This window comes from Lemur catta, chromosome 8, assembly GCF_020740605.2.
Source record: "Lemur catta isolate mLemCat1 chromosome 8, mLemCat1.pri, whole genome shotgun sequence".
Lineage (NCBI taxonomy): Eukaryota > Metazoa > Chordata > Mammalia > Primates > Lemuridae > Lemur > Lemur catta.
In genome coordinates this window covers 88066905-88138993 of record NC_059135.1, presented here as the reverse complement: position 1 = coordinate 88138993, position 72089 = coordinate 88066905, and the positions used below count along the sequence as shown (strand labels likewise).

Genomic DNA, 72089 nt, shown 5'->3' with positions numbered 1-72089 from the left:
TCATGGTTTTGATTTGTATTTTCCTGAGGATTAGAGAGGTTGAGCTTTTTTTCATGTTTGTTGGCCATTAGTCTATTTTCTTCTGAAGTTTCTGTTCATGTGCTTTGCCGACTTTTTAATGGGGTTTTTTGATTTTTTTCTTGCTCATTTTACTAAGCTCTATATAATTCTAGTTATTAGCCTTTTATTGGATATGTAGCATTCAAATATTTTCTCCCATTCTGTAGGTTGTCTATTCACTCTAATGATAGTTTCCTTGGCTGCGCAGAAGCTTTTGAATTTGATCAGGTCCCATTTATTTATTTTTGTTGTTGCTATGATTGCTTTGGGGATCTTCTTCATAAATTTTTTGCCTAGGCTGATGTCTATAAGAGTTTTTCCAACATTTTCTTCTAAAATTCTTACAGTTTCATGCCTTAGGTTTAGTCTATTATCCATCGTGAGTTGATTTTTGTGAGAGGTGAAAGGTGCAGATCCTGTTTCAATCTTCTACATGTGGCTGTCCAATTTTCCCAGCACCATTTACTGAATAGGGATTCTTTTCTCCAGCATACGTTTTTGTCTGCTTTGTCAAAGATCAGATGGCTACGTGAGGATGGTTCTGTGTTCTGAGTCCTGTTCCATTGGTCTATGTCTCTGCACTTTCTTTGTTCTTTCAGTATGCTGCTCTGTTTCACCTATTTAGTGCATTACAGTCTATTTCCTTTCATGTGTGCCTCCCGCCTCCAACGAGACTGTGTCTTATTCACTGTTGTACTTACAATACTTATCATAGTTCCCAACTTTTATTTATTTGCCATTAATTATTATTTTTAAGGTGTTATTTATGTTCAAAAAACATGTTTGGATGCCCTACTATGACCTGACATTGGCACTAACCTAGGATAAAGTGAACAAGACAGGCAAGAGCAGAGCTTACACGTTAGTAAAGAAAGAACAAAAGCTACAAGTAAATAGCTATTACAAATACATGATTTCAGAAAGTCATGCACACAATAAAGAATAGAATAGGGTAATTTGAAATGTGTTTGTTGAACTGTGTTAGTGAATTCATAAAAAATATCAACATGTGATTTGGTACTGAATTTCAAAAAAGTCAAACACCAAATCCGCTTAACTACTCCTTATTCATGCACCTCAAATTGTTTAAATTCCAAAGAGAAACAAAAAGGGTCAGCAATTTCAAGCCAGAAAGGTTCATAAATCATTCTTCTTTGTCTATCTGCTTTCCTCTGGTAAGAAGAAAACAAAAATGTAAAAGTTAAGACAAATATGACACCAAAATGTTAAATTACGCAAACTAAATAGGCAATCAAGCAAAGAAAAGCTCAGGAATTAGTTGGTGAATAGAATAGTCATCAGTAGATATTTATCTAGTGTGACAACTTAAAGAGCTTTTAAGAAATTACTTTGGGAAAGATCTTGATTTAACAATGTCAAGGGAAATCTAGCCCTACTTCAAATGTGCTTCTGAGGCGGGCTAGAAGGCTGGTAGAAAACAAACTACAGCATTAAAAGGAAACAGAGAAATTCACTGGATGCCCACAAAATGAAACCACATAATACCCTTTTCCAATCTAAGTTTCAGTGATTCCAAGTCATTAAGGACTTGGTTTAAGATAGAATGTTATTTCTTTTTGTCCAGGGTAGAATCAAACTCCAGAACTCCAATTTGCAAATGTCCTATCTGCATGGGTTCCCAAGTTACTCAAGACTACCAATCGAGCTTCATGGACCAGTATTACCAACTCATTTGGGCATAGTACAAGATCTGATTAATGTCTCTTTTTTTTTTTCATGAGAATATGGACAGTCCTCACTTTGCACAGTAGTCCCAGACCATGAAAATGACTGTGCAAAGTAATCTTTAACAATTACTAGAGAAAATTACAATTGTTCTGTGACCTTTAAAAATTTCTGTCAAAATATTAAAAATCCTATTGTTATCAGTTATAAACATATAGGTAGAATCAAATGCCAGGACTTGAAGAAAAATAGTAAAATGAGTATTTATTTAGTATACTCTAATTAAAAGCATGATAGACAATGAGAAGCAAAACACTTTTTTTTTAAAAAAATTTATCAAGGGCACTTTGAACATCACTTCCCATCTCATGACGTAACTTACAATATAGAGCAAGCTTCTTATCTACATCTTGGCAAATTGTCATATTCCTTCCTACATTTGAATCAGCTTCCAATATTTTACCCTTTGTACTTTCAGTATTATGAAATATCTCCAAGAGTTCCTTTAATTTGATAGTGTCACATCCTCTAGGAATTTTTCATCATTCATCATCACAACCACTTTATGTCAATAAGTGTGCCTTCACTCAGTATTTTTGGCTGCATATGCAGAGACTCTCAAATGATGGCAATGTCCACCCTCCCAAGGCCAGCTCTTTGTTCTACAACTCCATTTATGTTCAATTTGAATTGCTCTTCTGGCATTAGCACTTTGATTTTCTTTGCTCCATTTTTATCTTTCTTGACCTCTTCTCTTTTGATTTGTGTCTAGTTTTGTAAAATGGAACATGGATGCATCACGGGTAGACAAGAACGCAACACAACTATATGCTTTGCTGTCTGTGCATGAAAGGAATACTGGATGTGCAGTGACCAAGCATCATGGACTTTGAAAGAAGTAACATGATTGGCCAGACCGTGATGGCAGTCTGTTACTTACTCAGTGATTTGTGCACTGAAGAGCTTCCAGCAAAATTTGTACTGAAGGCAAATATTCGCAGTTAACACACTGTGGTAATCAAAATTTCAACTGTATTTTGGGGCTGGAGTTACTTAACAACAGTTACCAATTGCGGTAAATGAAATCCATGCATATCAGAATTGCATAAAGCAAGACCTGCCTGCACAGCCAAATTAGCTTTCTGTTTTCCTCTCACCGATTTAGATAAGGCTGCCTCAAGAATTCCTTTTCTCACATATCTATTCTTATTCTTTTTAATCCTCTCATTTTTTCAACACTGAAGTTACTACAAAAAAAAAAACTCTCTTCTGATTCAATCTCCTTCTCTCCTCCTCACATCTTCAATCCTATCCATGAACCAAAACAAAACACAAAATGGTCTCAATCAAGTCCTATAAAAATAAAAGTAGAAATAGAGAAATATCTGATTCAAATAAAAGGTAAAATCAGAAGCTAACTGTAATAAAAAGTATCTTTGACCTCTAAAGTCCTTGAAGACCCTACTAAGTCCTTTCAGAATTTTTAAAAAGTCTACATCTATTTCCCAATTCAGTTTTAATTAAAATAACTCTTCTTCAAAACCAATGTTAAAGATCTTGCCATGTTGCAAATATGTATATTTCAGATGCTCTGTGAATTAAAACAAGCTTATGTGGATAGGCCAGGGGACCTCATTGCTATTTATAACATTGCTATATTCACCAAACATCAGCATCCAAGTTACAAATGAGCTGCCAGAAATCAACCAATCAGAAAATGAGGAGTATCTCTAAAGTCACAATAGCAACAGAGCAATTGTAACAATAAAACATTGCATGACAAAAAAAGAACTTTTTATACATATATTTCTCTTAGATACAAAACAGACCACCCTTATTTTTGCTGGTTCTTTGAATTTTAATTTTCCCATTTTTTTCTCTTAATTTTTTTTCTATCGCACTATGATTTAACATAAGAGGACAATCTTCATGTGCATTCTTAAACACATAACCCCTTCTCCCAAACTTTGGAGAATATAGCCCATACAGAAATGAGTCACTGGAGTTTCAAAATGTTCATTGGTCACCTTAAATTTGCATAAAAAGCTTACTATTTTGATATATGGTTTCATGACAGAAGTATTCTGGGAGAATAATTTTGTCCAGATTGCCCATTTTATGGTAGCTAAAATATGAATTTGGGAGACAGTGACTTCCAAAGGCATCCCAGACAATGCATCAGAAGTGATTTTTCCAATTGGCTAATGGAGGTTGGAATTCAAAAAGGCAAACAGCAAGTCTTCCATATCTTCCACTTTCTGAATCATTGAATTCGTGGTCAACCTCATAGTGATTCCAGTCTTCCAGGGTGAAGATGTAGAAAGAAGGAAGGCACCAAACCACCACGAATGGAAAAGAACCCAAGAGAGTGGAAGTAGTCTGAGACTCTCACTGGGCATTGAGTTTGAGAAGAAAGATGAAAGAAAAAAATATTGTCATTGTTCATCAGGAGTAGAGATAGAATAGTTCTGGCTGTGAAAGAGTAAGAGAAAGTATGAGTTGGAATAAAGCTAAATAGGAGTAGTTTAATGAACACTAGTAGAATCTCTCTGGTAGGCACGGATCTGCTCCAGTGCTGAGCTAAGACAAAAATAGCCATGCCAGTTCCACAGGCCTAGAATGGCAAGCAGAATGTCAGAATGCTACCGGAACAACCAGAGTGCAACCCACTGTTGCTGGGATTATGTAGTTATCATCTTTTCTACCTTAAATTTATCTCCCAGGTTAGGACAACTCTCAAAGTTTAGTATGTGATCCTACCAAAGGATGCCAGAGGTCTCTGGGTAAATATCACCATGACTAAGACAGAGAGAAAAATCAGAGATTCCCTACTATTGTTCAAAAGAAGGGATGTGCTTTGAATTTTTCTAGGTCACTGTGTCTGGTTCCATGTGCTCACTCTCTCCTCCCCGTACTCTTCGGCCACACTTAGGCCAGACTGGAACCAGGCCAATAACTCAGACAAAACAATACTGAATTCTAAGCCAGCATCCAATGATCTAGCTGAATTCTTCTCCAAGTCTACTTTTTCTCAAATGGCAAGTATGCTCACAAAAGGTTCCAAATTTGCACTTTATTTTCTCCTGAATTATTCATCACCATTTTCTAGTGTGGCTGCACTATACCACATTAGAATTATATCTTATATTCTTTCTTCTTATTCCCCATTTCCTCCAGGGAAAGGTGTTTCTCTTTAGTCTTTGAGTGTACCTGTCAAAGAGCAGCCTTCAGTGAGAAGAATAATTGTTTAATATGCTCTTCTAGAGAGTCTGCAATTCCCCAGAAAATAAAATCCTACATCATAAGAAGCAAAAGAGGATCCGAGGAAATTAGTTTGAACCAAGGCCTGAAGCAAGGAGGAAAAAAATGCCTTTACTAACTTTTGTTTTTATTCTTTATTTAATATTCATTACCAGATGTTAGTTCAGGGCACTCACCTCCCATCTGGCAGAGTATGTGAAGTTAGGGCATCTGCTAGAACATCCATACTCTTCTATCTATGTCATTTGTTTAAGCCGGTCCTATTTCTACACTTGGTGACATGCTCTTTTTGCAGGGCAGTGATCAGATTCACAAAATACTTACAATATTCTTCAGTTCTTCCTCTCAAATTCCCCCTATCTATATATAGGCATCCCAGACAAATATAGATAGATACACACACACACATATATATACATGTATATGTCATATATATGTGCCATATGTGTATCATACACACACACACACACACACACACAACTCTACACGTATTCCAATAGCACCATTCATTCCCCTGCATGTGTTTAACAATCTTGATATGTCTAATACTGTACTGTATGTAATGAAGGAAGTATAAAATGTTAATAAATATAGATGGTCTTTCCCTATATGGGGTTTATAACCTAAATAAGGAAACAAGTAATGTTTAAATGTATAACAATAAAACATGCCCTCAAATATTTATTAGTGATAAATTTGTCTTGGTCTTATGAGATCCTCTGCTAGGTTTGGAGGAGAGACATGGGAGGAGAAGCTGCTTGGTTTGCTCTGATAAGAGAAAAATGTGTTAGGATGACCTATTTCTCATAAGACCACTTTAACCAAAACAGTCAAAAGAATACCAGATCAACACCTGTGGCTCTTGTTTCATAGCACCCTGACACAAAGGATTCCACTGAGTTAGGTTTTATAACAGTAAGCTGGCCAACCGAAATATAGCTAGCTGTCAGTTTGCAATCCCTGAACTAAATAAATTTTACATTCATAGCATACCAACAACTGATATGGATGGTTTGATTTTCTCTTTAAAATCACTGAGCAAACTTTCTAAATTCGTCAGGGTTTAAGGATTCCACTGGACTTATTATAATAAATAGTATCTGGGGCCATAATTGAATGTCACGTGGAGGCTTCACATGCCATGCTCTGGCCTCTAATTCACCTATACAGGCCATGGTTCTTTCACATTAACTCCCTAGAACATGAAGGTACTAAGGAAAATCTATAGAGCTTAAAATATTTATATTTTAATTAGAGTTGACTCTCAACTGTCCATCTGCTCCATGTTTTGAGGGGCTATGTCAATGTCAGTAACTTTTATCCCCCAAAAATGCATCTCTGTGCTTAGTCAGTGAATGCTTATTGAATTATTTTGGATGCAAACTAATTTTAACATTTATTTATGCAAAGTTCAACTAAATGATTTTTAAAAAAGGTTTTAAAAAGCGATCAAAAAACACACAAGGGACTTTTGGATAATCAGGACTACTACTCTGAAAGAAAAAAATTGAGGAGCAGTTATTTACTAATGAGTAGGAAGTAGGGAGGAGCATCCCTTTATCCCAAATAGGCCCACATAGTTCTTCTTCAGGGACCAGAAAGTGATGACGAGTAGACTCAAGGACAGTAATTCTAAACTTCAGCTGCTCATTAAAATCATCTGAGTACTTTTTTAAAAAAAAAGTAACCATGCTTTGGGTACACCAGCAGCAGAGATCTTTATGTAATTGGTCTGGAATGGAGCCCAGGTCAGCATTTGTCCAAAAGCCTTCCAGGTGATGCCAACGCATAGCCAAGGTTGATAACTGCTATTCAAAGAGGACACTTCTGAGATATCATCCATTTTCTCAATACTCCCCTTAAACATCCCACAGATACTCTTGCTAAGGCCTCCCTGTGCCTGTAGCAAGCTAAGAGTTAATTTTACAGTTGCTTTCATCCAAGAAAAAAGAGTTTCCACTCCGGAGTACTATAACAATCTTTCTTAGATGTTAGAACTCCCTTAGCTCAAGTATCTAAAATGGCCTAGGGGGCTTGCAAAACCTAGCCAGCGCTCTGCTAGTGAGGCAACACATTTCTTATGCAAGTGAGTTAACCTAAATAACAATTATTAGCCACAAATGTGACAACCACTGTAAATAATGCACTCCCTTTTATCTTGGTTTTTCAAAGAGATCTTCAGAGAATAAAAACTACACCCTTGATTTTGCATTACTTGGCAACTAGCAATCTGTGGGCTGAAACTCCAAACAACAGTCTTTTGGGGTCTCTGTTAACTTTGTTCTAAACTTTACACAGCTAATTAGAAGTGTTCAAAGGCTCTCATTCTGAACCACTTAGTTGATGAGAAATGCATGTTTAATGGGCATCCTGGAAGACAATTTAATGAATCCAGAAGGAAAACAAAGCAAAGTGATTATTATGCAATGACTTGCAAGAGCTCCTTGTGACCAGCTTGTAAATAGCAGAGCACAGAGGTAACCAGGACATGGATGTAGGCAGCTCAGATTATTAATGAGGACACCAGTTGTGCTAATGATCAAGCAGCATTTTTTAAAAATGAAATCTTTGGGGGCTAGAAGAAAGTATTCCAAGTTAATATCCTTCAGACAGTACTTTGAAAAATCTCACTAAAGCCCCATGAGCTATTTAAACAGTTTTGAAGGGCTAGAGGGTAAGAGTTAGGAGGTATTAGGTTGCTTGGCTGAGAAGACTTGAAAGGTATCCATCCCTCCCCCTAGAATTCTGTAGCCTCCACATCCAAGGTGATTATACTAATCAGTGGTGTTTCAGCTGAGTTCTGTCTATATCAACGAAGAAGCTTTTAAAATTTAATTAAAGTTTGCATTAGGAATGTGGGGGCAAAATAACAAAGTAGGTACCATCTTGATAATTTCTTAAGGAAGGCAACCCATCATTCCTGTTTAATAACCTCAAGATTGTTTGGCTGGGATTCCTACTGTGTGGGATCATGAGAAGAGAAGTAGATGTCACCTACACCTAGAGGAGAAAGACTTTGCAAAAAAGAAAAAAAAAACACCTCAGCTCTTCCCAACCTATCCCTACTTTTGTCCCCCTGTACATCTTCTTTGTGTGCAAGTGTGTACACAGGTGCACATGCGCACACATGGCCTTAGGTCAGGAGGACTTGTTAAAAGGGATTGCTGAGTCCCACTGCAAAGTTTTTGCTTTAGTAGATGTGGGGAGAGGTCCAATAATTTTCATTTCTAACAAGTTCCCAGGTGATGCTGCTGCTGCTGGTCCAGAGAACACACTTTGCGGAAATCACCACCCGGGATGTCCATTTATTCCTGGCAAACGTGGCAAATTGCTACGACCGTCTGAACATGCCCTGTGTCTTTAGGATGCAGGTCGACCCCTCTCCACAAACCCAACATCAATAAGAAAAGCCTCCTGACGCTTTCACCTCATTCATAGACCTCGTCCTCAACCATTCCCTTCAGCTCATCTAGCGCTCCATTTCTAGACATGTTCCTAATTTGCCAACTCCCGGCCCTCAGCACCGAAAGACTTCCCCAGGTCTGAGCGCTGGGCTTCTCTCCTTCATGGGCATCTCAGATTATGCCCCTTGCAGTGCCCTCAGGCAAATGCATCATTCGGTTCAACCAGGGCCCTGTTGTCTTTTATGCTGGCACCAGCCATGGGAGTACGTGTGTGTCTGCACATGTGTGTGTAAAATGATAGCATGTGCTAGAAAGCAGAATATCAACAGGGGGGGAAAGATAGTGAATTATAAAGATAGTATTATAAACTATAAAGATAATCATGAAACTACTAAACCATTTCATGTATGCACTTGACGTAATTTTAATGTTTTCTGGAATAAATATGAATTTTGGATTTTGTGATACTGGGGATATATGTCATCTTTTTAAATTTGTAAATCATTGTTTTTAATCATTAATGGGACTCAGAAAACTATATCCCTAAATGAAGGCCCCAGAAACAGAAGTTTTTCTCTGAACTTCTGCTGGCAAATGAGACTCGTCAGAATTTAGGAGCTCAATGTCCCCGGCCTCATCAGGGTCATCTCACATGAGTCCCCAGCCTTACGTTTTTTTTTCCCCCAGCCAATGCCTTCACTTTGAGTTTAGACACCTGGAGAGGCTGAGAATTAAACTTTTGTTCTAATTCAGCCAATTGTAAGATGAGGGCTTGTGTTTGATTTTCACCAATTTCAGTGCTGTGGCTACACGAGGGAAGATTCTGACTCAGGGCACACTTAGAAGCTCTTAGGACATCCATGTGTGGCTGGAGCCTGGAATTTGAATCCCTGAGCTCATCCCTTTCTTTCATTACTTTGTTCGGTGACATTAGATGAAAACAACCAAAGTCATTATATTCCTTCGTTTTCCACAAATGTTCAAAAGAGTACAGAGTTACCAAGTTCCTTCTCTCTTATATGTGGTTTATTAGGAATATTAAATGCATATGTTTTGTACATCTCTATAAAAATTCCATGCCATAGACTGTCAGTGCCCTCTGTCCTATCAAAAGTAGAGTCCTTAGCATTTTTAGGTTTAATCAGAATAGAGAACCAGTTCCAGAAGCTCCAAAATCAATTAAGAAAAACTCATCCTTAAAATTCAGTTACTCTAGAACCATTCCTAGTACCAAAATCTGTATTAATCAGGCTTTTCCAGAGAGACAGAAGCAATAGGATAGATAAATAGATAGCTAGATAGACAGATAGATAGATAGATAGATAAATAGATATGAGAGTGGATTTATTAGAGGAATTGGCTCATGTGATTATGGTGGGTGAGAAATTCCATGACAGGTCATTTGTAAGCCGGATCCCCTGAGATACAGGTAGCATGACTCATTCCAAGTCAGAAAGCCTTAGAATCAGGATAGCTGACAGTGTAATTTTAGGCCATGGCCAAAGGTCTGAGAATCTAGGGGGCCACTTGTGTAAGGCCCAGCATTCAAAGGCCAGAGAGCCTGGTATTCTGATGTCTAAGAGCAGGAGAAGAGCGTCCTGGATCCAGGAGAGAGAGAAGAAGGAAATTGCCTTTTTTCTGCTTTTTTATTCTTTTGGGGTCCCCAGCTGATTGGATCTTCCCCACTCAGTCCAATTTACATACCAGTCTCCTCTAGAAACACCCTCATGCACACACTCAGAAATGCTGCTTTACCAGTTCTCTAGGTATTCATTAATCAAGTAAAGTTGACACATAAAATTAGGCTTCACACTTCTCTACTTCATAGCTGTGTGATCTTGGGTAAGAGATTCAACCTCTCTGAGTATCTGTTTCCTTTAAAATGGGGATGATAATATCTATAGATTCAGCATGAGCATTGGAAACAATGTCCATAAAATACTTGGTACATAGTGAGCCTTCATAGTAATTATTATTCATTTTATTATAAAATAAATAGGCATTATAAGTATGTAAATTAACCTGTATATTAATATGCAAATTCACTATTATTTATTTGCAACTCTTTCTTTGCTACTATTTTTATTATTGTTGATAATTTATGCCTCACATGCTAGCAGCTTTGGCTCTCTTAACAATCAGGGAGGCTTAGGTATGGCCATGGTAGCAGTCCTGCTTTGTTTATCTTCAGGCTAATAAATTGCTGCCTTATGTGATTTTGTGTGAATGGATTTCAGAAATCATGGAAAAATTTCATCAATTGCCAAATCCTATCCTGGAGTTTGAAATACTTTCATGAGGGCAATAACCAACCCCCATGCCCTCTGCTCCATAAAAGATAAAGCTTAGATACTGCATCCTTCTTGGAACTCTTTTTCTATTCTTTTTCTCCACTTGATAACCCTTCACACCCTCCAGACAAAATTAATCTCTTTCCTCTCTGTGTAATCTGACCACATTGCTTACATTTACCATTATTTGTGAAAACTAAAATGTTCTTTGTTGTAAGATGCATGTAGCTGCTGAAGGTATTACAATGTGAAAAAGTGTGAAATTGGTGAAATAGAATAAATTCCAAATTAGGCTGCAAGGCCTTGAAGGCAGAAACTATAGGGCATAAGTAACTCATTTTAGAATATTTCCTAGGGGCTGAGTTAAATATCTGGGATTGGAAGAGGATGGAGAAATTTTGAGGGCATTTGGGATTATGAGGTTAGTGCTTCTGAGAATAAAAAGAGGAGGAAACTTGTGCAGGGGAGATGGTCATAACAGAAGACAAACATCACCAATATTTGGCTGCAATGAAACCCTTTCTTACTAAGTGCAGTAATGAATTTTGTAACATCTTCAGGAAATATAATTTTCTATAGCCCCCCCAAATAACTTGTTGGAATATTTCATGTACATAAAAATGTGATTTTAGATGGAAGAATTCCAATGCATTTAAGACGCAAATGCAAGACAGCATGTGATTATGCCAATTAATTCATTTTGTAAATAGATGCTTATAGCAAATTATAAGTAATTATAAAGTAATTATGTAAATTATTAAGTGACAATAAGTTAATATGGCATGTATTTATAAGGAGTGAATAATTGTTCTTGAGCTTTTTGCAATTTCAATATTAATTAACAAAAGTTGTACTAGAATTTGGGAAAAAAAGCTTTAGTAACCAAACCCTGAGGATCTTAGGAGCAAGTGAGAAATGTTAATCTGCAAGTCATTTGTGTTACATATATAGTGTTTTCCTGATTTATTAACCTTTTAGAAAAGGTAAATTAGATTAGTTCAGCACAGCTTGTTCTCCACGAGCCCACGCTGGTGCCTAGTGCTAACTTTTTCTTGGCAGAAATCTGGCAGGGATTATCAGCCATCACATTAAACTGCCCCCCAACCCCTGAAGTGACTTTTTCTCAACTATGAAAACCAGGACTACAATTACCCATCTATGGGCCACTGATAGGTCTCATTATTCCATCATTTCTCAAAGTTCGCTAATATTTGTATTATGATCAGTGTTTTTTAATGTTATTTTAATGTCCTGGGATAATACTTGTATTCTTTTAAAGAAACTAGCTGCTTTCATTCAAATTAAACTTGACAAACTTTGCAAGTTTTCAATCTGGCATTTGAGGCTTCTCTACCACTCATAACCAAATTTGGGGCACCTTACTTATCTTTCACCATGATTCCTGAGTCTCAAGGGGTTTCTCCCAAAGGAGAGGCAAGGAAATCAACTATACTATTGAGCATTGTTTGCTAAAGCCCTCCACAAGTTCTCTGGAAATTAGGCCCTGAGTCAGGGAAATGCACATAACTAGGAAACTTGTTTTAATTAAATGAAAATCTATGTGATAACAAAGAGAAAAGGTTAAGGAACTCTAGCCGAAACCAGATTGATCATAGTTTCCCTACATCCATTTTGTTTTCCCTCTCCTGTATCTGTGATTATGCAAAACTTGTCTGAGAAATGATAATTGAGATATACTTAAAAGAAAAATAGGGGTTAGAAGTTAACCAGGTAAAAGGTTAGAGAAAGCTGTTAAACTGTTTCAGGCAGATGAAACTACATACGTGAACAATGTAAAGCCCCGTGAAGATGCAATTTTGCACTGGAGACATGAAAAGGTTGTATTAGTCTGCTGGGAATGCCATAAAAAACCACCAAAGATTGCATGGCTTAAACCACAGAAATTTATATTTTCACAGTTATGAAGGTTGGCAGTCCAAGATCAGCATGTCAGCATGGTCAGGTCCTGGTGAGGGCTGTCTTCCTGGTTTGCAGAGGGCTGCCTTCTTTCTGTGATGTCTCTTCTTATAAGGGCACTAATCCCATCAAGAGGACTGTACCCTGTTGACCTTATCTAACCCTAATTACCTCCCAAAGTTTCCACCCCCCCTCCCATTGGGGGCTAGGGTTTGACCATATTAATTTTGGGAGGATGGAAACATTCACTCTATAAGAAGTGTCAGGGAGCCTCGTGCAGACAGCAAGGGAATATAGGTATGAGATGAAGCTGAAGACCTGATGTGACTAAAGAGGTGTTTTTAGAAGAGAGAGCATGACAGAGCATGAGGCTAGAAAGCAAGAATACTTGCAGGTGGTGAAGGGCTATGGGTAAAATGCCATAGGACTTAGATTATGCCCCAAAGTTTTTATAAGCATTAAGCTCCCAGGCAGAGTACATTTATTTCAAAATGATCACCATGGGGGTAGCATAAAGGCTAGGTGAAGAGGAGAGAAAAGCTGTAGGTGGGAAGACACCAAGGGCAAGAATGTTTATTAGGGGCAATTGTCATAGTCAAGAAGAAAGATGATAAGAGTCTGGACCATGACAGTGAGAAAAGTGAGGAGGCTTTGACTTGTGGGGTTATGGGAAGTTCTGGGTATTCAAGGGAAACAGCTACAGTTCTTAGCCTGAGAATGAGCGGAAATAAGTCACAGAAGAAGAAAAAAGGGATAGAGATATATTGTTTCTCTAAATCTTTTCTGTTATCTACATAATATATTAATTTTATCATCCAAATTCTTATGCCCACTTATAATGGACTCAATGAGGCCACAGTGGCAGCCAATGCCACTTCAATGCAGAAGTTTAACTCGCACTGTGATTCTTCACTTCCGTGGTGTCTTATTCTGTTTCTATTGCTATAACAGAGTACCTGAGACTGGGTAATTCATAAAGAAAAGAAGTTTATTTGTCTCAGCATTCTGGAGACTGGGAAGTGCAAGGTTGAAGGGCTGCATCTGGTGAGAGCCTTCTTGCTGTGCCATAACCTGCAGAAGCCATCCCATGGCGAGAGACAGGGAGTGTATCAGCTCAGGGCTCTCTTCCCCTTCTTTTAAAGCCACCAATTTCATCATGGAGACCCCATCCTGATGACCTTATCTAAACCTAATTACCTTTCAGAGGCCTCACCTCTAAATACCATCAACATATGAATTCAGCAATTAAGTTTCAAACAAATAAAATTTGGGAGACACATTCAAACCATATGATGCACATGGTTATGATAATTTAAGGCATGTGCCTGCACTGAGACATTATAAATAAAATAAGCAGGAACCACTGAATGGTAGTTTCCTATTACTGCAGAAATAATAAAAGTGACCCAAACAAAGTGAGTAAGTGGATGTAAAATTGTCCAGACCCAGGAACTATAAAGCAATAAGTCACCTTCTTCTCAGTTGGGCTGAATTCTCATGTTGGGCTCTACTTTTGTACAGGGCAGTTGGTAAGTGTTTGAAGCATGCTGTGAGACCATGAGAAGTTGAAATCCTGACTTTGATGACTGGTCTAGTAGTCCTGTAGGAAGAGGAATTGGTACCTTTTAGTTAAAGAAAGAGACCTATTTTTGAAGAGACCAGGAGTGGGAATATCAGACTGCTTCATCTCACATCTTAGCCAAAAAGAGCCCAGGGAGCTCACCTGGTATGGAGAGGAGCACATGGGTCAAAACTAAGATTAGAACATAATATCTTGGCAGCCAGAGACAGTCCTTAGGAAAGAGGGCCAGTGTTGTGGGAAAGGAAACCTTTTAAAGTTTATGGACAGATTCGTACTTTTATTTTTTTTATTTTTTTAGCTATAAAATATGAATATTTATTTAGAATGATGTAGGGAGCAAGGCCCTTGTCCCCATAAAAGTTTACTGAAAAATCACTAACATAAGGCAGATTGATTAATAAGAGAAAAGGTACACAAATTTATTTAACAAGCATACATGGGAGCCATTAGAATGATAACCCAAAGATACAGGGGAAATTGTCCATTTTTATGGTTAGGTTCAACAAAATATGAACAACTATGTAAAAATATGATTGGACAAAAAGGGTATGATCCAATGCTAATAGACTGAGTGGGGAAACTTAGCAATGCCTGTCTGTCTAGATTCTTCTTGGCCCCTCTGAGCAGCATCCTCACTTCTGGGTGTGGGACAGGGCCCTCTCTGGAATGGGGGTCTTATGACTCACAGTCAAACAAGGCAGGTCAGGTAATTTCTTTATGGAATAACTTTAGGTTTTATGGCTGGCTTTTAGGAAAAGGAGTTCTGGCTTCTAGCTTCGGGGAAGAGAAATTCTAGTTTCTATGGCTTAGCCTCAGAGAAGAATGGGACCCAGAGGCAGCAGCACCTTTGCCCACAGTGGCATCGGACTTTCCAACTTTGCCGGAGGGGGTCAACTCTGCATTGCCTGAGAAAATGATAATGATCCCCCCAGTTGCCCAGACTATGCTGAGTCTCCTCAGGTCCCACCCACTCACGCCCACCATCCCTCTTTGCTTCTAGATCTATAACAAAACACAAGTCCCAGCAGCCCCCAATAGGTAAGGTAAAAGTGTAAACTGTGAAGAGGTATGCTATATTCCAAAAGAACAACTTGAGTTTTCTAACTTATTTATATAAGCAGAAATCCAGGGACCCTGTGTGGAAACAGATACTAAGGGTGTGGGGTAATAGTGAAAGGAACACAGCTGGATCAGGCCCTGTTTATTGAAATGGGCTCACGAATCTGCATTAACTGTTGCAGCTGGGGAGTTAGCAAAGGCGCTGCCAGTTCAGCTGGTTGGTTGGCTGAAATGTGAAGCAAAAGATGGCCCTGCCATGAGCAAGTTGGAGATGCCTCTCTTGATTTAATGTAAAGAAAGGGATTCAAAGGTTTAAGGAGATTGGAATGTTAGAGTGGATTTGTCACTTAAAACCTAATCATCCACATTGGGTGATTTCACCGATACTTTGAGAAATAGATTTGTGAGGGGAGGCTCAGTATTCTTGAAGAGCTCTGTGATTTCCCTTCTCTATAGGCCAGAGCTTACAGTGGGAACTACAGTCACTCAATTTGAAAACTTAAATGCAGTGGAAATACTTGGATCCTGGAGGCCAAGGCAGGAATCAAGTGGCAGTACTCAGTCATCAAAGACAAGATGTGCTCAAGTTAGTATAATGGACAGCAGAGGCAAAAAACTGTCACAACAGTCTGACTCATGTAAACCCATGGCATTGGCTAGTTAATCATGGCATTCCTAGAATGGAAATAGACAGTAAGCCTACTAAATTTTTACTTGATCTTTATAAGCAGAAAACTTTCAAGTCAAGTAAATGAAAGTCTAACTCAAATTTTAAAATCAGAGAATCACAACCCTTCACTCAATTCCCAGGCTTGAGCCAGTTTACAGACACCCCAAATTCCTTGAATGAACAGGATGTCTGGTCCACTCCAGGAAAGACCCTGGTATGCTACTGAAAATTTATACTGTTAATATTTCTCCTATCCTTCTTCAGACGGATGTATGGCCTTTTACCAAGGTAACTGTACACTGGGGAAAAGGAAAAAATAAGACCTTTTGGAGACTGCTGGACATTGGTTCTGAGCTGACATTGACTCCAAGAGACCAAAAACATTACTGTAGCCCTCCAGACAGAGTAGGGGCTTATGGAAGTCAGGTGATCAATGGAGCTTTAGCTCACATCCAACTCACAGTGGGCCTAGGGAGTCTCCAAATCCATCCTGTGATAATTTCCCTCATTCCAAGATGCATTTTTGGAATAGACATACTTAGCATCTGGCAGAATCCCCACATTGGTTCCCTAACCTGTAGAGTGAGGGCTATCATGGCAGGAAAAGCCAAATGGAAGCCATTAGTACCGCATCTACCTAGGAAAACAGTAAATCAAAAACAATACTGCACATGAAGGAACTGAAAGGATTAGGGTCCCCTTCAAGGAACTGAAAGATGCAGGGGTAGCTATTTCCATCACATCCCCAATAAACTCTTTCATTTGGCCTGTGCAGAAAACAGAGGTCTTGGAGGATGATAATGGATTCTAAGCTTAACCAAGTAGCATTGCACTTGCTGAACCAGATGTGGTTTTGTTGCTTGAAAAAATTAACACACCTCCTAGTACCTGGTAGGTATCAGGTACCTGGCAAATGCCTTTTTCTCCATATGTATCCATAAGGCCCACCAGCAGCAGTTTGCTTTCAGCTGGCAAGGCCAGAAATACACCTTCACTGTCCAACCTTGGGGATATCAAACATCCATCCCTATGTCACAATTTAGTTTGCAGGAATCTTGATTACCCTTCTCTTCCACAAGACTTCACACTGGTCCATTACAGTGATAACATTCTGCTGTTTGGACCTAGTGAGCATCAAGTAGCAACTACTCTGACTTGCATGTCAGAGGGTTGGAGACAAATATGATTAAAATTCAGAGCCCTTTTACCTCAGTGAAATTTCTATGGGTCCCCTGGTGTGGGGCATGTCAAGATATCCCTTCTAAGGCAAAAGATAAGTTTGGCATCTGGCTCTTCCTACAGCCAAAAAAGAGGCACAATGCCTAGTGGGAGGCAACACATTCCTCACTTGTGTGTGTTACTCTGGCCCATCTACCTGGTGTCTTGAAAAGCTGATAGTTCTGTGTGGAGCCCAGAACAAGAGAAGGCTCTACAACAGGTCCAGGCTGCTGTGCAAGCTGCTCTGCCACTTGAGCTACCTGATCCAGCAGATCCAATGGTACCTGAGGTGTCAGTGGCAGACAAGGGATGCTGTTTGGAGATTTTGAAAGACCTGTATAGGTGAATCTCAGGGAGACCCTTAAGATTTTGGAGCAAGGCCTTGCCATCATCCACAGATAACCATTCTCCTTTTGAGAAACTGCTCTTGGCTTGCTACTGGGCCTTAGTAGAAACTGAATAACTGAACTTGGATACCAAGTTACCATGTGACCTGAGCTGTTTATGATAAACTGGGTATTATCTGACCCATCAAGCCATAAATATGGGCATGCACAGCAGCACTCCATCATCAAATGGAAGAAGCATATACATGATTGGGATGGAGCAGGCCCTGAAGGCATAAGTACATGAGGAAGTGGCCCAAATGCCCATGGTTTCTACTCCTACTACACTGCCTTCTCTCTCCCAGACTGCACCTATGGCCTCATGGAAAGTACCACATAATCAGTGGTCAGGAGAACACTAGGACCGGGTTTACATATAGTTCTGCATGACATGTAGGCACCACCTGCAGGTGGGCAGCTGCAGCTCCATATCCCCTTCCTGGGACATCCCTGAAGGACAATAGTGAAGGAAAATCTTCCCAACGGGAAGAACATCAGATGGTGTGCACTTGGTTGTGCACCTTGCTTGGAAGGTGAAATAGCCAGATGTGTAATTATGTACCAATTCATGGACTATAGCCAATGATTTGGCCAGATGGCCAGCGACTTGGAAGGAACATGATTGGAAAATCCGTGACAAAAAAAATTGAGAAAAGAAGTATGTAAATAGATCCCTCCAAGTGGGCAAAGGTTGTGAAGATATCTGTGTCCCATGTGAATATCCACCAAAGAGTGACCTCAGCAGAGGAGGACTTTAATGACAAGGATAAGATAACCTGTTTTGTGGATACAAATCAGCCTCTTTCCCCAGCCACCCCTGTCATTGTCCAATGGACTCATGAACTAAGTTGTTGTGGTAGCAGGGATGGAGGTTATGCATGGGCTTAGCAAGATGGACTTCCACTCACCTAGGCTGACCTGGCTATGCCCACTGCTTAGTGTACAATCTACCAGCAGTAGAGACCAACACTGATCTCCCAATATGACACCATTCTCAGAGATGATCAGCCAGCTACCTGGTGGTGAGTTGATGACATTGGACAACTACCATCATTGAAGGGACAGCATTTTGTTCTTACTGGAATAGACACTTACTTTGAATATTAATTTGCCTTCCCTGCATTCAATGCTTCTGCCAAAACAACCATCCATGAAATTTCAGAATGCCTTATCCATCATCATGGTATCCCACACAGCAGTTTCTGACTAAGAAACTCAGTTCACAGCCAAAACAATGTGACAGTGGGTTCATGTTCATGGAATTCACTGGTCCAATCATGTTTCCCCATTATCCTGAAGCAGCTAGGTTGATAGAACAGTGGCATGGCCTTTGGAAGTTGCATGTACAGTGCTAGCTAGGTGGCAATACTTTGCGGGTCTGTGGCAAAGTTGTGCATAAAACTGTATATGCTCTTAATTGGTATCCCATAAATGGCATTGTTTCTCCCATAGTCAGGATTTATGAGTCCAGGAATCAAGGAGTGGAAATGGAAGTGGTATCACTCATGATTACCCCTAGTGACCCACTACCAAAATTTTTGCTTCCTGTTCCCACAACCCTATGTTCTGCTGGCCTAGAGATCTTAGTTCCAGAGGGAGAAATTCTGCCACCAGGAGACACAACAATGATTCCATTCAACTGGAGGTTAAGACTGCCATCCGTTTTGATCTCCTCATGCCTTTAAGTCAATAGGCTAAGAAGGAAGTAATGGTGTTGTCTGGGGCAATTGATTCAGACTACCAAGGTGACACTGGACTCCTACTCCACAATAAAAGTAAGAAAGAGTACATCTGGAATATAAGAGATCCTTTGGGTCTTCTCTTAGTATTACTGTCCCCTGTAATTAAGGTTAGTGGAAAATTACTGATCTAGTCAGGGCTGCAAATGGCCCAGACCCTTCAGAAATGAAGGTTTGAGTCACCCTACTAGGTAAAAAACCGTGACCAGCTGAGATACTTACTGAAGGTAAAGGGAATATAGAATGGGTATTAGAAGAAAGTAGCTATAAATATCAGCTGTAACTACACGACCAACTACAGAAATGAGGACTGTAATTGTCATGAGTATTTCTTCCTTATTTTGCTAAGAATATGTTTTTTTTGTGTGTATATATATATGTGTGTGTATATATATATATATATTAAGCAAGTATGCTTGTTCCTTTCTTATTCATTTAACATGTAATTTAAAATATATATTATATATGTGTATATATACTTTATATCAGTATTTAAGAATTGTTGATTTTACATCATAGAATTTAAATTATGGGATATCAGAAGAGTAAACATCATTCATGTACTTTATCTCCTCTACTGGAGAAGGGATTAGTGACTTTTTGGTTGTATGCAAAATAGTTGTGTCATGATAGGTAGAACAATGACCTTGTTATTGTCTTTATTTGGAGATTAAGAATGGTCAAAGAAGATGAGCATGGGTGCCAAGTTGACAAGGGGTGAACTTGTGATGATTCATTTTAGGTGTCAACATGACTGGATTATGGAATACCTAGAGAACTGGTATACCAGTATTTCTGACTATGTCTGTGAGGGTGTTTCTAGAGAAATTGGTGTGAGTCATTGGGCTGAGAGGAGAAGATGTACCCTTAATTTGGGTGGGCATCATCCAATCAGCTGGGGACCCATATACAACAAAAAAGCAGAGAAAAGACAATTTTCTTTCTCTGCTGGAGCTGACATAATCTTCTTCCTCTGCCCTTAGACATCACAACTCCAGACTCTCTAGCCTTTGGACTCTAGGACTTACATCAGTGTCCCTCTGAGTTCTCAAGCTCTCAGCATCAGACTAAGAATTACACCATTGGCTTCTCTGGTTCTGAAGTTTCTGGACTTGTACTGAGTAATGCTACTGGCATCTCAGATTCTCAAGCTTGCATACAGCCTATTGTGGGACTTTTCAGCCATGATAATCACATGGGCCAATTCCCCTAAAAAATTTCCTGTCATCTATATGTCTGTCTGTCTATCTATTTTATTGGTTCTGTCTCTCTGGAGAACCCTGACTTTTATTCAAAATTCTGGTTTATTTTTGCACATCATGATGCCTATCCTCTTCTTATTTCTTGAAATAGTTTTCAAGATCTTTCTGTTGGAAGTTCAGTAAGGTGTTCTTCCCTTAAAGAAAAACTCTCTCAAGGGTATTGCTCTGGCTATGCCTAACTGGAAGTACCTTTATCATAACCTTAAGTATTGACCACCTATGATCATTATTCTGTGGAGGGCAATGCAGCCACGCTCAATATAGCAGCATTTTTTGTTTTGTTGTGTTTTGTTCCAGGCTTTTTTTTCCAACTCATTGCTTCAGTGGAATAGTGTTATGCCTACTCATTCACAAATCCACCTTCCCTGTGTTTATTAAGATTTGATAAGATCTAGAGTATCTAGATAACCAAGTTTCTACCTCTTCCCTCTAACCCATTCAAGATCACTTCCAGAAGGCAAAATGTTGGGTCAAGCTCATAAGTTAGTAATATAAAGTGTTGTCTAAAAGTCTCCTATTTAAAAGTATACCTCCAAATGGTGTTCCACATCACTCATCACTGGTCCTCAGAATTCATCCATGATTTCTCCTAATAGATCACTTAGCACGTTGTACTTCAATTAGATCTTTGCTTAGTTGTCTTTCTGAGAAAGACCTAACCCCGTGAGTTCAAAGATGGAAACTTATTTATCTTTGCAGTCCTAAAGGCTATCACAGTATCTGATCCGCAGTGGGCATTCATTCCACCTGTGTGGAATGAAAAAAATGAGTGAGTGGATGAGTGAAATCATCCAGGCATTCAGTCCTGAATGAGCATCTCTAATTTGCTATGCAATGGACCTGACAATGAAGGACAATGAGAAATATAAAAATATGTTTTGTTCTGTTTTGTGTTGGGGCCTATATTTTAGTGAAATATACAGAAAATAGATAAGTAAACAAACCATATATTTTTAGATAATAATGACTTATATTAATAGAAAACTTACTATATTCAAGGAAATCTTTAATTGCTTCAAATTTATAAGTTAATTTAATCATGCATCCTCTCCAGGTAGATGCTATTATTACAACTGCTTTACCCAAAATAAATAAATAAATAAATAAAAATAAAACTAGGAGCAGAGAAATTACATAAACTTGGTCAGGGTTTTGAAAGGTATTAAGTGGTGAAATTGGCATATTCTTATGGACAAAAGGATTTTTTTTTTCCTGTGTGACATGGTAAGCCATTTAAGGTTATGAATATGAAAGAGACACAATCTACTTTATATTATTAAAGGTCACTCTGGCTCTTGTATAAAGAATAGCAATGATGGCTGAGGACATGAAACAGCAAAGAAAGAAATGGGAAGGCCATTGCAGAGTTTACACTGGAGATCACAATGATTTGGACCAAGGTGTTAGGAGTAGTTGTAATAAAAACAGACAATATTTTAGATGCAGACAGTCACTGACTCATGGTAGTTTGACTTACAATTTTTCAACTTTACTATACATTTATCAGGAAGTAGTCTCGGAGTAAGTCGAGGAGCATCTGGACTTACAATGGTTCTGGTTTGACTTACAAATTTTCAACTTTACAATGAGCTTATTGGGGTAGTAAATGCATTTCTGACTTACAATATTTTCAATTTCTAAGAGTCTTATCAGAATGTAACTTCTCATATGTTGAGGAGCATCTGTATATCTGAGAAGTGAAACAAGGGGATTTACTGATGGGTATAGAAGCAGTATGTATAAGAGGATGATCAAAATCAAGGCTAACTTATAGGTCTTAGGGCTAAGCAACTGTAGAAAATGGTGCCACTCTTCAGAAATGGGAAATTTGAGGGAAGAAATAAAATTAGAATCAATTTAGTGTTCTGTTTTAAACATTTTAAATTTGAGAAAACTATTAAATATCCAAATGAAATTGTTTAATAGATGGTTAGAAATACAGTTAAGGATCAATGAGAGTCTAAACTGTAAATATAAATTTGGAGGTTATTAGCATATGAATGGTATTTAAAACCCTGGGATTAGATAAAATTCTCTGGAAAACAGAGGTAGATAGAGAAGTGGGGTGTGATCTGAGGACAGAGCATTGGAGCCAGAAATAGGAAGCAGAGCCCAGAGTGGAAATGGATAAAGTCAGGCTAGTGAGGCAGGAGAAGCTTCAATAGAGGGCACAATTATAAAACACAAACAAGAAAAAAATGATTTGGAAATATGATGGGATAGATATCTTTGCTCACCCTCTACTGAAAACAACTAAAAGTGAAAGACACAATAAAAACTCCAAAACTAGTATTATAACCATATATATATATTTATAGGTATACATGCACATTTAATATATGTATATATTCTTTAAAGTGTGAGAACAGACAATATCTCAAAAAGACCAAAACCTAAGAGAAAGCACGAACTGAGAGAGGTAAGTGGAATCATGAAACTGCTTTGCCCTGAGAACTTTTGTCAAACTTGGCAAATCTGAGCTTTAGTTTTTTTCATAAAGGACAAAACCCTAGCCCTGCAAAGAAATGATGCCTAATAGAACAATACCAACACCCATAAAGCTGGGATCCCAAAGGCTTCCAGCTCAACGTAAGTTTGACCCAGAAGTAAATTCTCCCTAAACATTCACTTCCCTTTGTAAGGGAGAGCATTGAGCATATCTAAATAAAAAATAAAACACCAAAAGATGTAAAAAAAAAAAAAACCTGATGAATATTTACAGGCCAATTCATATTAATTAAATAATGGCAGCTTATCCCAGTTAAGAAGACAACTGGACAAGTAAAATGCACATCAGGATTAACTAACCAAAATGGAGCATAGAGAGACAGAAAGATAGAAAATATGACAAAATATTAAGAAATACGAATAGAATGAAAATTTTCTATCAGACAAGTAATCAGATTTTTAGAAATAGAGAGAAGAAACCAGAGCAGGGAAATAACTGAAGAGATAGAAGTTCACATTGTTTGGAATTTATGAGAAGTACCTATCCACAAGTTCAAGAAATCCAATGAAACTCAATAAATATAAATAAAAAGAAACTCACATCCAAACACATCATCATGAAAATGCAGATTAAAATTGAAGGTGCAAGGAGAGAGACAGAAAAAGCAGCTGGAGAAAAATGGCATTATCTTCAAAGAAACAGCATTTGCATTAATAAGTGACAGATGACCCATCAAGAATAACAATGGAAAACACTAGGCAGTGGAATCTCTTGAAGTGTCCTAAAAGAAAACTACCAATCAAGATTACTACATCCAAGAATACTTTTCAAAAATGACGCACACTGAAAACATATTCAGGCAAACTAAAACTTGTAGCAGAGCCTAGCCAAAGGAAACTGAAGAAGCATGAATATCAGACAAAAGAAAAATGATCACAGATTGGAAGTTTGAAATACGAAAAAGAATGAAGATCAAAGAAGTGATAAAAATGTAAATCTAAATTAATGTTGACATAAATCAATAATGAAAAATTTTATGATATTAAAAGTGGAATTAAAAATAAAATAAACAAAAATGACAGAAAATAAATACCTTTGGAAAGTCCTATTCATTAGAGGATTCTCCCAGCTTGAGAGGGTAGGACATCAGGAAAGTTCTAGAGATCAAGAGAACTGAAAGGATACACTGAATTAAAAAAAATAAAATAAACTGAGAAATGTAACAAGAAGTCAGCCTACGAACATCTAGTCCTAAATCTTCATTGTATAGAGTGGAAAAGGAAGGGCCAGAGAGAGAACAACAAAAAAAGCATCTCAGCTTCCCTCAGATGGATAAGCCTGAAGGAGTGGGGTGTGATTTAGTGCTCTTCCTGTCTACCACACAACACCCTCACAACTGGACCCAGAGTCAGCAAAACCCAAGGCACAGCTTCAACAACATTAGTTAAATCAAACTTATCATTTATTTTCAAAATTTCAGCAAGCTAAAATCCAAGAGCAGTGCTCTCACTTAAGGGGCTTCGTTCTTCCAGCTTTAGCTCTCATTTGTGCAAGCAAACAGTGAAAATTCCTGATAAAGCCATAGCTTAGAGGTTACATCCTTATTGTACATCTGCTGAGTGTCAAATAAGACACTCAGTCCCACAGGGAGAGAGTCAGAAGAGAAATGACTTCACTTTTCAAGCACTTGGCACCCTCACCTCACTCTGTCCCCTAAAACTGCCACAATCTCCCTAAACAATATTGTATTTGTGCCAGCAACAGCTCTGCATCCCACACTTAATGCAAAAACTGCATTTGTTCCTTCCCCGATTTCAGCTTTCCAATCATATTTAAGAGTATTGAACATTAAGCAGCCGTATCTGAGGAAGTGATTCCTTTAACTTTAGAAGCAGAAATACATTGAGCATTTTTAACCTTTAAAACATGTCAAGGGCATAAATAAAAAGATACTAAATTGCCTCCAGAAGAAAAGAACATGTCTTTAACACAAATGCCTTGGCAACTCTGTAAGTAAGAGGTCATTTTCTTCAGAAATGTTCGGAATGGGTTATTTCCTTTAAAATGTTTACAAAAAAAAATCCTGCATTTCATACTGGGTGGCTAACGATTCAAAGGCTGAGAAAAACAAAATAAAAATGGAACCAGGGAAAGGTTATTTGAGAGATTCCCAACGAGGGTTGCTGAACTCTTTAAAAAAAAACAAAACAAAAACAGTAGCAGTGTACTCCCAGAAGCATTTGAGCATTTGGAACGTTAAACATTGCCTTGCTCTTAGAAAGTAGTTAGATTTTCTTTATGTTCTGAATTTTTAAGCAGTTTTGGCAGCAGCACCTTTGATATTCCTGAAGATAATCTGTCTCTGTAAACACACTGGAGAAGCCCCTTGTTTAGACTAAATAATGCCTATTCCAAAAGTGGTTTCTTTTTAATGATAGAAGGTCACAACTGAAAACAAAGATAACTATATGCTGGTCGAATGGCTTTAATTTGTAGAGAAAGAAATTAAAAGGGGAAGAGGTTTTTGCCAGGATATGCCATTGGCTAGTTGAAGACTTGGATTTCCTGAAGCTCAGTGATCATGTTTCACCATCACCATATAGGGCATAATTTTAAAAAAATGAAACATCAAGAGAAAATTTCTTCTGTTTTTAAGATACAGCATACTTTTGTTTCTTTCTTTTATTTCCTTTTTCTTTTTCTTATTCAGAAGGCAGTTCATAAATTCTATGTTCTCTTGACATCCAGAGATTCTTGAACAGATTTTGCTACAATTTTATTTTAAAACATGAAGAAGTAAACAGAAAGAAAAGTACCTTTGGAGAGGTGGGCATTAAAAGAATAGGATAGGAATGATAAAAAATAAAACTAATATATGTGACTATATTTTTCCTGCAATGAAACACTCTATGAGCCAAATAGCAACTTCTCCATAGAAGGGTTTATTATAAAGACTGAATCTCATCCCAAACAGCTTTGAGATTCAGCTGTGGAGCACGCACCCTCTGCCTTAATAAAGGACAGTTGAGGTTGAATACATTTAAATTGAAGTTGCCTCAGAACACAAAAAGTGGTACATCAGGCTGCTTAGCTCATAGAGAAAACAGTAGTTAAGGCAGTTCCATAAAACACGACAATCCAAATGTGAGATAAAAGTGATTAAGTGATATTCCAAGTCAGACACTAAAATATGGTCCTGCTGTGAGTATTACTTTTAGCATTTGGCAGTGATGTGTGATAACTCAAGACTGCACCATGAAATGATTTTTTTTGTGGCTTTGGACGCTTGCACAAGGATTTCTAGTTAATTTAGTCAGGATTTCATTGGAATAGTGTTCTCAGGTGAGAAAAGAAAGAGACCATTATCCATCTAGTGTTCCACTCCAAGAGTTATTTTACTTCAAACTGTCTTTAGTGGAAATCCAGAAATTTGAAGATTAAGTCTATACCTAAGTAAGCTTGAAACCCAAGAGAGTAAAAATGAATAATTTTTAAAAATCTTTTCCTTTAAATATCTAGATAACTGAAGCAAGGCATATCAGAAGTTAAATTAGTTAGGCAATTGCTTCCATTTTCTATTTCACTTGACTATGTAGCTGTGCCTTGAGTGTAGTTGGATGGACTGTGCAAATATCTTAATATTATAATACTTACGTGTGTCCTAGCAACAATTTTTTTAAAAAATTTGGCCATCTTTGAAACATTCAAACATGTTTTTAACCATGGAAAGGACTGAGATGCCATGAAAAGGATGCTGTAACGGGAAACTTGTAGCCCTGCCTCTGGCTTTGGCTCTGCTCTAGTTAGTGCCAGGAATAACCTGTTTTCACTGCATTATGCTGTGTGTAGTAATCCATAGCCCCCAAATATCAACAGCTTGCAACAACAAAAGTATATTTCTTGCTCATGTTACATGCCAGATGAGGACTAATTACATCTCTGCTCCCTGTCTTCTTCATTTCCAGACTGGGACATGCTATCCTTATGGCAGCAGGAAAAAAGAACCACAGTGCGTTCACAGGATGGCACTTACAGCAAGTCATGTGACTAAGCCTGAATGGAAAGGAGCAGAATGTATAATTCTCTCACAGGACAGCAGTAGATAATTGAGAAAAATATACAGTCTACCACAGATCACTCTCTGGGTCATAAATATACATTTCTTTCCATTGTTCTTTTAAAATACATTCATTCTCCACTGAAAAAAAAGATATAAAAGTCTCATATAATTTCAGTATAAGACTCAAATCTTGGGACTTTTTCAAAGAACTTATAGTCTTTCTCTAGATTTGGCTTCTTTTGCACTGAAACCTATGGACTAAAAAGACAAGCTATACGCAACTCATACACCCAACAGACCATGGTAGAAAAGGGGTAGAATAATTGCAATAAACAACCCCACACAGAAAGGAGAATTGGATGCACCCAGAATCACTAGTCCAAAACCATTATGAAGTCATACTGCACAGAAATTGCAAGGGCACACCACTCTAGGGCTGGAGAGTGATTTTTGATCAGGCCCCCACTGGAGTTCTTGGTTCTGCTGTCTGGGCCCCCATTAAATTTCTCTTACCCCTGATTCCATATGAAGAGAACACTGGAGCCCTTTTAAGAGGCTGAAAAACTTTCTCAGTCTACTCTCTACTTTGTAGAATTTTGAAACCCTAAAGATCATATTAAGTTTTTAACAATCACAGAAGTATTTAATCCAAACTGGGGATTCTTTTGGCCATACAACACTCTCAAAACACAAGTTGTCTTTTTTTCCATTTGGCTCCATTCAACTCCACTGGTGAAAGCCACACTCGTGATTATTTTCCAGACTGGCTTTGCGCCCTCGTTCTCTCTCTCTCTCTCTCTCTCTTTCTCTCTTTCTCTGTCTCTCTCCAGACTTAATTTCAGGCACCTTCAGCTTAGCCAGCTTCTGTGAGAGAATATATCCTCAGTTTCTTTTCCATGGTCCATTTTGTTCAAATGAAAGTATTTACTAGACATCGCATCAATAAATAAGGAGCTGAATGGTTTCACCCTTGATTTGTTCTTTCCTTCCAGTCTGAGTTTTATTAATAATTGGCCCTAAGTGCTCAAAATATTTTTCAATATTATCTTTTACTAGCTGAAGATGGGAAACAGTTACATCTTTTAGCACTGACGTGAACCAAAATAAAACAAATTTTAGGAATATTCTTAAATGTAATAATTATACTTTCAATACTTACATATATTATAAAATTCTAATATGAATTCGATACATTAATTTTACTCATTCAGCATCATGGAATCAAACATAAATGTGCAAGATATAATTTATTCTTTCTACATAAAATGCTTGATGAGCACATAGATTCAAAAACCTACATACTTAATGCCACAGTCTCCCAGAGGACAATCATGCACATTTGGGGAACGACAGATCTATTTAATGTTTTCTCCACATGCAAAAGTAAACAGTACCCAAAGAGAATAAATTTGTCCAATATTACACTATTTTAATGGTAGAGCTTGCTCCCAGATTCTGACACATAGTCTGATTTTCCTATTACTCACCAGGACCACACTGTACTATGTTGGTATGCAAAGAAATTCATGATTATTGCTATTATTTTGAAACATATGGAATTGCCAATAGTTGATTATTTTTGACCTTCAAAACCTTCAACTTCTTATAGTTCAACCTAATACCAAATTAATTTTTTCATATGTTTTAGAACTTAGACCTTTTTTCTTAGTCATACTTTCTAACATGTTAGAAGTATTACACATGATTCTGGTAATACATGCGATTATTTGTGTGGTACCATGTAAAGGATTAAATAACATTGAATTGTGTTTCTATGTTGAGATATATTTCGGAGCTCAAAGGGAATGGGTGTTATATACAGTCATTTATAATTTTGTCCTTATGGAGGTGGTTCCTGATTGTGACTTGTTACTCAATGCAAATTAGAAATTCCTTGTTTGTTTGTTTGCATTGGTTTTCCTAACATGCTTTTGAATGGCTGTGTTGGTAAGCAGAGCTGGGGCTAGAGCACTCAGCCCTCAGCATTCACTCACTCACTGCTAACCATGTGAAATTTAATAGCTAGCCCTACTGTAACTACTAAATGAATGAACCATGTTGGCTCATTCTTTGGAAAATAATCAAGCCATTTGCTGCAAAGCGGGGAGAGAGTATAAGTGTATCCACCTAGGAAGGGACACCAATGTGGGTAATTTTATTTAATTTGTCATGAGAGACTCAGGAAAAAGCAGAATGGCTGAGGCTACATGAAAGTATACTGTCAATAGTTCATCGTCCATGTAACAAATTGCAATAAACTAAATATTTTTGTAGTGAGAATTACTGCAGTTATTTTTCAAACCTTTTCGTTATATCTATGAGAAAGTCTCACCTTGATGAGACTTTCTGCCTTTAATATCATTCTAATACTGGCTAAAACTAATCAAAAGAAAGAAGCTTTATCCTACTAGGTTCTGCAGGCAACAGTACTGGCTTGTAATACAATTGTGTCATTTCATTCATTTTTATAATTACTATCTATCTGTGCCAAATAAGACTGATTTTATACTTGTATAAAATGATATAACATTTCTGTTAAAATACATTTGTTTACATGAAAAAAGTAAGTCAAAGAAAAATGTTAAGAAAATAATTCAGGTGGCACAGAAATTACTTAAATTTGAGAAAATTTTGTTAGACTACATCACAAACTCAGTGCTCAGCAGGGGTGGTTCGCCTCCTAGAAGGGACAGTTTGAAATTTTGTGCACTTTGGGTATAACGCTACAGGAGTTTAGTAAGCAGAGATCAAGAGTTGATAGAAGTGCTGCGATCCATGTAATATTTCTACCCTAAAAGAATGTTCCACTAGATATTCTTATAGGTGAATCTCCTGTTTTGTTTTGATTTTATAAATTGTTTCGAAGTAAAATTTATATACTTTATTGTACAGCCAAATACATTTTTACAAGCGAATACACCTGTGTCCAGAGCAACATATAGAGAACGACCACTATCCTAGAAATCTTTTCTGTGTTCCTCCAGTCCATCTTCCTCACCCGGACTTAACCACTATTCTGACTTTTCTCACCACAGACTAGTTTTGCCTCTTTTAAACTTTTTAAATGTAATAATTCATTATATAGTTTATTGTAATTGCCTTTCATTTAACATTTTTTTCTGTGAGATCCATCCATATTATTGCATGTAGCAGTAGTATGTCCATTTTCATTGCTATATATTCTACTATATAAATATGCCATAACTTACCATTCTAATAGGGATTGACACGATGACTTGTTTTCATTTTGAGCTGCTATGCACATTCCTGCACAAATCTTTTGTGAGCATATATGCTGCTCTCTGTTGAGTGTATATATATACTTGGGAGTAGAACTGTTGGATCGTAGAGTAGGCATATGTTCAGCTTTAGTAAGTCTTGCCCCACAGTTGTCCAAGATAATTTTACTAATTTGCACTCTCATCAGCAATGTATAAGAATTCCATTGCACTATATCTTTACTTGATATTGTTAGGTTTGGGTTTTTGTAAACCATTTTTATGGGTATATACCCTCAGTTTTAAGCATCCACCTAGATGCTCATTTGCTCATAAACAGTAGTACCTTTGCAAGAATTAAATATTTGCTGATTTTTTTTAGAATTCAGCTGCTATATAAATGGAGGGAAGACTGTATTCTATCTTATTTTAAACTACCAAGAGTTGTTCACTTTATCAGAAAATTGTACCACTGATGGCAACAGCACTCTTGGTCCTTGAGTCTGTAATAAAACCAACATCCCCATATCAGTTTGCTGCCACCTGCACAGTGTTTCCATATACAGAAATAGCTATAGAAATGACTATTCATTATGTGTACTAGGGTCTATTCCTGTGCATGTCTGAGGATTTACATATTGAAAAAAATTATTATTTCATCATAAATAATTTTTATTTTATTTCTCTTTATATTACATTTGGGACCTTATCATGACTCTTTTAATTACTGTATAGTTAGGTTATTTGTATATACACATTATACACACACACACACACACACACACATATATATCTCAAGATAGTAAAGAAGACTCTACAAAATATTTCTTGTAAAAATGGTATGTTGATTTCATAGAGTTGAGATCTCTGCTTTAACCAATGAAATTGCCCCCTTGATTGTAAATCTCTTGAAGGTAAAGAAATGGGGGGAAAACATGATGTCCAATGGAACCCAGTGAATCAATATTTTTTGGGAAAAAACATCCAGTCTATTGCCAACTCACCAGCCCCAAGCCACTTCATCCATTTTCTGGCCTCAGCTGTCCTCTGCCACACTCCTCATCGTTCTTTCTAACCCACCCAAAAGAGCACATGATACTGCATGGACAGGTGCTTTAGTATTAATAATTTCTCTGCAACTAGGAATAATTGCCACCCTAAGCCACTCACCAATCTGACTTGGAAAACCTCTTTTAAACACGCACTCCCATGCTGCCAAAAATAGCATATTTTAGAAACAGCATTTTGTAAAAATAGGAATAGGAACTTGCTCTATTATAATCTCAGGACTTTCTTTGTGAGATCAAAGATCAAGGAGATATGAGGCCTTCATACTATGTGACCTGTGATCTCTACCAGTAACAACTTTGCCAAAACTATTTTTATTTTTTTTAAAAAAAGCATGCTGAATACTCTTTTTTTTTTTTGAGACAAAGTCTCACTCTCTTGCCTGGGTTAGAGTGCTGTGGTGTCAGCCTAGCTCACAGCAACCTCAAACCCCTGGACTCAAGCAATCCTCCTGCCTCAGCCTCCCAGGTATCTGGGACTACAAGCATGCGCCACCATGCCCAGCTAATCTTTTCTATTTTTAGTTTTTGGCTAATTTCTTTCTATTTATAGTAGAGACAGGGCCTCGCTCTTGCTCAGACTGGTATTGAACTCCTGACCTTGAGCAATCCTCCCGCCTCGGCCTCCCAGAGCACTAGGATTACAGGCGTGAGCCACTGCACCTGGCCTGAATGCTCTTAACTTGCTCTACATAGCTATGTCCATGGAAAGTCTGCCTGGTGTAACATAGACAATACACGCTGCAAGTAAATCCATTAGACCTAGAAAAATGAGCAATGATCCAAAGCCCAGATGAGGATTTTATTAATTTGGTTATCATGGCAGGGTGATGCTCATGCAAGCATACATATATATGACACAGTGAAAAGTGGAAAGATGGAAACCTAGCCTGGAAATGTCCAGCAAGAGAGAGAGAGGAGAGATCAAGAGGAATCAATATAAGCAAAACTGATGCTATGGCGATAGAAGTATTTAATAGATTGATCATCTCAGGTTGTGCTATTTTCTTAATTACATAAAGCCTCAGTTGCACAGAATGAAGTTAACCTGCAAATCTTCAATTTGACAGGAACTTTTCATATTTGATTTTAGAGAAAAAGAGTTGAATTACTCACAAATCAAACAAAAAAAATCTAATGGGAACAACTAACAGAAATTTTCTGCCCACTCCAAGAATGAAGAAATCAAGAATCAGACTTATCAAATTTATGCATAATACAGCTGAAACACTATATAACAGGATTTGGGCCCAAAGTGATCCTGACAAGCTGACTCTCTAGACCAGTGGTTTATAACCCTGGCTGCACGTTATCATCAACTAGGGAGCTATGCCTGGGACCTACCCTCAGAAATTCTAATTTAATTAGTCTGGGTTAGGGCCCAGGCATCAATAGTTTTTAAATGCTCCCCAGGTGATTCTAAAATGTAGTCAGGGTTGAGATCACTGCCTTAGAGCATGCCAAGGTTCACTCTAATAAAGGGTCAAATGCCATGATTGTCAGAAGGGATGAGCAGGTGACCAAGGGAAAAGTGACACAATATAGGACCTAACTGCTGTCTTAGAATGTAAAAAAGAAGATTCAGAGAGACACATAGCTCAAATCCACAAGTAATAGTAATGGGGAACATCATCGAGTGTTTTCCATATGCCGAGCACTGAGCCAAGGTGCAAAAGCATGGGAACAAAAGTTAAGTTCCCATTTGCCTTGATAAAAGTATAAATAAAAGTAGATGGGGAGATAGACTGAATCCACGTAAAACATTTGGTGCAAGATGCCCAAGAAAATAGATGATGGTTACCTCTGAAATGTGGGTTTAGAGGAAGAATGATTTATATTATAGAGCTGTAAAATAATTTGAACTTTTAAAAAATGTTTACTACATATGATATTATTGTCATAATAATTTAAAAAATATTATTTAAAAAATAGAAATTTCTGATCTTGATGAGGACTGTTTTTTTTTTTTCACTATGTCCCCAAATTCATGCCATCTGTTTCCTCTTTCTCCAACAAAAATAGTCAGGATTATTTTGAAATAATCCCCGTTGTCCATTGCTCCTTCATTACACGTTCCTGAATTGAATTCTGCTACTTAGCAATAGCCTTGATACTTTGAACTGACACTGGGATGGGAACTTGCTGAAGGCCAGAACAATCCAAATCCACTGGGAACATTTTGTCGTAGAAAATTAAAATTTGGGAATGTGTTACCTGGTGCATAGCTACGGATATCCTCAGAGCTTTTCAGTCACACTATGTGTGTGTGCGGTCAGTGGATGGGCTAGAAAGAAGCCCGTGACTGCTGTGAGGTAAGATGATAGGGATAAAATAGAATTGGCATTCTCTTACAAACCCTCCTCTTTTTGTAGCTCCCTTGGGTTGCCAAAGCTCTACAAGACTTTTAGCTCTCTATTCTATTGATCAAGTCCACCTTTGATGTTCTCTTTAAACATACATCCCTGGAGCAGAAATGTGGGAGGTACTGGGGGTAGGAGGAGAGCAGACAGCCAAGCATCTCTCACCCACCCCCAGCACACTTGCTCCTCCACTAGGAGCATCCCTGCTCCAAACTATCTGCCAGCAAGAAAGCACTTACCTTCATAGAGAGGAAAAAGCACCAGTCCAGGGAGCAAAAACACCTGGGATCTGTTGCTAATGTTATTGTGTATTTGCAGAACATTAGGTAGGCTACACACTTCATCTGTGAAAGGAAGAGGCTTGGAAGGATGAATTCCACCTTTTCACTCATGTCCCGCACCTTTGGATAGTGCTTATGTTTAGTTAGCCTTTATAATAGTAGCTAATATTTTCCCAACATTGGTCCACTTAAAAGTGTTGGCTTATAAAATGTATGCCCAGAAGATAGAAATAATGCCAAATGCCATGTAATTCAGGTATAAAATATCATCAGACAAAATAGCTTTCTTTGTGTATCCACCACACAATCAATTCCTCCTCTCAGTTGCCCACTTGGCAAGAAGAGGTAGATACCCAAACCATTACAATGTCTTCATTGCCACAATAAAATTTGGTGTTGTATTCCAAATATTGAATGTTATTGTTTTACATGTGCACGTTCAGATTCATCCGAATGTGAAAAAATGCAATAAATATCATTACAGTAATATGTAAGCTGCCTTAGGACCATCGCTTTTTATTCTACTGGTAAAGTATAAAGGAGAAATTAACTCCCTTTCAAACAAGAAATCTTAGCCTTTTTGAAATTTTCTTTCTAAGATAACAGTTTATAACTTAGATTAAAAAGAGTCTGAGAGGGAATGATTTTAATGACTTGAGTAGAAGAGGGACAGTTTATTGAAAAGATGATTAGTATGCAGAAGTCAATCTTATTCTTGAAAAAAAACAGACATCAGTGAATCCAAGTTTGTGCATTGTAACAAAACTGTATGTTAAGCTTTTTTACAAGAGCGATCATTATCAATCAAATGAATTTTAGTTTCCAGAATTTTATCAGAAGTTATCATCTGACCCAAAGGAGAAAATGCTAAAATAGGATCAAAGGAAAAATCACATCTTGATTTACAACTCATATTTTCTGATCAGACTTACAAATCCAGCTAAAGTGTTTAATCAATATAGAGCACTTAAAAATGATGTCAGCTACAGAATGCTTTCACCTGAACGCAGTGCTTAAGCTAACTTCCTGTTAAAAAAAATACAGTGAAAATTTTTTTAAAAACTTTTTTTCTCTTTAACATTTATTTCCCTAACTTAAATCTAATGCCTAAGACATAGCATCAAATTTAACCTGCTTCTCTAACTTTTATTGGAGAGGCTGCATAAAAGGAAAGCATAAATATTCAAAAATAGCTGCGTCAGTATTTACAAGCTGATTTGTGGGACTTTGAGCGGACAAGACCTCTGTCTTTGCATTTAGAAGCCCATATTTTACTCGGACTTATCGGAGGTAACCAATAGCTGCTGGGAATATCTCAATCATTTTCCAGATGTAAGGCAATGAATCAAGAGTGTCCAGCTTTCTCTATGTTGATGTTTAGGAATTAAGCCACTTTCACTCAAATATAGAAAACTACGAAGGGCTTTGGTCTAAGTCAGTAACGTCATGAAGGGTACAAATGGAGCAGAAATAAATTGGGTCACTAAACCTTGGAGTAAGTTGTAAGGTCGCTCCTTAAAGTTGAAAGCTGTCAATTAGGATAACTAACCAATGAACACATAAGCGCACTGAAGGAAGTAAAACTCAGTGGAAAGCAACCAAGGAGGGGGAGAAGTGGAGGGGAATAAAGCAACATAATAAGTACTATGAATAATATTTGGGTGAGGTGCACCTGTAGCCAGGACTCCAGCATTACAAAAATGAGCCACACAACTTAAAACGTTTGTACCCCCTTAATATTTTGAAATAAAAAATAATAAAATAAAATAATAAAAAAAGAAAGCACAGTTTCACATAGTCAATAGCAAGTATACCAGGCTGATGGGTCTACTAAGAAAAACATTCTAGTTTCTACAAGCATTTAGATGAATTTATTGATAATCTAGCCATAAAGTAGTTATTAGGGGAAGTTTGTAATGTTTTTCAGATCGATAATCAGTAAATGTGTCAGGTGCTTGACATGAAAGTTTTTCATTTAATTCTCACAAAAGCTCTCTGAGCAAGTATCCCTATCTTTAGTTTACAAATAACAAGAAAGTCAAAGGTTAAGTAAATTGCATTAGGTCACATGGTGAGTGATAGAGCTGGGATTTGAACCCAATTTGATCTGATTCCAGAGCCCAAAAGCTTTCAAGGGAAAAGACATCTCTCAAACACAAAATACATCTTGGGGCCACCATCAAATATAATTACCTATTGCCACTATAATGCCACAATACCTAAAATTGCAAAACCTATTGGTATAAAACAATAAACTTTTTTTTTTCTTCAAACCAACCTATTGGTCAGCTAGGTAGCTTTGCTGGGCTTGGCTGAGCTTGGCTAACGTGATCTAGTCTCACCTACATGTCTGTGGTCAACTAGAAGGGGGACTGGCCAGTCTAGAGTTTTCTCAGCTAGGATGATTTGTCTCTTCCGTATGGTCATTTGTCTTCCGGTAGGCCAGCCTGGGCTTGGTTTCATGATGAAGACAGTGTTCTAAGAAAGAGAATGGAAGCAGGGAAGGCCTCTAGAGACCTGGGTCCAGAACAGGCACACTGATACTTCTGCAATATTTGATTGGCAAAGGCAAGTCAAAAAGCCGATTTAGATTCAAAGGGTAAGGAAATGGATTCCACCACTGGATCAGCAGAGCTGCAAAGTCACATTGCCAAGGGCAGGTACACAGAGGGGCGAAGAATTAAAATGAAAAGAATAGCAGTGTAGACCAGGACTGATTTCTCATCCATTTATTCATTCAGTAAATATTAATTGATCCCTACTATGGTTCAGGCACCTTATAGGTCTCAAGAATTCCAGGGGTGAATATAAAAGATAAAAATTACTCTCCAAATGAAGCTTACGTTCTAATGAGAAAGACAGGCAGTATGCAAAATAAAATAATTAGTGTATGTGTTAGCATAGACTGCCATTAACAAAATATCGCAGACTGCACAGACTGGCTGGTTTAAACAACAGAAATTTATTTTCTAACAGTTCTGGAGGCTAGAAGTTCACGATCACGGCGTCAGCAGGTTTGGTTTCTCCTGAAGCCTCTCTCCTCGTCTTGCCGATGGTCACCTTCTCCCTGTACCCTCAGGTGGTCTTTTCTCTGTGTGTGCGCTCCTGGTGTCTCTCCCTCTGCTTTTAAGGACAGCAGTCACAGACTAGGTCCCCACCTTTATAACCTTAATTATATCTTTAAAGTCACATCTTCAGATATTCACGTTGGGGATTAGAGCTTCAATATATGAATTTGGCGGAGTACACAATTTAGTCCATACAGTATATTAGATAATAAAAATAGCTAAGTGAATAAGGCAGGAAGTGGGATATAAAATGTTGCATGGGGTAAAAGTTTAGATGCAACAGCCAGTAAAGTCCTAACTGAGAATGTGGCCTTTGAATAGTGGAGCTGGTTATGTGGCTTTCGGAGAACATTTCAGGTAGAGGGAACAATAATTTAAAAAGCCCTGAAGAGTCCCTGGGCAGCACCTGACTGGCTCGCAGAGCGGCGTGTCTGGAGAAGTCTGACAGTGGAGAGAGCATTAGAGTGTGGGATGCAGCTTAAAGTGGTCCAGATCAGACAGACCATAGTAAGAATCTGGCTTTTACTCAGAAAGGAAATGCAATGAGAAATCACTGGAGGCTGGTGAGTAGATTTACATAATCTGATTCACACTTTTAAGGGGATTTTTTTGACCATTTCAACAATAGACTGCTGAGAATAACCTAGGAAAACAGTTGAGAAGTATGAATAAGACGTAGCCTGGGCTGAGGGGCACGAGTAACGCTGGTGAAAAGTAATTTAATTCTAATTATATTTAGAACTTAGACCTATAGAATATACTGACAGGCCAGGTATAGGCTGTGATAAAAAGAGAGATGTTGCTGATTTTAAAGTGTCCCCCAGAGTTCACGTGTTAGAAAGTTTATCTCCAATGCTACAGTGTTAAGAGGCAGGATTTGTAAGAGGTGATGAGGTCATGAGAGTTCTGCCTTCACAAATAGATTAATGATGCTATTGCAGGAGTGGGTTCCTGATCAAAGGATAAGTTCAGCCTCCTTCACTCTCTCTTGTTCGCTCTCTTGTCCTTCTGCCTTCTGCCATGGGGTGATGCAACAAGAAGTTCCTCTCAGGATGTGGGTCCCTCAGCCTTGGACTTCCCAGCCTGTAACGCTGTAAGAAAAAAAATTCTGTTATAAATTACCCAGTCTGAGATATTCTGTTACAACAGCACAAAATAGACTAAGACAGAAAATTGGTACCAAGAGGAGCGTTGTTATAACAAATATCAGAAAGCGTGAAAGTAGTGTTGGAACTGGGTATTTAGGATAGAGGCTGGAAAAATTAGGAGGAGCAAGCTAGAAAAGGCCTAGATTGCCATGAAGGGAGTGGTAAGGGTGATTCTGGTGAGGGCTTGGATGACAAGAGCTGTAGGGAGACCCTAAATCTTAAGGGTTACTGAAGTGGTCGTGATCAGAATGGTGGTAGAAATATGGCCATTTTGATGAGATTTCAAATGGAAATAAGCAATAAAGTATTGAAAACTGGAGTAAAGACTGTCTTTGTTATATAGCTGTAGAGGACTTGGTGCCCATGTCTTAGGACTTTGTAAAAACCAGAACTTAAGAGCAATGAACTTGGATATCTGGGATAAGAAATATTTAAGCAGAAAAACATTCAAGGTGCTGCATGGCTTCTTTGGGCCACTTAGAATAAAATGAGAAAAAAAGAGAACTGATTTTTTTTTTTTGAGACAGAGTCTCGCTCTGTTGCCCGGGCTTAGAGTGAGTGCCCTGGCATCAGCCTAGCTCACAGCAACCTCAAACTCCTGGGCTTAAGCGATCCTACTGCCTCAGCCTCCCGAGTAGCTGGGACTACAGGCATGCGCCACCATGCCCGGCTAATTTTTTTTTTGTATATATATTTTTAGTTGGCCAGATAATTTCTTTCCATTTTTAGTAGAGACGGGGTCTCACTCTTGCTCAGGCTGGTCTCGAACTCCTGACCTCGAGCGATCCACCCGCCTCGGCCTCCCAGAGTGCTAGGATTACAGGCATGAGCCACCGCGCCTGGCCTAAGAGAACTGATTTAAAGGTAGAGTTTATAATTTAAAGGAAAACAGAATGGAAAGATTTAGAAAACTCTCAGCCTGACCATTTAAAGAATAAAAAAGGTGTTAAAAAGAGAATACCAAGGGTGTGGCCAAGCGACCATTTGGTAAAGAGATTTTTACCTATTTAACTCTTTTGGAATGGGAATGTTTATCCTATGCCTGCCCCACCAGTGTATTTTGGAAGTAGACAACTTGTTTAGTTTCATGGGTTCACAGTAAATTTTCCTCAGGATGAATTGTGCCTTGGTCTCATTCATATCTAATTTAGATGAGACTCTGGACATTGGACTTTTGAGTTGATTCTGGGACAAGTTAAGACCTTTGGGGCTACTGGGCTGGGATGAATGTATTTTGCATGTGAGAACAACAAGAATTGGGCCAGGGACAGATTGCTATGGTTTGCATGGATCCTCCCAAGTTTATGTGCTGGAAACTTAATCCCCAATGCAACAGTGTTGAGAAGTGGGACCAATCTCCAATGCAACAGTGTAGAGAAGTAGGACTTTTAAGAGGTGTTCAGGTAATGAGGGCTCTGCCCTCATAAATGGATAAATGCTGTTATTGCAGGAATAGGCTCATGATAAAAGGATAAATTCAGTCCCCTTGTTTTCTCTCTCACACACATGCTCTCTTGCCCTTCCTACTTCTGCCATAGGTTGATACAGCAAGAGTGCCCTTACCAGATGCAGGCCCCTCAACCTTGGACTTTCCAGCCTCCAGAACTATAGGAAATAAAGCTCCGTCCTTTATAAATTACTCAGTCTCAGGTACTCTATTATAGCAGTGCAAAAGTGATTAAGACAGATGTCGAAGATGATGCTAGGAATTTTGGCCTGGGTAACTTGAAGGAATGGAATTGCCATTAACAAAATAGGGAAGGCCATAGGAAGGTCACAAGACAAATCATTGTCATTTGCCTGTTTGTTTTGTTTGTTTGTTTAGTTGATTTTATTTGATTACTTGGAGAAAAGAATATCAAGAACTCGGTTTTGGACATTTATCAAGATGGCTATGCCAGGGGTCCCCAAGACTATCCCTAACTTCAAAGATTCACTGAAGTAACTCATAGGATGTAGAATACAGTTGTAGTCCTGGCTAGGATTCTTAACAGTGAAAGGACACAAAGCAAAATCAATAAAGGAAAAGGCACGAGGACTAAAGTCCAGAGGAAACTAGGCACAATTTCCCAAAAGTCCTCTCCTAGTGAAAACACACAGGACAAACTTAATTCCTCTAGCAACAAGTTGTAGCAACATGTGCAAGATTTCATGTACAAGGGAAGCTTGTTAGAGGCTCAGAGCCCAACATTTCTATTGGAGCCTGGTCACATAAGTACCCTTGTCTAGTATGTGCCAAAATCCCAGGCTCCCATAAGGAAAGCATGTGCTCAGTATAAACCACATTGTTTGTAAAAACAATTTAGACACAGTGAGCCACTCTTACCAGCTATCAGTTGACTGGGAACATTTCGAGGGCCAAGTTCTCAGATACCAGCCAAGAGCCAACCATGCTAGCAAACCTTTCTGAGGACAGCTGCTTTAGGCTCTTCTCTGCGCAAACCTCTAAACATATTAATGCAGATGTCAAGTAGACAGTTGTCTATGCAGATCTCGTGTTCAGGGGAAAATTCTTGGCTGAAGATACACATTTGGGAAACATCAGCATAGAGATGGTATTTAAAGTAATGAGACTAGCTAAGGTCCCCTTGAGAGTAAAACAGTGGATGTCCATGCACTGAACTCCAGGGCACGTTAACCTTTAGAGGTCAGAGAGATAAGAAGGAACAAGTGAAAAGGGGAGATAAAAGAAAGGAAAGAAAAGGAATAAACAAAAACCTCAGGAGTAGGTAGAGGTAGAAAAATAAGATAAGCAAGAGTCTAAGCCACCCTGGGAATAACATGAAGAAAGTATCTGATAAACTATAACTGAAGTGAGAAAAGAGTGATAAATTATGACTGAATTATATTTTGATATTTATAAATAATCCACATTACTCCAGCTCTTCACTTGCTTGCAGTGCCTTGGACAAAGATTGGAAAGTGATAGATGGCAAATGAAAATGAATAGATCAGTCACAGTCTTGGGACCACTCAGTCTGTCTCCATCAATGAGCCCTCACTGAGCACTAAGCAAAGACAGTTGCGGAGAAGCTGGTCTCAGGACCATACCTGTCCAGGTGGCAGGAGAGCTATCTGTTTGTGAGGGAAAAATAGTCCAGCCAATAGGAGAAGAAAGAATAAAGGTACAAGCTACTAAATGATTGAATGGATTTAAATTGTTTAGTCTAGTGCCTGGCATTATATATGCTACTGTATTTATCATCATCATCATCACCAACAACAACAAAAACATCAACATTATCCAGGACTGATCTAGTTAGAACAGATTTAACAAACAGAGAAATCAATTGCAATATGATTTAGACTTTCAAGATTTTCAAGAACCACTAGTGCAGGGGTGGGGAACATTTTCATGTTGGAAGGCCACATTAATTTAGCTATAATCAAATAAGGCTGTATTCAAGAAACTTCAACTAGATATACTTAAAAATGTACATTATTTTGTAAAAATCTAACTATGATGTACTTAATAATTTCACAAAATGAAAACTATTTGTTAATTTTAAAGTTAACTAACCTTTTAATGTCTCTGTGGTGTCTGCTTTTTGTTGGAAAGCATTTGAATATTTGGTTGGAGCATGGAGGTCCACAGTTTCAGATGATACTCTAAATGGGTATCAGTCATTTGTGACCTTAAGAGCTCTTTGATTTGGGGTAGGTAGGAGAATGTATATTTGCAGCAATAATGGTGAAAAGCAAGAAAGCATTCTTCAAGCATGTTGTGGAAGGTGTGGGTATTCCACTGTATTTTTCCATATTTCAACTGGATCTTTCTTAGCATCAAACAGTAGATCAACAGCATCAAACTGTACAATGTCATCTACTGAGACCTCAATCAATTCCACCTGTAGTTCTTTAGGTGCCTTCATGATGTCAACTAGGTGAGGCTGAAATGCTAATTTGAATGTTATGTCATGATTCTCAAAGTCAGTGTACTTTTCATTGTATTCTCCAATTAATAGATCTATAACAGCTGTGTATTCTTCAGATGATTTGCTTATATCATTCTGTTTATCCATGACCTTTGCTAACTGGGGAAAATGTTCATCCAAAATTTCTTTTTGGAGAAGAAGTATTTTGAAAAAAGATAGCTTTTTTGAAATGCTTGGATTCTTTGACACATATCATATATAGACTTAGTTTTACCTTGCAAAGAAATATTCAAGTTGTTTTGATTTGACATGATATCTTACAGAAATGCTGCATTCCTATAGAAATCTTCTTTCAATAATTCACATTGCTGATTCTGTTCTTCATAAAATTTAACTATCTGTTCTTGCAGAGACAAAATTTTAGCTAAGACCTATCCCTGCAATAGCCAATGCACTTTAGAATGATATAGCAAATCCACACTGAATACCTCATTGTACAACTTTAGCATGTTATGAAACTGAAATGCCATGTTGCATTTACATGGACATAGTTAACAATATTTATAATTTTTTTTTGTAAAGTATCACTTAAAATATTAGCTTTAGCACAGAGATTTTGCTGATGCAAGAGAAACTGAAAAGAAATGAGACTATCTGTATCTGTTAATACTTTTTTAATCTGTGCAATAAACCCTTCATATTTTCCTGTCATGGAAGGTGCACCATCTGTACAGACACTCATTAAATTTACCAAATTTAGTCCAACTTCATGAAATTTATCTCAAAATTTGTTGAAGATATCTTTTCCCTGTGTTCTGTTCTTGCCCAAAGCAAGTAACTCTTCATAGCAAAGAAAATCTTCTGTTATGACTCAAATGAAGAATAAAACCTACACTGAGTCATTAGTATCAGTTGATTCATCCAAAGTGATAGAATAATATATATTGTCCTTTTGAAGTATTGCATTCTGTTAAGTTGAAGGCTAATTCATGCTGCCAATCAGTTGTGATTCTCCTTGAAAAAGCCAGTTGTTTATGCTTTGAAATGTTATCATAGTCTAAGTATCCTTTGACAATGCTTTCTTTCACAATTTCTACATCACTGAATGGCTGCCCTTTCCCCCAAGTATATAAGCTACTTTATAAGTTGCTTCAGTGGTGTTATTTCCAGATCTTATTGCTGCTTGAAAGAACTGTCTTTGCTTTTGCTTTTCATCTTTTAATTTCTTCAATGCAAGCTTTCATGCCTCTCCCTCTAATTTAAAATATTTGTGGTCCTTATGAGTGTCATAATGCTAATGAGCATTGAATTTCCTTGATGTTGACATTGCAGTATCACAAAGCAAGCAAATCATCTTATCTTTAGCACAAACAAGATAATATTGCAATTCCCAAGCCTCATTAAATAATCTGTTTTCTCCCTTCAGCATTCTCTTGATCTTCTTTGACATGATGGGCTGTTAGACAGACAGAATTAAAAAATACTGTTGAGCTGTGCAACTATTTACAAATTCCACTTCCATCGGGAACACAGTGCATCATTGTCAAAAGCTGATAACAGAGTGGCATTCTTGACCCCCATAAACTCTTGCCAACCAGCCTCGTTTGGTAGTGGCACCAGTCAGGCAGGTGAAGTTAGAAGTAAATCATGAGGGTAGCAGCCATCGATTTACCCTTATGGCTTACTAATGTTCTAATTGTATCGGTCGATCAGGGAGGATTATTTCACTGAAACTTATTTTATTCTTTGGAATTTTAAATACATTTATTTTAAAAATGAAATAAAAATATAAAGATGAACAAAAATATATTAATAAAAATAAAAGAACTTGTTCTGTAAAATTTGGATTCAGTCAAAAGGCCACAGGTAAGGACCTAGAAGGCCACATGTGGCCTTAAGGCCACAGGTTTCCTACTCCGAGATAGTGCATTCTTATTCCAAACCAAATCCAAATATAACATTCTGCCCTTAGATACCTCATACTTATTCTAATACCCTCGAATTTACTTATACAGAATGGAATTCCATAAAGTCCCAGTTTTATTTGTTTATTGTACTGTTTAGGATTTAGCTTTCAGAAAACCTATAAGAATGTGAGTGCTTCCTTAAATGTTGCACTGTAGGCACCTCACTCACCTAATCCTAGTCCCACCTTGCATGTAATAATGTGCTCAATTAATGGTGGATATTCATATGATAAATGAAAGAACTAACTAAAGAATTGGGACCGGCATCATCCATTGAATTTGGTTTTTTTCTTTCATTGTCTTTCTGTCTCCCTCTCTTTCCTTCTCTTTCTCCTCTTTATTTCTCTTTGTCCTTCTTTATTTTTCTTTCTTTTTGTTGCTGTTAGAGAGAATTTTAGGGTTTATCTAGCATTGAAGTTGGGCAGTCAGGTTGAACAAGGAATCACTATAAACACTGATGTATTTTAGAGCAGTGATTTTGAAATTGTCGGCTGCAACTCATTGGTGGATTGTAACATCTCTTTTTGTAATTTATTAATGGAAATAGAAAGGAATAGTTTAGGCTAGGGTAGTTTAGAAGAGAAACTAAAAGATAAGAAAATAAAATATCATTGTATATTTTACATAGTAAGAGTAAACACTATTTCCTGAAATTTTGTTTGAGAGTGTGTGTGAGTGTTTGTGTGTGTGCACTACACAACAAAAAAAATGTATTTCATGCTTGGTCATGGTCCAAAACACTTAAGAAACACCACTCTATAGAAATTGCTGCAAATGATCATTTTGTAAAGCAGAAGACCATTGTCTTTATAATCAGCCTAACCCAAAATCACAAATATATAATAATGAAACAGTGCATAGTAAATACTCCTGCTGTGATTTCCACACAGGTTCCAGAAGCTGCAGAAGGCCTCTCTGTATGAGGTCTCATCAGGCTGCTGCCACAAAATGCCAGGCTCAAATGCCATGCAGGCGCTTTCACATGCACAATTGGCTCATTTTATTATCTGGATCAGAAATGGTGACTATTGCCAATTCCTAACAATAGGCTTAGCATTTTTATTCAAACCTCAGTGGATCCTCATACTTTTTGAGTAGCATTTGTGAACATCTTGGACATGATTAGTACATCATCTGGCTGGAAACACAATTTGAGGTCTGGAAGGAGACATATGCCAAATCAAATTCCCTAACAGGAAGCTCTTTGGGCATAAATTTTGCAAATCACACTGGGTACAGTATCAGGTTAGTGACGCATTGTTTGCCATCAGACTCAAGAGCTCCTAGGACATCACAGGGGCTGGTTACAGTAACTGCAAAAGATCACAGAATTCCAAGTATTCCTCTAAAGACTTGCTTCCTGGAAATGCCCGAGATGCATCTAGCCCCCAAGTTTCCAAACTAAAGTCCAGGCCCAAATGAGGGTGCTGCCATGTTTTGTGTGGTTGAAATAGTGTTTTATAACTTGTACACTAGTTAAAAATTGGGTGATTTCACATGAAATCATATTTCTAGATTCTGTTATTTTATTTTAGTTTTTTAATTGACAAGTGATAATTGTATACATTTATGGGTACAATATGATGTTTTGATGTATGTATGCATTGTGGAATGATCATATCAAGCTAATTGACATATTCACCACCTCACCTACTTCACATTTTTTTTGTGGTGAGAACATTTAAAATCTATTCCTTTAGCAATTTTGAAATACACAAATATTATTCTTACCTCTAGTCATTATGCTATGCAATAGATTACTAAAATGTATTCCTCTAACTGAAATTCTATACCATTTGACCAATATCTGCCCTCTCCTCATTCCTCCCAAGCCCCCAACCTCTCATAACCACCATTCTACTATCTACTTCTATGAGTTCTACTTTTTTAGATTCCATGTTTAAGTGAGATTATGCAGCATTTATCTGTCAGTGCCTTATTTCACTTAGCATAACATCCTCTGGGTTCATCCAGGTTGTCACAAATGACAGGATTTGACTTCTTTTTCAAGGCTGAATAGGATTCCGTTATGTACATATGCCACATTTTCTTTATCTCCTCATCCATTGATGGTTTCCTAGCTTCTCTTGAAGAAAATCAGAACATATAACAACTGGGCTGAAATTCTATTACGGCACGAAACAGCTGGGTCTCTGTAGCAGCTGCCTTCTTTTAATAGGCAAACCTCCTCCCACTGCTCAATATAAGAATATCCACCAACACTTGCTTCACTCACTTGCTTTACCCATGAACATTTTAATTTGCTATCCATAATCTGTCAACATGGGTAGATTATGGGCCGATGACATGAAAACAGAGACAGGTACTATTGGAGGGGTTAAAGCGGGGAGATAACTGAGTCAACAGCTTTTACACTTGCCCTATTTCTCAAGCTAAGCACATAATTTTCTGTTCATTACAGCTGCTCGGTAAACGATCATTGATGACTATTTTACAGATAAACACAGTGAGTAGTACACAACAATGGAAATCAGAAAGCCAAGTATTCTGGCAGGGAGGAGCCTGGAAAACATCATAATTCCCTGTACATATTTCCCTTACCTAGGAATTTAGTTTTCATGCTCCTTTTCTAAAAGTTGAAAAAATATCTTATGTGTAATTTTTTAGGTGCTACAATTTAAAGAGTCCAAGTTACAGTGTTAGAAGAATAATGCTTTCATCTTGAATATCACCCAAATATTTCATTGGTTCTCTGAGCGGGAAGCTTTTATTCATAGTTTGCAGCCCAGGAATCACTTTCCTGGTTCCCACAGTTGTTCAAGTCCCACCTCAACCACACGACTCACCAGTCCTGAAGCCTCTGCTGACTCTATTCTCTGTATTATGGCAGCTTTTTCTATCTTTTTTACTCTTTGGTGGGGAAGGGTACTTATTATAAACTCTTTCTAGATTGGTTTCTATGCACTGATTCATTAAATTAATATTAATGTGACATTTGTAAGACAGTGAACTAATTAGTATCAAGTTTAGAAATTGTAAGCCAGGAGTGGTAGCTCACACCTGTAATTCCAGCACTTTGGGAGGCCAAGGCAGGATGAGACCAGGAGTTCGAGACCAGCCTGAGCAAGAGTGAGATCCTGTCTACAAAAAATAGAAAATTAATTGGGCGTGGTGATGCATACCTGTAGTACCAGCTACTCAGGAAACTGAGGCAAGAGGATCACTTGAGCTCAGGATTTTGAGGTTGCAGTGAGCTGTGATGATGCCACTGCACTGTAGCCCGAGTCACAGAGCAAGACCCTGTCTCAAAAAAATATATATATAAATTGTATGAAACCAAGTCCTTACTTCTTAGAAGTGGCATTCAACTGTAAATAACACCCAATATTCCCACAGTCATCAATTCAAAACTGAGCACATAATAAGCCCAAAGAAAGCGTCTATTAAAAAAAATTGTTGAACACAGAAAATGAATGAGTGAATGAGCAAATGAATAAATAAACAGATGGATTGGTGAATAATGCATTTCTGTGTCCTTTGGAGTATTCATGCTTTTATTTTTTTTTTTAATTTTACATCTGTACTATGGCGTGCCAAGCTACATTCAGAACCATGAATTGCTCCAAATCTGACAGTCCTGTATTATGCTACTCTATTTCTGTGGCTTCCATGGTAACAAGAATAAATTCAGAACAAGAAGAGAAAGGCAGCCAGACGTGGATGAGAAAACATAGAGGATTAGGAATCCATAGACTGTTTCTGGGTCCAGAATCTTCTACCACTAACTGGGTGCATTTGATTGTAAATTCTGTGAGAATGGCTTATTGATCTACTTTATGACTCAGTTTCCTCATGTGCAGAGTAACAAGGGTAGATTAACACCAATCTTAGAATTCTTCTGGAAGTTACTTATTACAACTTTAATTAGACTTGAAAGCACCATGGATAGGCTTTCCAACATTTAAAGTGACAAGAAGAAATGATAAATTCTAATTTACAACAAAAGGAAAGAAGGAAGGAAGGAAGGAAGAAGAAAGGAAGGAAAAATTTCACCATTCTGTTGTTATTGTTGTTTGGAGTCTTTCCCTATTGTGACTTTTGTTTCATGGTGCTGATAATAATCAGAAAAGCCCTCCTTGCTTAACTTGCACATACAAAATAACAAAATTATTCTCTCTCTTTTTCATGTTCTTTGATCTGATCAATCAGGATAGGGGCTTGCTGCTTCTTGAATTGAATTTGGTTGACTTGTCTTAGAATGTTTTAAAAAATAGGATAGGTTCTTGAGTTTATTTATTTATTCAATCCATACCTTGTTCAATGTAACAGGCAGTTTTAGAAACTATCCTAGAATGAGACTCATTATTTCATAAGAGGTATAAATGAAGTGGAGATTCTTAAACATTAGCATGTCTTAGAATCACCAGGAGGGCTGTTCAGACATGGATTGCTGGGTCCCATCCTCAGAGCTTTTGATTCAATATCTTTGGAGTGGAACTTGATAATTGTATTTGTAACTACTTCCCAGGTGAAGCTGAAGCTGGTGAGGAAGGAACCACTCTTGAGAACCACTTTTCTACCATATATTGCCTCCCTTGGGAGTTATTTGTAGCCACACCCAAAAAAAAAAAAAAAAAAGCCAGGATCCATCAGCAAAAATAGTTTATATCCAATAAAACTAAAAGATTTCTTAGAATTTAACTTGTCCAGTAATAGAAAGGGTCAGCTTTCATGCAATGGGAGCCTCCCAGCACCTGGAGATAAGGTAGCCACCACTTAGGAGTTCTAAAAATGGAAGGTCAAAGTAAAAGACCTCTAAAGTTTTTACATCTCTAGGCTGCTTCAAAATTTTGAATGAGAAGCAGAAAAAGTATATTTCATGAGGTTTATGTAGCAAATTTATACCCTATCCCATTCTTCCTTATTAATGTGAGCTTGATCTTTTTTGCAGCTGTTTTTAATGTACTTCAAAAATTGGGGCTCTATGTTCTTCATATCCACAAATTTAAAATGATGCGAGAGCAATAGAACTGTGTTTGGAAGACGCTTGCTTTTATCCATCCATCGCACACTTCAAATAAGTAGGGAGCTTAAAAAGGTCTTCACTCCCTCTAGTCTGTATCCTGACTGACAGAGAATAAAAAATTTAAATGAGAGAAAATCAATTATTGATCAACATTCTTTTTTCTCAGACACTTTTGTGCAGTTACACTATACTAGAGTTTACTTGGATTTTAACAGTGTACATCTTACTGATTGATTTTGTTTTATTGAAATAAGATTGTAAAGCTACTACATCTACTTTAACTCTTGACCTTCAAGGAAATGTCATTTATGCCAAGAAAAGAGCCAAGTTATATCATCATATAATTCTCTTTTGAAATGTTGCTGTCCTTTTATGTTTAGAGAAAACATAATAAGCCTTCTCTTGAAAGCCTTTTATGAAATGTCTCTAACAATGAGAGATTTCAGCAGATTTTAAATATCTAAGTCACAGATTCAATACACTTGCCTTGAGGGCCACCTGTCTATTTGAAGAATTCATTTATTGATTTGTTTTCACGACTTTGCTTACCGAATCTTCATTGTCACACCCCATGTGCATTTTAAGGATGGAGAGGAGTAGAGGAGGACTGCGCATGGGTTTCAGGCTTTGATGCAGACATGAGAGTTTCACCCTGCTGGCTCCTTTTCCTTCTCTTTTCGCTTGGCTGCAAGGAGAAAACCACAGGACAATGTGCGGCTCAAAATGCCAAATGGACAGTATGACATGCAGTTGAGAGTCCCCTTTCACACACTGGGAAGACTCATTAGAACCGGTAGCAGGAGGCAAACCAATGGCACATAAGAGGAAAACTAAAGGAGATAGTGGTGGAGTGAAAAAGCCATGAAAAGATGAACTAATCAGAAGAAGCAGGGAGTAAAAGCTTTCAAAAAGCTTTTTCTGAGCCCAAGATTTGAGACCCCACATCTTGTAGGATTATGTATATGTACACACATATATTATTAATATATTGGCAAACATTTCCAAGGAATCTACATACAGCACTACATTTTAATCCAAGTAGATCAGCATCTTTCTGCAAAAACTGTAACTTCCTACATTGCTATAATATTATCAGCACTCCTAATAATTGAGCAGCAGTCAACAATAATTCCCTAATATCAAAACCCAAGAACTTTTAATGGCTGAAATCCTATCAATAAGCAATATAAAAGACATCTCCTCAAAGTGTAGTTAAGAATTTTAGTTTAAAAGTGTTGATAATAGTTGAGTATAATGACAGGTGTTCCAGTTTGTCCTGGAATATTTTAACTTAATTCTCAAATTCTGAATTGTATTTTAAAATAAATTTGTTTTAAAAAAGTTGATCATTGGATATTTTTTGCCAATCATTTTTGTTATTCTTTCATAAAAATTTTGATTTTTATCAATATGCTTATAAATACAAAGAGTTACATTTTTTATATTTTGTTGATAATAGTAATATGTTATTACCAAGCCTTTCCTGAACAGTGACAGTGAGAGTTCCCAAGAAACCCTATAATCAACAATCTTGGGAAAACGTCCTCATCTTTGGAAGAACAAACCTACAAGCTCTTAAATGGGCATCAGAATAAAACTGTTAAGGGAAAAAGGACAGACAGACAAAGAAAACAATAGGAAACATAGTAATGACACTGAGAATATAAAGAAATCAATTTCACTACCATGAAAATTTTTGAGGTGAAAAAAGAATGAGTGAAAATTTAGGAAGCAGTCAATTCAGAAAGAAATATACAAATAATATGTCTGCATTATTATTTGAAATAATTTAGCTGGGCAATCAGGCACAAAGAAAATGTGATCTGTAATAACATACAATCTACTAAAAAGCTATAGTCTTTCTTTTCTCTCTGCTCCAAACACAATATTGGTGTCAATCATCTTCCCATGTGTTCATGTTCTCTACAGACAACACAAGATGTGAGGCCGTTTTAAACATCTTTGTATCTCTCACACAACCAAGCAGCACAATGCTTTTCACATAGTAGAGACTCAATATTTGCGTCTTTCCAGTTGATAAGGATAGAAAACCTCATTTCATTTTAACTTTTGTGATATCAAATCTAGGCCACTAATAAGTACTCCCAGGAGTCCTTCAGAGCATTAACTTTTCTTTTTGAGAATTTCTGAGCTATAAAAGCAAATGAGCTCCTTGTCTTTAAGGAAAGAGGAATAGATGGTAAATGTATTCTCACAGTAGCCCAAGATTGCACTGGAGTGTCCCAGACTCTAAACAATGACAAAAAGTGCATTAACCATAAGATCAAGATGCCTAATCAATTTGCAAGCACATGGAAGTGCTCAGAATGATGGGTAATAACCAGCTTGACTTTGTGACCAACAAATCATGTTAGACCAATTCAATCGCCTCCTTTGACAGAGTGGCAGACCTTGTATGCAAGAAGGAAGGGACAGACATAATATATTTTGACTTCAGGGAGGCTTCTGACTCTGTTCCACATGACATGCTCATCCACAAGATAGAAAAATATGGCTTGCTGTCAGAGATGGATTAAATTGATTAGAGAGGTGGCTAATTGGGAAGAGAAGGAAAGTCACAGACTGCACAAAACACAAGTGCAAAGCCAATATGCTGCTGCTTTGGGTCTGGATAAATTCAAGGGCAAACAAGTATAGCAGGCAGGCCAGACTATAAATAGAACAGCTCATGTCTTTTAATGGCTTCTGTCCCAACTATTGGGACACTAGAAAGTGCATAAATGGATGGACACTATGTTCCTGTACTCACAGGAAAGTAATTATTTTAGATTAAAGCTTTGTATCTCCCAAATATACTACTAACATGCAAAAAAACAGATGTAATAATTTTCTATTAAGCTATTAAGGATAAATCTGCATCAAGGATAAAGTTGAAAGATCTCTCCAGATACGACAGATAGAATGGGATTAGGAAAATAAGATGGCTTGTTTTCAAAAGGAATAAATAGGAGAGAAAGCTTGGAGGATGTTAGATAGCCAATGGCAGAAGCAATAGGGACTTCTACTTGTCCAGACTATTGTCAGAGGTGACCTGAAATTAACTGGTTAAAATTTGACCCTAAATTCAGTATTTAGGGCAAGCCAACCAATATTTTGAACTAATCAGATCAACTGGAGGGGCCATCATAAAAATTTGGTCATTAATTGAGGAATCATTTATTATTAATACAACAAATCAGCCAATGACTAAGTCCTTACTAAACACCAATTACGTGTCCATCATTGCTAGGCACAGCCTCTGCAAAGATCTGTGGCACAAAAAGAAAATAGCTATGAAAGATAAAACTTATGTATTCTAATCTCACCTCTCTCTAATATCTGTAATTTCTTTCTCTCATTTGAGCCTTTAAATGTATCCTGGTCCCTTTCTTTAAAAACCTTCGACTGATTTTATCATGCATGATGATTTTTGTAAAATGTCTGCAAATTTTTGGCATTCCTCCCACGAAAAGGTGGAGCCTAATTCCTCTCCCCTTAATTGTGGGCTGTACTTAGTGACTGACTGCTTCTAAATAAATTGAATATGGCAAAATGATGGTATGTCACTTTGGTGATTAAGTCATAAGAGGCACAAAAAGAAAAATATTGATGTACTGGACAATTAAATTAAGAACTTCTACTTATTAAAATATATCCAACAATATGAGGAAAAAAGCCACAGAATGTGACAAGTAACCATATGACTATTCAAAGGACTTACATCCAGAAATAACACTGAAGTATAAATTGATAAGATAAAGACAAATGAATAAAAACAGTGGACTGAGTATTTAACTAGATATTTTATAAAAGAGAAAAATCCAAATGACACATATACAAAATGCGATCAACTTCTTTAGTAATCAGGGAAATGTAAATAACTGTAGCAAGATACCCATCCAAATGGCTAAAATAAAAATCTGAGAAAGCCTAGTATTGGTGACAATGTAATACAGTATTAGCTAAAGCTCACAACAGGCATACCCTATGACTCAGCAATTTCACTTCAGTAAATATGCCACAGAACATGGGGACACATAGACACTAGGATATATATACAAGAACTTTAATAGCAGCATAGATTTTTATAGCAAGAACTCAGGGAAAAATTATTTCAGCAGCATAATATGTTTTATTTATAAAGTACAGCAATAAAAATAAACGAACTAAAGCAACGTACATCAGCTTGGATGAATCATATAAACAGTGTCGAGTGAAAGAAACATGACACAAAAGAATATATGTATCATGTAAATCTGTTTATATTAAGTTCACAAAATCAAAACTAAACAGCAATGTCAACCAATGCATATATTGGTGCTAAAATTATAAAGCAAAACAATGCAGTGATTACCATAAAATTCAGCATAGTGGTTTCCTCCCCCAGGTAGAGAGATCATCCAAAAGGAACATATGAGAAGCTTCTGAAATGCTGACAGCATTCTTTCCATTTCTTGACCTGCATAGTGGTTCGTAGATTTCACTTTATAATTAGTCCCATGACACTGCTTATTTATGTTTTATGCACTTTTCAGTGTGTTATATTTCAAAATAAAAAATTTGCAAAACAATAACAACAAACTCACAGCACAGCCCCACAAACTCAATTCCCACAACTCGATGATAATTGCTCCCTGGGTTTTTTCCCAAGAATCCCACAAAATAGTAGGGAAGACATTCATACTGTGTCAATCCTGTTTCATTCCATCGCAAATATTCATTAAGCAAATATTAATGGACTCCCTGCTATGTGACAGGCACTGTTCTAGGCATTTGGAATTACAGCAGTGAAAAGTAAAAGATAAATCTCTGCCCTTACTCACTGAAGTTATATTTTAGTTTGAGTTTAAAATGAAGATCTATTTTTAGCAGTTATGATTAAAAGACTAAAGTGAATCTAGCCTCAGGAAAGATTGCATCCAGAGACTCAAATAGCATCATGACTCTCTCTCTCCATGTCTCTATTTCTTACTTGGTTTAAAGTTGTATTTTGGCCTCATTCCCTCAGGCCCCTCCATAAGTTAGGGGACATAGCCATAATTAGATTTTAATCATATTCTTTCAGCTTGCACTACAAGAGGAAAGAAAGACCATCTGTCCCCAAGCATCTATATATAAAAATCCCAGGAAGACCTCTGATTGGCCACTTTAGGATGGTTATTTCATAGAGGAGCCAATCACTGAGGCCAAAATAATGGTGTACTATGATGGGCCAGACCTGGATCTTATACCTAATCCTGTGATCAGAGAAACCTGGTGCTGAAACTGGCAGCTTGCTACAATGGCACGGAGTAGGTGAAAGGAATTCTTAAAAGAAATATTGCTGAAATTAGAATGGAGTGAGTAGTGCTGGGTTGACAAAAACAGTTGATATACTCTCCAATAACTAGACATAATGCAGATCAGATCAGGCTATTTTAAGTGCAATCATAAAAGAAAAGAAAAGAAATAAAAGCAAAGAAGCCATAAATCAAGCACAGCAGGACCACAGAGAAAGGAATAGTTATTTCTAACTAAAGGATCAAGAAAAGCTTCACACAAGACCTGCACCCATCCTCCCTCACCCCGCAGAGCCAGGTCCCAAAGCCACCCCTGAAAGAATGAAGCTGAACATTTTATCCAGAATTAAAGAAGCACCAACCTGAGGGGAACGTTAAGGTCATGCTGTCTGTCCTAACGCATTCTGAACAGAACCCGTAACGGGAGGACGATGTTCCAGGAAGGCAGCCCCGTAATCTGTGCCAGGAAACAGGCCCAGGGTTTAATTGTCCTTATCTGCCTGGCCAGGATTAAAGACTGCTTTCCTTAACCAAGCTGAAGTAATGTGAGTTTATAAAACAGTCAATAAAGAACAATGATGCAGCCAGAGCGAGAAAATTGGAGAGCAGGGGAGAAAAGAAGTGCTCTGAGTTTAAGCTCTGCATCCCTCAATCAGAATTGCTGAGAGCTCTTCCTTGCTCTTTGTAAACGGCTAAACGGATCTCTCACAACAGGGTCCTGCTCTCTCCTATGACGGGCTCCCCCGAAATTCTAGAGCTCTAGTACTGGAATTTTGCCTTAGGGATTTAAGGAACACTTAACAAAACTGGTTATCTCCTTCAGACACTGTTTGAACTTTTCATTCCTTCATCATATTCTAGAATCAACCTTCTGAGATAAATTTAAAATAGGTCCCCATATGACCTCTCCTCTCCCCACACTTCAGTAGGAGTCTCTAAGATCAACTCCATTGCTGTGACGGAACTTTAAATTGTCCACACCCTGACACCAGCCATTTCCTTGGGCAGCTTTAAAGGTGACTGATTCTGCAGCCAGCCCACCTTCCCTTGGTGACTTTGCATTGTGTGTACACACGTCTCTCTGCCGAACCTCACTGGTAGATTAAAGTCCCCTTGGATTAAGAGCCTGTGTTTGTTTTTCTTATCTTTGCATTTCTTGAGTGTATAACACAATCTTGGGCTCAGCATATTTTCTACACAGTCAACATAACGGTTAACTGATAATTTTTTAAAATTAAAGAATAAGTCATTCTGCCATAATTTGTTTTTCTAATATCTACTAGGACCAGAGAAAACCTTTACACATCTAGTGATAACCACTTTGTGAGATCAGGTGACCACATTAGGGCATTTAATGGATTGAAGCCAGTTATGGGGAGACAGGCACATAGCAACTAAGAGCACAAAATCCAATATCAGACATCTCTGAGTTCAAATATTAGCAAGCTCTTTAAATTCTTTGAGTCTCAGTTTCCAATGTGTAAAATGGATATGTACCCTTCTCTCAGGGTTAGTGGGAGGATTGAGTGAAATAATGTATGTAAACACAATAAACTTGAATGTTAATAAGCTTTCAATAAACAATGGATGTGTGTGTGTCTGTGTATGTGGAAATTGTATCTTGAACTTCCTGGTTATCCTGTGTGACAGAAGTCTAACATCAGCTAGTCTCCTGTTCTTTCTATAGGGTTGTCCCTAAATTGAGGAATGATTTATGTGGTTCTAGGGCACAGGGTCCGGTAGAGGCATGTGTGTCACAGGTGTGCGCTGAGACAGCTGGACCACAGCTACCGCTCACTGCTGACAGCCCTAGTTCACATGTGCTTGGCTCCCTGGTTCTGTGGCCTCTTTGCTGGCTCTGTGCCCTGCCAGGACAGAAACTCATGTGAGACTGTCTATGGCCCTGACTGTCATGTCTGGCAGCTACTCCCTTTCTGGAATATTGTTATCTAAAAATAAGGAAGTCCCTAACTGGTAGAGTTTTGTCCCTCTGTAAGTTCCTGCCAGAGAATCAGTGTCAAGACCCTCTCTCTGGGATGCACCAAATTCTCTGTTCTCATTAGCATTTCTGCCCCTTCCCTCCCCACAAACTGAGAAATATTCTCTATGTCTGGAAAGAGCCCTATTCTTCCCAAAGCCCATTTCTCCCAAATATTTTGCCTCTATCTTAAGGCCTCTTAGACTCCCCTAAGGGCCCTGGAATTGAAAACTAAAGCCAGGAAAACTACACTTTTCTTCTTTCTCCTTTACCCCTTCCCTCTGGAGCCGGAGGGAGGCACGCAGGGGTGCAGGGAGAAGGTGCAGGGAGGGCCCTCGGAGGAAAATCCAAGCAGCATGTGACATTATTACAACTGTCCATCAGCAGGTGGGGATGCACAGACCACTTCAGATGTGTTCAGCTTTTGCACTATGTTCCGGATACCTTTTATATTCCTTCAGAAGGGTGTCCCAAATTGGATACCTTATTTTTACAAGATCACTGCCAAATAAAAAGTCACAACTGTTACTTAGTCTGAGAACATGGAGTTTTTCAGGAAAAAAGGACCTAGGGTGGATTGTGAGCAGAGCTCACCTTCCGAGCACACCTACCTCTCCTCTACTTTGTTTTCTTCCCCACGTCCTGGAAACCTCTTTCTTCTTTCCTTCAGCCATTTGTTTTCTTCATCCTTTGCAAAGATCCATCCATATCCTTTACATGCGTCAAATGGGCCCCAGTGGACACCTCCCATTGCCTCAGTAATTTAGTTCGTTCTCATATTCATACTGAAGGCTTTAGTGACTCAATGTTCCAGAAGGACATCTGCATTTTAAAGGATACTAAAAGGAGAAATCTCTAGTCCTCACCAGCAGCTAGCCATATCTTTCCTGTGGTTGGAGATCCTGCTCACAGCCTCTGGAACAGGCACACCTAACGATGACAGAACACACACTCTTTTTAAGGACATCATTACAAGACTGATCATGTGGTCGGGGGGAGGGGGGGGACATCAAGCAAATCTCAACAAAGTTTAAAGGAATGAAATCATACAGATCATATTTATAATCGTGTTATAATTAAACTCATACCTATAACAAAAATGTAACTAGCAAAAACACGATATATTTTGAACATTAAGAAAAATACCTTTATGTGTCAAAGAAGAAATCATAATGAAAAAATGTTTTTAAATGTGTTTATACTGAATAGTAACAAAAACATTACATTGCAAGACTTGTGTGATACAGATGAAGCAGAAATTAGAGGGATATTTACAGACTTGCTGCATGTATGAGAGAACAGGGATGTGTGAAAATTAACTACCATCCGTCTCACCAGATCCCTTTTCAGAGGAGGATTTGCTGCCCAGTGGTGGGTGGTGCAGTCAGCAAAAAATCCTCACCTGCCAGCTCCTTCCGGGTCTGTCTCAGCTGCAGGGAGCTGCCTACCCTGAAGCCATGCCCTTCTTGAGGTGCCTGCATTTGATAACTGAGTGCAGAAACAGCTTAAAGACCCAGCCCAATGCTGAAAACCCAATATCAGACTACTCCAGCAGGCAATACCTGTGCCAGAGATTCCCACCGAGTCGGCTGAGGCTTGGGGGGCCTGTATCACAGTTCAGCTTCTCCCTGTGCCCCCATCTCCATCCTCCCATCTTGCACCACAAACTTCACTTCAGTGTCTGCATTGAAGAATCCAGTCTGTGATACCATCTCAAAAAGTTAGGAAAAGTACAGCACACTAAGCCGATGAAAGTCGTAAATAAAATTGCTGAGGAAAACAAACATTCAATAAAGATAATTAACAGGCTTCTGAAAAGACCAATAAAATATGTAGACTTCTGTTATGATTTATTGAAAAAGATTATTGCAATAGCACAATTAGTCAATACAAAGAATGGAGAAGGGAATATTACCACAGAGGCTAGAGACATTAAATGGATAACAGATATTAGAACCAACTTCATATTAATAACTTTTTAAAATTTTATTAATAATATACACAGTCCAAGAAAAATATAACTTATCTAAACAAAGTCAAGAAGGATTTGAAAATCTCAATAGCCATTAAATTAATAAATCAGCAATGTTTTAAATTTTCACCAAAAAACCTTCAAAAACCAAGTGGGATTTTATAAAGTATTTTTTTAAATAAAAACTTGCATTATAAATCAGTATCATAGATCTAAACCAATGGAGTAAGATAAGAAAAAAAGGATAAAGTTAATAAAAATTGGAAAAGAAAAATCAAAACTGTCTGCACACAGATGATATGATTGTATATGTAAAGAATAATAATTTATGGATAAATTATTTAAAATAATTAAGTTTAACAACATTGCTGTGTGCAAAATAAATTTATGAAAACAACTCATATTCAAAATATCAAAGCAAAAAATAAAATTTTGGAGCGGATGCCATTAGCAATAGTACCAAATCTATATAAAAATCTGAAAATATACGCATAATACCTCAATCAATCACTAATATATGCACACGTACTTTATTGAGAACATTAAATAAATGGAGAAGTATATTATGTTCACAGATTGAAACCTCATTAAAAATGTCAATTATATTCAAACCAATTTATAAATATAATGCAATGCCATGTAATATCCTACCAAGATTATATTTATAAAACTTGAAAAGCATATTCTAAAATGTATGTGAAAATGTAAATAAACTAAAGATAGACAAGATCATCTTGAAGAGGAAAAATGTGTTAAGAGAGCTTCTTTTACTGTGTACATTAAGCTTATTTTTAAATTATAGTAATAAAATGTGGGTAGACAAATAGAGCAATGGAATAGAGAACAGAGAAACAGACTAACCCATGGTGGATATTTGGTATCTGACAGAGATAGCATTGCAGGTAAGTGGTAAAATGAGGAACATTACAATGAATAGTCATTAGACAATTGGGTATTCACACAAAAAGAAATCAAATTGGATCTTTTCCTCACTTTATACACAACCATCAGATGCAGGTAGATTAAAGACCTAAAGATAAAAGGTGAAACTCTTAAGATATAATTCCTCAGAGGCTCTGGTTAAAAACATAGTTTCTTAAATAAGATACAAAAAATACTACCCTTAAAGGAAAGTACTGATACATTCAACTACATTAAAATTAAGAAATCATGTTCATCAAGTCTCCACAAAGACAATAAAAAGACAAGTCCAGATTTGTAGAAGGTATTTGGAGCAAAAATAAGTAGAAAGTCAAATATCCATGATATATCAAGAATTTCTATAAATTAATATGAAATTGGCCATCTATTTTGGGTAATAGATAATGGGTAATGGGTAAATGAGTTGAATAGTAATTTATATAAAAGAATTCGAAATAGCTAATATGTATATGTAAAGGTACTCAACCTCATTAATAATCAGGAAAATGAAACCTAAAACTATAATGAAATGCCATTACACACTCATTACCATTACACATCACACTTACCAGGCAAAGGGTAAAAAGTATGGCAATATCAAATATTGGCGAGGATGTTGGAAAAAGAAACACTAAACATGGTTGATGGAATGGAAGACATTTGGCATTATCTAGTAAATTAAACATAGATGACCTATGACCCGGTAATTCCATTCCCAGAAATATACCCTAAAGAAAATCTTGCATGTGTGTAACAGGATACTTGTATAAACTTGTTAATAGAAACAGTCACAATAGCTCTAAACTGGAAACAGCCCAAATGTCCATTTAAAGTAGAATGGATAAGTGAATTGAAAGATGTTCATGCAACATACAGCAGTGAAAATTAACTACAGCTACACCCAACATTATGGATAAGTCTTATAAACATAATATTGAATAAAATAATTGAGATATAAAAATATAAATGTAAATAGAGAGAGAAATGGATATACCCGGAGTGAACGTATTCTATAAAACTGAAAACAGGAAAAATTAAACTGTATTGTTTACTTACACATATGTGGATAATAAAACTATTAAAAAATGATTATCACCAAAGACAGAAAGTTGGTGCCTAGGAAGAAAGGAGCTAATAACATTGGGAGATACATGGAGGCTTCTGGGTTGGATGTTAATATTCTATTTCTTGAGATGAGTGGTACTTACACTTGCATTAGTTTTTAATCTATTTGTTAAGCCATGTTCATGTATTTTCTATAATTTTCCTGCATTTATATTGTATTTCACAGCTTTAGCAATCAGTGACAATAAAATGAATAGAAGATAAAGAAATGAAAGCAATGATTGCAAACAACTTTTTAAGAAGTTTATCTTATAAAAGGAGGTGAAAGCGCAGCTGGTGCAGAAGGTGGTGTCAGAGAAACTATTTTTTTAATAAGAGAAAAAAATATTTGATCATAATTAAAGATTTATTAGAAGGTGTAAGTATTAAAAAAGACATTAAAAATACAAGAGAGTAAGGGGATAAATAACAACATGATCCAGCAAGAAGTCATGGCATCGGAACCTAGATGTAAAAGAAGAGAAGGAAAGAATTAATGCAGAAGAGAGAAATTTTCTAAGTGACAGGCCAGCTATTTAATCTGATGGCTCCATTTATCTGTTTGGTAGGAATTGAGACTGTGTTCCAAAAACTAGCTCTGTTGGCAACAGAAAACTGATAGTACGTTTCCTCTCTCCTGCTCCAGCTTACTGGGTTGAAGCCTCTTATTGCTGCAAAGCCAAGAGCAGCAGCTATGCAGATGATACCCAGTGCAGATGCCAGTGAGCCCACCAATGCCAGGGTTGAGGGCACCCCAGCACTGCCAAGAGCTCCAGAGCTATCTCCTGTAGTTGCCAAAGCTGCATGCACCAAAGCTGTGGGAGACTGCTGAACCCAAAGCCCACGTAGATTTCATTATTCACCAGTTGCTTTATTAAGTTCATCATATCCAACCCATCGTATCCAGCCAGAGGGTATCCAGAGTTCCCTCTGACAATACTCTATGCGTACGTCAATTCTTTCTTTGGGATGTATCTGGGGCCAAAATCTCCAAGTGCGGTGTTTCTCAAAATGTAATCTGTAGTTTCATCAAGTAGAACATGAGGGGACCTGAGATTCTACATCTGCCTGAGATTAATAAGCTGCCAGGTGGCCTCGATACTGCTGGTCCCCAAAACACACTCTGAGTAGCAAAATCCTAAGAACTTCATGTAAAGAGGACTGCAAGGCTCAGTATATCTATTCATATAAGATTTCAAAACATGTCTGAATTGTAGGTAAATACAGCTTAGGTTCAAGCTGGGACACTTCGCAAGACTACTTACCCAAGTGAATGATTAGCACATCTGTCAATCAAAACTAATCAAGTACCTTCTATGTATCCCACTATGTGGGATGAAGACAATTAGCGGGTATTGTCTCTGTCTTAGTTGAATTTATCTTTGACTCACTGCGAGGCAGCAAGATAATTGAAAAGCACCGAGAATACTAGGGGCACTCAGGCTAAAAATAGAGTATTCAACTAGGCACAGTTCTACGGAATTGTACTTGAGTTCTTTTTTCCCTTTCACTTGCTGACATGTTATCAAATTCCTTGGCATACCTTGAACAAACTTCACGGAACAAGAAATCATAGCCGTTCTCTATATATTGATTTCCCCTGTGCACAGTTAGCTAAAGGAAAAGTTGCCCTGTTAATAAGCCATGAGAATATAACATATGTATGGAGTTTATGTCCTTCATTTAACACAGTGATGCTTTACCCCAAATGCATTTGACAACCACTTTCATTTATGCAAAAACACTCTTTCTCTTAAGAGTAGAAAAAAGGAATTTCCAAGTTGAGAAGATGAACAGCTGGTGATACTCAATTTGGGATGTGCTCTACCTCACTTTGGCTAATCAAAAGGTGCTCTGAGAAAATTTGGAAAATTTAATGAAAATAGACTTTCTGAGAAAAGTTTTAAGTTTCAGATCTAGAGAAGTAATCCTACAGGTAGCCACAGATCAACAGATAAACCGTAGAGGAACCACATTCTAACTGAACTCAGACTGCCCTTTTGCAACATGAAAAAAAAAAGAAAAAAGACAGTGTAGAATTGTAAGTCAAAAGCCGTTAACTAAAGATTATAGTCATTGAAGTTGTCATTTGTGTGGAGAGGCCCCAGATTGTTATTTTCAGATATATAGGGGCTCAAAAAGTCTAATACCCAAATATTCTTTCTGAGAAAATTACTGGAAAATGTATACCAGCTAGTGGAAAAGTTATCTGAAATTAAACACTCAAGAATGAGGAAGCTGTATTTTTTATTGTGTTTTAAAAGGATGGGCTATAATCACTGAAATGAGTTACAAGATGTAAATAAAACAGAATAACAATAATAAGAATCCAGATCTAAACTTCCAGATTATTTAAACAAACACTAAGAAGCATGTAAATAAGAGAAAAAAAGTTTAAAATGCTAATAACTTTATTCATTCAACAAATACTTTTCAGCATTTACTGTGTGCCAGATATTTTGTTAGATACTCTTCATACAAAAGGTGATTTATCTTTAAAATTTAAAAATCAGAGAAATGTAAGTGAAAATGTTTTCTTTTGACATCCTTTTCTTTCTTTTATAAATTTGTTTTGCAATGTAAATGTTTTCATTTGCTTTTGTCCCAAGTAAGAGATACATATATCTTTTTTAAAATCAAGAAGTACAGAACGGCTGTTTTAAGAAGCAATATCCCATCACCACAATTCTCCCCTATCTCAATTTCGGGGATGAAATATTTTTAATCATTTACTTTGTTTTCCTCATTTTTAATCTACATATTTTGAATTATAATGCTTACTCTTTTATTGCTTGATGCTTCAATGTTTGGCATTATCTGTTAACTCCAGTCCGTGAAAGTGAAGAATTGAGCTAATTCACAGGAACCCCTAAGTCTGCTTTGTCCTTCAGGTTTCAAGCTTTTCTCAAATGTCTTCTCTCTTTGTGACCTGTGCTCACTGGCAGATAAGGAAGCAGGTGGATTAGCATCAGCACACACCTGCGGGTTAACAGAAATAGCTTTACAGCGAGAGGGTGGGGAGCCAGCATCCCTCTGGGCACTGGAGAAGGATTTCCTAAGGAAATGCAAGTTTTGCCTCTGATCTGAACGCAAGTAGTGAATGAGGGATGCCTATTTTAAAATGCTACGTATTGGCCTTCAAGCCCACTGTTATCAAGACACATCTCACTTCTCTCTACCTCTCAAATCTTAAAACCTGGTACTTTCTTAGAATCGTGCCAGGCGCAAAGATGCTTTCCTCTGACGCAAACTCCTCCGTGTTATTTAGCCGGCCTCTTTCTCTATTTTGTGATCAGATCTTTCACTTGTTTTCTGTCTTCCAGCCATTTATTAAGTTCCCTCATAAGTGGCTGAACCTCTTTGTTGCTTTCTTTGATCTTTGGCTCTATGCCTGTTCTATTTTACTATGATGTTAATGGAGGTGGGAGAAAGGAGAGATGAAAAACATGTGTTTTTAATACACTGTCTTGAACTGAAAGCCTAAGTATATTTTTTAAAGAAAAAAAATTTAAAGTATAATAGAAATTAAGATAATATTTTCCAAAAACTTAAAAGAAAACAAAACACAGAAAATATAGTCCATATAGAAAAACGCAGGAAAAACAAAAAACCACCTTCCCTTACCACTTTGCAAGTGTATGCATATAGAAAGGATGGAGCTATCAGACCGGTGCAGCCTGAATTTGTTCTATAATTCACTCACAGAACTCAAATCATTTGTTCTGACTCCAGGCTCACAGAGCCATCTTCTGCACATGTGTCTCCTCCCCTTGGAGGGAACAAACGGGGAGACAATGTTCTGGTTATAATGCATGAGGGGGCTGTTTTCTCTACATTTATTTCTCTTTGTAAATCAGTGTACTGACATTCTGATTTTATACTTCAGATTTCTGAGAACATTTTATCTAAATCTCTTCCTAAGGGGCAGACCCATTCTTGGCATGTCCACAGAGCCAATGCCTGTCATCACAAGGCGAAAGCTCTATGGTGGGAAAGATCCTGAGAGTAACTGCTGGCCTCTGCGTGGTGTCGCCTGCCTCCTTCTGCTCATGCAAACCTCTCCTTTTGCCTGGGGAGCAATATTGCCGAGAGAATAGAGGAAGACCTGAATAAACAGGTAGATATCCTCTTGGGTAATACTCAGTGAAGACTAAGTATTATCATAATGCCAACTAATTCCTCCAAACAATTTACATGATCGGTGTAACTTTATCAAATAAACCCTGGGGGATTTTGTTTGCTTGCTTGCTTGCTTTAATTTTTCTTTTCTTTCATTTTGTTTTGTCCAGGGGACACAGAGAATTGGTAAAGTAATTTCCAAAGTTTATCCAAAAGAACAGACATCTGAGAAAGGCTAAGATAATTTTGAAACAAATAGGCAGATACTTCAGTACCATTTATTAATATAATATAATAAAATATGTTAAAATGCTACATTTGCAATTATTCTTTTGTTAACATAGATGGGCAGAAGGAAGAATAAAAATTGAGAAATATCATCTGAATTTAATAATTTCCAACTGTGGCATTTCAATAAACACAGAAGGGAAATATTTTTGATGAATAACAGCAATTTGTTTACTAATTGGAAAAATAAAACTAGAACTTAATTCACACCCTACACCAAAATGAACTCCAGAAAGATATAGATGTAAATATAAGCAACATAACCATCTAAATGTAGAAGAACTACAGATCATATTATCAGGTCTGAGCATTTCCTATTCATAATAGCAACTGATGAAATAACAAAGGTAAAGTAATTTTGCTAAATTTTAAAACTTTTGAATATCAAAAATTCAAAACAACCTTAGAAGTCAAGTAATAAATAGTAATATGTTTGTAACAAACATGACAAAGGCTAAATGTCAATATATACAAATTTCTTAAAAATTAATGAGATAAAAAAATTAAAACACCAATAGAAAAATGGATATGTGTCATAAGTCATAAAAGTAGAAATGCAAATGGCTAATGAACATTCCATCTCAAAAACAATTTCCAAAACAAATTATAAAGGAATGTATCATTTTTTACCTATGTTAGCATAAAATTTTAAAACTAATATTGAAAAAAGAATACTATTCAATGTTAGTGAGGGTACAATAAACACGTATCCCAAAGTCTTCTTAATAAGAGTGCAAACTGGCCCAACTTTTCTGCCAATAAATGTTGTAATATGGCATTAAAGGTTTTAAAAGTTTATGTATTCCAAAATAATGATTTTTAAAAAAATTATCCTTGACAAATAAATTAAAAACCTTAACAAAGATTTAGGAGATAAAGAAATTCATCAGATTGTTATTCAAATTTTAAAAATGGTTGAATAAAGGGATGGTACATTCACTATAAATATAATTTTTTAAAAAATGTTTATATTCATAGAAAAAAGCTTAGAATACAATATTAAGCCTGTGTGTGTGTGTATGGTGTGTGCAATCTCATGCAAGTTTGGCAGGAACTGGACAACAAAATATGCATGTGTACACACATACACACAAAGATTCAAAAATAGGAAGAAATTGCATTAAGGTTAACATTATTTTTTTTCTGGTATAATTTTTAGTAAAATTATATGGTTTTTTTAAAACATATTTTGTACCTTTGTGTTTTCCATATCCTTCACAATGAACATACATAATATCTATCATTTAAAAAGAAATAATAAGTATTACATTTACATTGCAGGTACTGAAATACAATAGAAACACACAAACCCACATGCTGCTTACATGATTTTTTTTGCAACTAATGCCTTGCATAATTATATCTGTTCTTCTGAAAGAAGTCTTGAAGACAGACAAGTTATAAAAAAAGCCCCACTATTAAACCTGACTTGTACTTTTTGTTCTTTTTCTGATACATTTCTAATAGTCTGACAACTTTCAGGTTTGATAATCAGGTCAGTAAGTTAACTTCAAGTTATAATACTGGAACAGAAAATGATCTCTTCTCATCAGCAGCATGAAAACTGATATTCACATAAGAATAACAACAACAACAAAAACCAGGAAAGCACTTTCTAAAAATTTAGAGAAGTTAGCAAAAGAAACTATGAAAACAGAATAAAGGGGAAAATTGGCAGTTGTTAAAAAAAAATGAGTAGACGAACCAATGTCAGTTTTCTCCAACTGCCACTATCCAAACAAATCTGGTTATTTTTATGTAACTCCCAAAATCAACTCCATTCTGATCATTTGCTCTAGTTCTTTGTTGTTAATCTTCCAGATGCTACAAACTCTTCTCTGGATCCTGCCTGGAGTCTGACACCACAGTTCATTCATAAATATAAAGGCTGTGAGGCCCTTAGTGATCTGACAAGAAGGGAATCATGTTGAAATGAGGAAGAAAAGAAATACAGTCGGCTGGGCGCCGTGGCTCATACGTGTAATCCTAGCACTCTGGAAGGCTGAGGTGGGAGGATCGCTTGAGCCCAGGAGTTTGAGGTTGCTGCGAGCTAGGCTGACGCCACGGCACTCTAGCCTGGGCAACAGAGCGAGACTCTGTCTCAAAAAAAAAAAAAGGAAAAGAAAGAAATATAGTAAAAAGAAATCCAAGTTAATATTTTAATAATCTTGCCACACTTTTTTTTAGCTCCTGCTATTTGATGGACACCTCATATATAATATGGAGAACTGGCACTTCCAGTAAAATGGAATACATGTGCTTTTCACTAGTCTTCTCACTAAGCACAACTAAAAATCTCTGGACATTTTATATAAAATAAACATAAGACACAGAAGAGTAGAGAGAATAAGGCAGGCAACCTAGGGACCTCGGACTGGAGGAACAGAAGGTCATAGCAGTAAGTTCCCTGGGTTTTCTTTTGTTTCTTTAATAACTCAAAACTTGGAGCTGAAAAAGTTAGCAACCCAGAAATATTAACACTCACAGATCCCCCCCCCCAAAAAAAAGGCCCAACAAACAAAATCCCCTAGCCAAATCAGAAGAAAAAGAGCAGCTTAACAAGACAGTAAGGTTTGAGACAATAGCCACTCTATTCCAGCCAAACACCACAGACAAATCCATGGCCTCACCCACACATGCCGGCAAAGGCCAAATGGGGAGCCTAGACTTCCACACTGGCAAGGCTATAATAAGGGTATGTCAGGGAAGGCCAGGCAGGAGTGTGGACTTTTATCCTACCAGCTGGAATTAATCTACCCTCACCAGGGTGTCAGTGCAGACCTTTTGGGGAGCCTGAACTTCTAGCTCCACCTGGCAGTACAAAAGCAGCACCATCCCTTCCCCTAACAGAGTGTATCAAGGAAAGTCAGCTAAAACCAAAGGCTTAAATAAAATTCAGAGTCTCATAATGAAATATGAAAATGTGCAAGTTTCTATCAAAAATCATTCATCCCACCAAGAAGTAGGAAACTGAGGTACAGAAACCAGTCAATAGATAACACTGAGATGACTGAGCTGTTAGAATTATCTGACAATTCAAGAATGAAATGTGATATCACTTCAGACCCTCCAGACAACAAAAGGATAATAGGGAAATACTTGGAACAACTCTAGATGAATAAATTTGACAGCTGGACAAAATGGATTAATTACTTGAAAAACACAAACTACCACAATTCACCAGTATGAAATAGATAATTTGCATAGCCTTATTAAATTAGATGCAAAAATTCTTAACAAAATATTTGCAAACAGAATTCAGGAATATATAAAAGGAATTTATATACCTTAACCACAGTGTAGTCCACAAATGCACGGTAATGCAATATTTGAAAATCAGTCAGCATAATGCACCATACCAACAGGCTAAAAAGAAAAGTCACATGATCATATCAATTGATATAGCAAAAGAATTTGACAAAATTCAACATCCACTGATGATTCTTAGAAAAGAAAGAAAGGAATGGAGGAGAACTTCTTCAATTTGATAAAGAACATCTACAAAAAACAAAACTAATATTGCACATAATGGTGAAGCAGTGAATTCTTTTCCCCTTAGACTGGGAACAAGACAAAGATGAACATTCTTCCCACTCTTATTCGAAATAGTGCTGGAAGTTCTGTCCAGGACAATAAGGAAAGGAAAGAAATAAAAGGCATACAAATTGGCAATGATAAAGTAAAACTGTGCCTATTTGTTATCATTGCTTACCTAGAAAATTCCAAGGAATCATCCCCAAAAGACCTCCTAGAATTAATAAGTGAGTTCAGCAATGCTACAAAATACAAAGTCAATACACAAGAATCATGTGCATTTCTATATAGTAATGAACATGTGCTAAACAAAATTAAAAAGATAATACCATTTACAATCACTCAAAAAAGAATTACATATATTTAGATGTAAATCTAACATGTACAATAATTGTAGTCTAAAAATTATACAATGCTACTGAAAGAAACCAAAGATCTAAATAAATGAGAAAACATGTTTATGGATTGAAAGACTCAACAAAGTAAAGATGTTAATTCTTCCCATATTGATAGGCTTAACACAATCAAAATCCCAAGAATATTTTTTGTAGGTATAGACAAAATTATTTCAAAATTTATATGGAAGGAACTAAATTAACTAAAACAAGTTTGAAAAAATAAAACAGAATAAAGTGGCAATAGTCTTATTGCAAGATGTCTTATATAGTTCCATTAATCAAGAGTATGTTGTATTGATGGAAGGATAGACACGTGGATCAATGGAACAGAATAGACAGCACAGAAATAGACCCACACAAACATGCCCAACTGATTTTTGACAAAGGTACAGAGGCAATTTAATGGAGGAAGAATAGCTCTTTGAACAAACAGTGCTAGAGTGCTGGAATAATTAGAGAACAAATGCAAAAAAAGAATGAAAGAAAAGAAAAAAAAAAGAAAAAAAGAGCTTCAACTTAAGTCTCACATATTATTTAAAAACTAACTCAGAATGGATTGTGGACTTAAATGTAAAATGAAAACTATAAAACTTTTAAAAATAGGAGAAAATCTTCAGGATTTTCAGGATGTAGGGCTAGTCATAAGACTAGATACCAAAACCATAATCCATAAAAGAACAAACTGATAAATCAGACTTCATATTTTTTTTTTTTTTTTGCTGTGTGAAAGACCCTGTTCAAAAGATGAAAAGACAGACTACAGTGTGGGTGAAAATATTTGCCAACCACATAGCTGACAAAGGAATAGGCTATACAAAGAACTCTCAAAACCTGACCAAAAAAGAAAACAATTCAACTAGAAAATGGGCTACAGATATAAAGAGGCTTCTCACCACAAAAGGTATACAGATAGAAAATAAGGACATGACAAGATGTTCATCATTAGCCACTTGCTAAAATGCAATTTAAAACCACAATGAGATCTTACTGTATCACTATCAGAATAGCTAAAATAAAACATAGTGACAACACTGAATGCTAGTGAGGATGTGGAGAAAGGGGATCACTAATACACTGTTAGTGGATATGTAAAATGGTACAACCACTATAGAGATGAATTTGGCAGTTTCTTAAATAAATTTTTTTAAAAAACCCAGTCAACTACCATACAAACCAGCAATTATACTCTTCCCTTTTATACTGGGGACAAGACAAAGAGATATATTCTTACCACTCTTATTTGATAAAGTGCTAGAAGTTCTATCCAAGCCAATAAAGAAAGGAAAGAAGTGAAAGTCATAGGGATTGGAAATGAAGAAGCAAAACTTTGACTATTTGCAAATGACATCATTGCTTACCTAGAAAATTCCAAGGAATCTGTCCCAAAAGATAAATACCAAAGAAATGAAGGCATATGCTCATGCAAAAACCTATGCACATATGTTCACAGGAGTTGTGCTTTTAATACCCCAAATTGGAAACAACTCAGATGTCCTTTAGTGGGTGAAAAGTTAAACAAACTGTGGTATATTTGTACCATGGAATACATAATCAGCGATAAAAAGCAATGAACAATTGACACGTGCAACAACCTAGATGAATCTGCAGAGAATTACGCTGAGTGAAAGAGCTAATCCGACAATGTATAATACTGTATAATTCCACTGACATAACATTCTTAAAGCCACAAAATTATAGAAATGAACAACAGATTGGTGGTTGCCAGGGGTCCCAGGAGAAAGCTGGGGTGACAGAGAAATGAATTTGGCTACAAAATGGCAAGAGGAGAGATTCTTGTGGCGATGGAAATATTCTCTATTTTGATTACATCTGTGTCAATATCCTAGTTGTGATATTGTACTATCAGCTGGCAAGCAGAAAAGCTGAGATTGAACCCTGGGACCAGGGTCTAATTTGTGTTGCCTTCTTAGAAGTGAAACATTTGATATGAATTTTAAAGTCTGAGTAATGCTTGGCTCAGAAGAGAAAAGTGGAGAGGATCTTTCAAGAAGAGAAAGCAGCAATAATACAACAGGCCTATTTGGGGAATAAATATACCAGTTTGACTAGAGAGTTAGAGAAAGGTGGATGGGAGCCTCCCTGAGTACAGGGGACATCAGAGGGAGGAGGTCGTGGGTGGTGGGCTAATGAGTTAGTCTTCTCCTATTAAGAATAAGGAATTAAGAAAATTTTTAAGCAGCGAATCACTCAATAAAAATGATATTTCAGTCTGGGGTGTTGCTGTTTGGTGTCTGCCACAGTGGACTTTGTACATTTTACAAGACCACTGTTGGAGAAACAGTGGACAGAGTGAGAGTGCTCACCACTCCAGGGTGGTGTAAAATACCAGGGATCTGAGGGCTCTTCACAATCTGGAGAGGGAATTAAAGCAACTGCCTTCTCCAGTCAATCCTCCATCGTACTGCCAAAGGGATATTTCTAAAATAAAAATATGATCCCATTGTTCACCTGCATGAAACCCTGCAACGGTGCCATATCAACTGTAAAAGAAAATCTAAAGTCTTTATCAGAACCTACAAAGCCATGGGCAATCTGTCTTCCCTGGGCCTTACCTCTGTTCTTCTGGAACACAAGCACCTCCTGCTCTTCCTCAGGGTTATCCTCTGCCAGCAGCGCCCCATGGCACCACTGGACACGGGAAACAGCCTGCAAGGAGGGAAGGAGATTGATAGGAAGGACAAAGCCCTCTCCTTTCTCTTTACCTCCTATTCCCTGAAGAGGAAGCCTTTTGTTCTGGACAGCTTTCCGCCATGAAAGTCAAGTTGGTAACCCCCATTTAAGGTTGAGAAATGTCCTTCTACTTCCCCATTTTCTCTCCCTATATTCCTCATTTATCCATCTTTCTTTTTCTTTCCTTTCCCTTTGTCCTGTGCTCTTCCTTCTTTCCCCCTCTGTCCTCTCCCTCTCTCCTGCCATCAGCCTTATTCCCCTTCTCTTCAGCAAATACCTTATTTCCCTCATCCCACCCTAGTTCATAAATATTCTCCATGCTGAGCCCTTTTTCTCCCCAGCCACCCCCTATGCCCACATTCTTGAGCTTAGGGGACCACGCAGCACTGTCACTGCCAAGGCGTTATCAACACAAAACAAAATCCCGAATCCTGTTTCTTAGATGTGGCTTCATGGAGACCTGTAAACATTTTCTCCTCTTTACTGTTTCCCTTGGTATTTTAGGTATGCAGTTATAGATAAGATTTGACCATGTTTTTCTCATTTGCTGAAACCACCCTTAAAAATTAATACAGGGGTACAAGGTGAGAAGGGTGGTAAGGGCCCAGCTAAAAATAAGGCACAGGCCCAACTAAAATAATGATAATAATGAGCCATTGTCCCCTTGTTTGCTTCTCTGGGATTGCCACTCTGGAGTCACATAGCTGGTGGTCATAAATATTCTTAGCTTTCTCCGTAGATAACATCACTCTTTCCAAACCAACAGATATTTTCTGAGATATCTTCTGGG

The 72089-nt window shown here is 37.3% G+C and overlaps 1 long non-coding RNA gene across 3 annotated transcripts; it reads right to left on the bottom strand.

Moving 5' to 3' along the window:
* Positions 1 to 36684: 36684 nt before the first annotated feature.
* Positions 36685 to 54787, bottom strand: LOC123643453. Of its 3 annotated transcripts, none has more exons than XR_006736796.1 (3): positions 54657 to 54787; positions 49565 to 49700; positions 36685 to 38129 (listed from the first exon to the last, which is right to left on the bottom strand). It is a non-coding gene; the product is annotated as an uncharacterized LOC123643453 (long non-coding RNA). The 3 variants fall into 3 exon arrangements; XR_006736798.1 differs by lacking the exon at positions 36685 to 38129 and adding an exon at positions 47093 to 47130; XR_006736797.1 differs by lacking the exon at positions 36685 to 38129 and adding an exon at positions 47268 to 47289.
* Between the last annotated feature and the right edge of the window lie 17302 nt (positions 54788 to 72089).